The 70,590-nt window shown below is 38.8% G+C and overlaps 7 protein-coding genes across 7 annotated transcripts; 5 read left to right on the top strand and 2 right to left on the bottom strand.

Annotated features, from left to right (window-relative positions):
- Positions 1-7,952: 7,952 nt before the first annotated feature.
- LOC137955970 (F-box/LRR-repeat protein 4-like) lies at positions 7,953-22,045 on the top strand. The gene is made up of 8 exons (XM_068803219.1): positions 7,953-8,410; positions 9,164-9,409; positions 17,566-17,972; positions 18,464-18,649; positions 18,975-19,167; positions 19,566-19,642; positions 20,723-20,873; positions 21,439-22,045. The coding sequence occupies exons 1-8, from the start codon at positions 8,099-8,101 to the stop codon at positions 21,733-21,735; spliced, it is 1,869 nt and encodes a 622-aa protein (XP_068659320.1). The 5' UTR covers positions 7,953-8,098; the 3' UTR covers positions 21,736-22,045.
- A 1,440-nt stretch (positions 22,046-23,485) lies between these two features.
- LOC137955989 (AP-5 complex subunit mu) lies at positions 23,486-30,719 on the top strand. The gene is made up of 8 exons (XM_068803257.1): positions 23,486-23,635; positions 23,853-23,999; positions 26,584-26,892; positions 27,349-27,641; positions 27,763-28,661; positions 29,141-29,197; positions 30,392-30,439; positions 30,550-30,719. Exons 1-8 carry the CDS (start codon positions 23,571-23,573, stop codon positions 30,625-30,627), a joined length of 1,896 nt encoding a protein of 631 aa, XP_068659358.1. The 5' UTR covers positions 23,486-23,570; the 3' UTR covers positions 30,628-30,719.
- A 2,467-nt stretch (positions 30,720-33,186) lies between these two features.
- Positions 33,187-36,902, top strand: LOC137957155 (uncharacterized). Its single transcript, XM_068804888.1, has 2 exons — positions 33,187-33,231; positions 36,303-36,902. Exons 1-2 carry the CDS (start codon positions 33,187-33,189, stop codon positions 36,900-36,902), a joined length of 645 nt encoding a protein of 214 aa, XP_068660989.1.
- Positions 36,903-38,867: 1,965 nt separating this feature from the next.
- LOC137956727 (probable indole-3-acetic acid-amido synthetase GH3.6) lies at positions 38,868-41,463 on the bottom strand. The gene is made up of 3 exons (XM_068804321.1): positions 41,092-41,463; positions 40,635-40,742; positions 38,868-40,481 (listed from the first exon to the last, which is right to left on the bottom strand). The coding sequence occupies exons 1-3, from the start codon at positions 41,370-41,372 to the stop codon at positions 39,176-39,178; spliced, it is 1,695 nt and encodes a 564-aa protein (XP_068660422.1). The 5' UTR covers positions 41,373-41,463; the 3' UTR covers positions 38,868-39,175.
- Positions 41,464-42,033: 570 nt separating this feature from the next.
- LOC137957280 (protein DMP2) lies at positions 42,034-42,777 on the top strand. The gene has a single exon (XM_068805037.1). It carries the CDS (start codon positions 42,051-42,053, stop codon positions 42,645-42,647), a length of 597 nt encoding a protein of 198 aa, XP_068661138.1. The 5' UTR covers positions 42,034-42,050; the 3' UTR covers positions 42,648-42,777.
- An 11,642-nt stretch (positions 42,778-54,419) lies between these two features.
- LOC137957150 (protein FANTASTIC FOUR 1-like) lies at positions 54,420-55,169 on the top strand. The gene has a single exon (XM_068804882.1). It carries the CDS (start codon positions 54,420-54,422, stop codon positions 55,167-55,169), a length of 750 nt encoding a protein of 249 aa, XP_068660983.1.
- Positions 55,170-60,117: 4,948 nt separating this feature from the next.
- Positions 60,118-62,444, bottom strand: LOC137957041 (uncharacterized). Its single transcript, XM_068804743.1, has 4 exons — positions 61,491-62,444; positions 60,845-61,052; positions 60,589-60,718; positions 60,118-60,445 (listed from the first exon to the last, which is right to left on the bottom strand). Exons 1-4 carry the CDS (start codon positions 62,369-62,371, stop codon positions 60,189-60,191), a joined length of 1,476 nt encoding a protein of 491 aa, XP_068660844.1. The 5' UTR covers positions 62,372-62,444; the 3' UTR covers positions 60,118-60,188.
- Between the last annotated feature and the right edge of the window lie 8,146 nt (positions 62,445-70,590).

Genomic DNA, 70,590 nt, shown 5'->3' with positions numbered 1-70,590 from the left:
GTAAGTGTGTGCGATTTCTCTTGTAAACTATTTCATCTTTATAGTGGATTACTGCAACAGTAGAAGACATGACGTAGTCTCACCTTGAGGCGAACCTATATAAATATTGTTATTTTTCGTGCTTGATTTTCCTTTCTTCCACGTTTATTATTATTTCTCTCGTTAATTTAGAATTAGGGCGTCTAATTCCTAACATCACATGTTATTCAAATAAGCTCTACTAAACCAATGAATGCAATTGTATTAATTGGTTTAGGTCTTCTCAAATGTTCCTTTAGGAAAAGAGGAAGCTGAAGTTTCTGAGTGAAATTCCCTCATTCCCTCCTAATGATGACTAGAAAATTGAAGATAGTTGAGTTATGAGTTGGCTTGTTAATAGCATGAAGGAAAGTCTAAGTGATCAGGTTATGAGTTATAATATGTCAAAAGACATTTAGGATACTCTAAAGACTATTTTCACAAGAAATTAATTTATCATGAATATATGAGCTCTATGCAAACTTTTTTGGTATATTCAGGGGTGAGAGTAGTCACTCAAAACTTTACAAAGATGAAGGGAATTTTTGCAAGAGATTATCAGCTTTCATTCATTTGCTATTGATGCGACTAAACTCTGGAGAGAGAAAAGTCAAATTCAATTTAATCAACTTTTGGATGGATTGGGACTAGAATATAACGCTATAAAGGCACAGATATTGGCTGATGATAGTGATCATAAATTGGAGAAAGTTTACAACAAAGTTCTTGGGGGCTAAAGAAGCAATAAAAAATGATAAAAGTATTATTGGTTTTGATGCTACTCTAAACATTTCTTCTTCTAGTTCTAGGTATGAATCATCTAGAGGAAGATGAAGAGGACATAGAGGTAGATGACGTGGCAGTGGCAGTGGATGACGCACTAGAGGTTGTGCAAATAGAAAGTGTGTGCATTACAGAATATCTAATCACTTCTCAATCAAATGTTGGAAATGTTTTGGAAAGCATGGTGAAGCTAATTCTAGTATCTCAATGGACAATGGAGAAGTGGTTAATATTGAGGTAGGGTCATCTGAGATTACCCAGGAGACACTACTGAAGATACTCCAACAATTGGGTCAACTAGCATTAATTACTACTCCAACTTCTCAAGCATCCATGACTCCAACTGCCAATACCATTATGGCAAACTCAGGTATGTATGCACTTCATGTTTCATCTCCTTCTTCTTGGGTGATAGATTCTAGCACATCCAGCCATATGTCAATTATGTCTTTCCGTTTTCTCAAATGTGTCAACATCCTCATCTCATAAGTTAGTTACCATAGTCGATGGTTCCACTTCATCAATTTGTGGTGAAGGAAATGTTAACCCTTCATTTGGTATTTCCTTAACTTTTGTGTGGTATGTTTAGAAATTTCCTATCAATTTATTGTTTTTCAATAAAATTATTCAGTCGCTTAATTTCTCAATCACATTTTTCCATCTCATTGTGCATTTAAGGAATTGTAGGCAAAGAGGCAGATAGATTGGGGGCATGAGAGTGATGGATTGTACTATCTTGACAGTGTTCCAAAAGAGAAGATTGTTGGCGTACAGGCTGCATCGTTTCCTTACTTATGGCATTTGATCTTGGAACATCCATCAATAGTCAAACTCCGTCATTTTATTCCAATTCTTCCTTCTGATACTTCATTTGATTATCAGTCATGCCAGCTAAGGAAGCACCACCGTAGTTCATTTCATCTAAGTAGTCAATACATTCAGATGTATGGGGACCATGTAAGGGTTCCTAGTTCTTTTGGTTTTAAGTATTTCTTGACTTTTATAGATGATTATAGTCGTTTGACTTGGGTATATTTCCTTCAAGAGAAAATCAAAGTATTTGATGTATTGCTCAAGTTTTATGCTAAAATAGAAATGCAATCCAGTGCTTCCATTCTTGTTTTTGGTTCATATAGTGGCTTTGAATTTTTTATTAGTAGATTCTTCTCTTTTTGCACTATGCACGATATTTTTCATCAAACCTCTTATGTATATACTCTCTAACAAAATGGACTTGCAGAGCTCAAGAATCGTGATCTCTTGAAATTGCTCAGACACTTTGATTTCAAATGAATGATCCAAAGTCATTCTGGAGATGTAGTAGTTACATCTTGTTACTTGATTAATTAAATGCCATCTTTTGTGTTGGGTGGTCGCATGCCTATGCATATGTTGAAACATAAAAGTAAGTTATTTGATGTAACCCTCAAGTTTTTGGCTCAGTCTATTTTGTTGATTTGTGTTAGTCCACATATTGATAAATTGTCTCTTGGGGAAATTCATCATTTCTTTTTTATGAAGAAGAAAGTCATAAGACTTTTCATTACCATATTTTGATGATAACAAAATAGACATTTGATGTCTTTACTCTTTAAGTGTGAACTAATAAGCTCAAATTAAATATTGGTCATAAGGAGTCGATTCCACAAGGAAATGAGTCGAGCACATGAACAAGAAAAAGGCCACAATATTTCAAAATTCAAAGTTTTAACTCGTCCACAAGTTGGAGTCGAGGACATGGTTAATGAAGTCAAGCACATAGTCAATGGAGTCGAGAAAATGACCTTGAAACTAAACACAACTAGAAATGATTGAAAAATAAATTTGAAATGTCGTTAGAATAAACGGATAAGAAGAATTAGAGTCAAACCCATAGTCATATGGAGTCAACCATATGATCCTTAAGCTTAATATAATTAGAGATGGCTGATTTTTTTTTTTTTTTTTTGAGAAGTTGTTAGCAACAACAGTTTAGAAGAGTTGGAACGAGCCCATACATAAATAGACTCAAGCACATGCACATGGAGTCAAGCACCTGGACAAAAAAGCAAAGACAAAGCTTTGAGATTTCGAATTTTTAAATAGTGTTTTAGCAAAAAAATTCCAAGAGGAGTCAACCCCATCGTGAAGGAGTAGAGCACATACGATAAGTTGCAAGTAACAAGGAGTTGAACCCAAGTTATAGAAGATTTTAATAATTTTAAGGAATCAACCCCTATAGGAAGATCAAATACATAGGAGTTGAGTACATAAAAGACTTGTAGGAAACAAAAGAAGGATTCAACCCTTATAAGAGCCATTAGAACATATTGAATTCGACCAGATGCAACAAGGATCACTCTAGAAAAAGAATTCCAAGCGATTCAAGATGCAATATCTTCAACCATAGACCTTCAAATTTTGTAAATGACCTATAAATATCCAAATATTCTCCAACTTGCAATACAACCAAAGCCACAAAATATCTAAGAATTCTTGTTATACTCTGTGATCCTTGCTGAAGAAGCATTAGTCGCATATCTTGTAATTAAGTATAATAGTGGCGCAATTTGTAATTAAGTAGATTTATAAGATCCTTTTTTCTTTCACTTGTAATAGGTTTTATAACCCTCGTCTATAAGTAAGAATTAAGTGGGAGAGGCTTATATCCAATGAGTTCCTCCTGTTTTGAAAAATCCTAACCTCTACAACTCGAGCTCTCTCCTTCTCAAACCTAGTCTTCTTCTCTTCTTCTTCTTCCCTCTTACTCTAGCATATTTTAGACTTGAAACCCTAGAATCTAACATGGTATCGGAGTCGGGGTTCTAGAGTTTTAATTAGTTGCCCAAAATTAAAGTGAAGTCGAAGTTTTGTAGGCATGAAAGGGGTCGTCCTCATCAATTCATGAATGGTGATTATACTGGAAAAAAATTCCAGAAAGTCTCTTGTTTAAATCAGGTTTCCAAATCATCTTCTTTGTCTTTTTATTTCTCAATAATCCATATTTATGCTTCCTTTGATGTCCTTCAAAATGAAATTCCAAGTTTCTAAAAAAAAATATTATTTTTGAGGCCTACATGTGAGCTAAAATGTAGTGTTTTTAATTGTTGATCATATGGCTTCAAATTTGTGTTAAATTGATGTCATAAATTCGTAATCATGTTTTTTTTAAAATTACAAGTGAATTCTAATTAGAATCGCTAGAGTTTGATGTTGTTTATCAATTTTGATTCATCAAACCCTACGTTAAGGTATCAAGTTCATGGCTGAATGAAAAGTTAATTTCTTTGAAGTGTTTCATTCCCCTAAGGTTGCTGAATTTTTCATGGGTATATTATTCTTGAATTGTAGCCTAACCTTGTACAACCATGATAAAGTTGAATCAAAGTTCATGTCTTTCTAATTTTTCAAGCACGTTGGGTATGCATATATGTTGAAAATTGTGATGTTAAGTTGTTGTTTTTCAGCCATTGTATCACTTCATTGAAAGTCATTAATTTCCTTTTTTAAGTTCAAATTGTATTAGTGCATATTCTCTTGGAGTACTAGGATTTTTTTATTTTAATGGCTGAAAGTTCACAAAACTCCCCTTCCTATGCTAATTTCAGCAAACATGATCTCTTGAGAATCACCACTATTCCACTCAAGGGTCTAAGTAATTTTTCATCATGGTCCAAATCAATAAAAATGGAGAATGGGGCCTAGGTTGATTACTTTTTGACTAGTGCTCGTAGGGATTTTGAATCAAAATGGAGAATGGACTTTGTTAGTGCAATTTTTATTTATGTCGCCTTTCGGGGTACATGTAGAAAATAATGTTTAACCTTTTGGTCGGATGATCTTTGTCAATAAAGATATTGGGTTTCCGTTTTTGTAGATTTGTGGTTCCTATATCTGTAGGTTTCAAAATTATATTTTTCTTCTTTAATAATTTTTGGTGTCCAATTGATCTCTCCTATCATTTCTCTCCTTATTTCTTCTTCATTTAAAAATCATACTTTGGAACTTGATGTATTCTATTGCAGACTCATTTTTTGGCTATAAACAATCACTTTGCATGTTAACTCTTGAAGCCTAGCATAAGTACTAGGTTTTTTATTTTAAATGTTTATCTGATAATTATGTACTCTAGAAACCTAGGTAAGTGCATCTTGGAGTTTTTTATTAAAAAAGAAACTTACTAAGCTATTTTTCCAGTTTTGAAAATATTAGGCAAACACTTTGGGGTAGATAGTGAAAAGAAATATGGGTAGAAACATTAAATCAATATCATCTTCATTTTGTAGTTAAGAGAAAAAGAAATTTATGCCTTGTGCAAGAGGCTTTGTCAACCCTAAATAAATGGCATTTAACTGAAACATTTGTGCTTTTGTCGATATTCATAGTTTTTGCCAAGATAACAGAGCCTTCAAAGGTTATTCATATCCGTAATGTTGGGCATGTAATAGTTGCGATATTTCATACATTTTTACAATCCATTTGGTTGTTAAGCATGGAAACATAACACACTTATGATATCTATTATGGCTTTTTCAGAATGATTTGCTCTAGCTGGTGCACCCTTTTGGCGTAGTCAATAAGCTTGAGATGTTGCATGCAAAAAATAAAGTTTCCTTTTTGTACTCTTTTGGACGTTTAAAAAAGATTTAACTGATTTATTTATGTACCTAATTTTTGTAGTAACTGATAAATATTTTGTGAGTATATTTATGGTTTGTTGACATCTGTCTCAAATTTGCAAACACTTCTTCAAATGCATGATGTTTCTTCTGCTATTAATGCAATTCAGTATTACACAAATGTTCGGTCAAGTGTAAGGTGCGGTTATGTTCATTTTGGAAAATGTCTCTACCACGTCTGACATATCATCCTTGTTGTCCAATACAAGTTACTATTAATACTATCAGTATTGAGTGTTTGCTAATGCATTAAAGTGAATGAGTGGCAGGAAGTTAACCTTACCTTCAGACAAAGAATTTGTTTGATGGGGTAATGTTTTGTGAAAGAAGTAAGACAATTTGTGGTTAATGTGCCTCCAATACCAGGGGACTCTACTTACCTCTTGAGCATCTTTAACTAGACTAATTATGTTCTAGAGGCAGTTCTAGTAGGATGATATTGGTCGGGTTGGTGGATAACTTGGTCTTTTCTATATGCTCATTAATCCAAAATATTTATCAAATGACAGACCTTCTATCACATTTGTTGTGCATTGAGTGTTGTTCAAATCGAAATTCATAGAGAAAGATATTGCAAACGAGCTACTTGTGGTTTTGATCTCATTTGTTGTACATTGAATGTTGTTCAAATCAAATAACATTTGTTGCAGATAGTTGTATGAGTTGTTCACATAAGTTCTGATTATGTGGATGTTCTTAGTTTCTTATATCTCTTCTCACATCCCGACATTGGTTGAATTCTTTCTAAGGTAGGAATGTGTATATACAGTTCTCTTCCCTTCAGGAATTGACAACAATGGATCAGAATACTCAAGGGTGTAAAGGCGGCAAACAAGTTGGTTCTCATATAATATGTGTGACTAAATGGTTGTGGTACAAAGAATGTGTTGCTTGCATGTTTTTGTAGACTCGGAGCTTGTATTGTAGAAATTCTTTTTTGTTTGATTTTTTGCTTGTATCATATGCAAATTTGTAATTTTTTAATTTAATTATCAGTGCCTAGGAAGTGAGTACTACTTTTTCCTTTTGGTTTGAGAAAAAGATGGGGGCTTACAACTTGTGAAAACATACCCACTATTCTCAAATCATTAGTTGGTTTTTTAATCTGACTTGAGATTAGTTTTATTCACTATTAGTACCATAAAAGCGATTTTTTCTCATCGTAGCAAACTATTTGTGACTTTGCTTCCTATCTGGGGTTAAATGTTCCCCAGATTTTACTTTACATGCTTTACCAAATTGGAAGTTGGACTTATAATATTGCTCCATACGGAAATTAGTCTCTATCCTCTTTTAGGGAAAGTATCCATATGTTAATATTATTTTAGGTATTTTATTGGTAATAGAGAGCATTATTTTTTTCTCCCATTCTGTTGCTTTTTCTATCGGTTGGTTTTATATGATATTGGTAATAGATGCTCCTCTTTTTATTTTTGATGTCCAAGTAAAAATTGTGATTGTTTACTGTATATTGTATAATTATAAATGTAGAGAGAATTATATTGATTTATTTGAAGATGAAGATGATGATTCAAGTGATGTTTTTGGTGGAGAAGATTATCAGGGTAACAATGTAAATAAAAATGAAGATAGTGATTAGCAAGTCAGAAGTGGCAAAATTATTGATTGTTATCTTTTTAATGAAAATGAACATTTTAGGTTGTATTTAACATGGAAAATTGTAGATTTTTTATATTAAATATTTGAATGAATTATACTTGTGTTATTTTATTTTTATTATTATGCTATTTACATAGCACATTGGACAATAATTCTATTATATTTGATTACTAGTTTAAGAGCGAGCATTTAGACACTACAAAAATAACAATTTGATTAACTATTTTAATATTATAAAGATAAGTGTTTTTTTAACTTTTTTGTTCTTGTATTATTATTTAATTAATTAACCTTAACTTAATTTTTTAATTATTTATAAATTTATGACAAGTTAAAATCTATCTTAGTTTATTAATAAAAAACTTAAGTACAACTATCTTATAAGAGTTAATATACTAATTTTATATAATAAAATATATTTTTTTTATAAATTAATGATAGTTAATATTATATTTAATTACTAATTTAGGAGTGAGAATTTAGATATTACAAAATAACGATTTGATTAACTATTTTGATATTAAAAATTAAGTATCTATTTAATTATTTTATTGTTATATATTTAATTAAATACATAATCTTAATTATTTATTAGTTTATCACAAGTTAAAATCTATGTTTTAGTTTATTAACAAAAAAGAATTAAAAAAATATAAAAATTAAATATATCATAATATTTTATTAATAAAAAATAGTCTATACTTTACACCGTACTTTGTGCAAACTAACGTTACAAAAACTAACACATCAAATAATTCACTTTCGCTTTCGATCAAATTCTGGCGTTTATCTCTCGACTCCACGCCACCCCCGCTGTCATTACAAAAGAGGTCGACTCGTTGACGTCGTGCAAAAATACAAATTTCCCATCTTCTTCCACCGCGGAGGAGCCGACGCTCCAACAGTACAAATAGATAGATCGAAGTCGAACCCGCCCCCCTCGCCCCGTCGCGATTCACGCATCGTTTCCCTTCTCTCTTTCCCCAAAATTCTCCTGGTATAATTGCACTGGACAGGCTATGAGAGGCTGTGATCTGATCAATACAGTCCTCCCCGACGAGCTCCTCTCCGATATCTTCCTGCGGCTGGACGCCTCCAAGTCCTCCTGTGATGCAATCTCTCTTGTTTGTAAGCGCTGGCTCAAGCTCGAGCGAGCCTCCCGCCGCACGGTCCGCATCGGTGCCTCCGGTTGTCCTGACAAGTACATGGCCTTGATGCTCCGGCTTTTTGAAGAGGTTCGGAACGTTTACATCGACGAGAGGCTCACCGTTTCGTCACTTTTCCCCCCGGGACTCTCCCCTCGACAGCGTCTTCAACGCTCCAATGTCCGTGTAAGTTTATTTCTTTCTTTTTCTTCCTCCAACGCGCATTGCCAAATCTCAATTCCTTTTTTGGGAGAGAAAGAAGAGGAGAGAGGGAATAACGTTCTGCGATCTCATACTGTTGTAGTCGATTGCTTTCTTACACATAATTAAGGTTCGTTTTACAGTAAATGGTTGGGAAGAAAAAATAGAAAACGATGAATGTGATCGCCACTATTATTACAACCCTGGATGCTGCTGCGAGTTCCCACTATCTGGAAGTTTTTCCTTCTGCAGGGCACTCGCGGAGCTTCGTCTCAATCCGTCGATGCTAAATTACGGCCACGGCATGCAATTGGAAAAGTGAGACACTAAAATTCTAATTCAAGAACTCAAGATATAAGAGAAAAAAAAAATCACGCGGTAATGGATTGTACATTGTGGACATTAGCTTAGTGAGAGAAACTGTTTGTTCGTTAATATGATCTCTGGAACATTGTTGCCTACATCAAATCATCTGGAAAATCTTCAATTGGTTATGATGCTGAAGAAAGGCTTCTTAATCGGGAAAAAAAGGCAACTCTCAAGATGAACAGTTCTGGTGCAGTTTCAGCAATGGTTTAAGAATTGTATTTATTCTTGAATTTTCCTCTTAAATTCAAATTCTGAAATAGATTGACATAACCTATCAAACTGTTTGTCTGAGAAAAAAGTCTAAATACTTTTGTTTCTTTTGCATTATATCTTGCATATCTAGAAGGAACTCATCAATTTTCTCTGCAGAGGAAAAAATCTCGGGCCAGTGAAGTTAAGTGCTCTTCTTCAAAGCTTCCTCTATCAGTTGGAAAAACCGGATCTAGTGGAAGCAGCTTAGAATCAACTAGTTTATCTGATGATGGTCTGACTGTTCTTGCTAAGGGCTGTACTAGACTGGAAAAGCTAAGCTTGATCTGGTGCTCTAATGTAACCAGTGCTGGATTGATATCCATTGCTGTAAACTGTGTAGCATTGAAATCCTTAGACTTGCAGGTACATTCATCCTGAAACATTTCATGAGCCCCTGTGTGGTGGACAAGATTACTTTTAAATGCTAATTTGCTGTTAATATCCTACTTTTTTTTACATGACCTTGGGCAGATTTCAATTTAGAGGTTATGTAATGATGTTTTTTGCTGTTAGCAATGTCCAACTTCTTTGACCCAGACTGGTATATGTTAGCTGATGATGAGTGCCTACATCTATTTACTTTTTATGGGTATTCTGTATTTAGAAATTTTTTATCTTTCTTTTTACTTTCATAGTTTATGAGTAAAATTAAAATCAGCAATTCATCCTATAAAAATAATCTACACAAGTTGCAAATGTTCCACTCCGTTGTTCCTGTGTGTTGGCTTAAAAAAGAGCTATATTTTGGAATATGTAGATGCTAACTTAATTGAAATTTTGTCTCAATCATCAGGTCAAAGAACAGTCTTTTTCATTGTATAAAGAAAAAAGGTCAAAAAACACCATGAAAAAGGAGAAGGAAAGAAAGACTTAAGCCAAGTTTTTTCTGCTAAACAGTTTCATATTAGTTTTGTGGTGTAAATGTTGATCAATTAGCGGAAAGAGAGCACAACAAACAAACATTAAGTACACACTAGTGAACACCTGCAGAAGCAAAACTAAACTCACTCTTTAACTTCCTCTAAATCCACACTTTTGGTAGAGACTGTTTTTCTTCATTTGCTTCCTCTCTGACTGAACTCCTCCAATGTGCAATGTCATGCAACGATCTTTAGATTTCTTCATGATGCATGTGCGAAAGTGTTTTGTTCTTCCTTTCTTCAAATTTAGTATGTTTTGTTGAAAGATATGAAATGGCCCCTAATTATCTATCTTTGCTTTTGAGTTTATAGCAAATATTTCAAAGGAATATTCCCGTTCCAATTATTAGTGTAATCATCACCTCCTGTTTTTCTCTTCCTTACAACAAGATGGTATTTGAACAAGCCTTGGTTCTTGAATTTGGTGCTTCGCTGTCAAGTATCAATAGTATAAAGCTTGTTTCAGTGAAACACTCTTTGTGATGGCGGTCAACATCACTGAGTGCATCAACATGAAGCAAGAGATGCACCATTTTGCAAGCTTATAAAATTTTCTGACAAGTGTCTAACATATAGGTTATATTTTTTGTTCTGAAGGAGTTGGGGCAAACTAGAGGTATGGGATAAATCTCAATGCTTGACTGAACGAAATATGTTAGAAATCAACTTTCTTTTCGTTTGATATGAATCACTTGATGTAGCTGGTTGTTCCTATATGCCAGGATGGGTCTAAAAGGTGTGTGGATGTGGCAGTATCTGATCTCATTGAACCTAATTTACTGTGGGCGGATCCAGAAGGTTTAGATTAGTTACGTCCTACTAGGTAAAGGAGAACAGAAAAATTTGCATACCATGATCTTTGTGGCTCAACAGCAGTCCTTGAGTTTCCCATGTTTTCATCTAAAATTGGGCGGAGACACAAAAGATATGCTCGGCTGCTGTAGAGCATCATGGTTCTTTCTAAGAGATATGGTCTCCTGACTCTGCTAAGAATTTGTTAGCATGTCAAAACTGTTTCTATGCTTAGTTTCTATATAATATGTTGATATCTGATTTCATATCCAGACTTGTCAAGCTTTATGTAGATTTGAGTTGGATGAGAAACTTATACCCAGGCCAGATTTAAATGCTAACTGGATGGTCAAATGTGATCCCTTTAGAGGCTTTTGAGAGTTCTACCATACTAGTATTTTTCAATGTGTTAAAATTCCATTTTTTTCAATGGGCTCTTAATAAATGCACTTTTTTTTTTAAAGAGTTAAAATTCATTGTCTTGTTTGACTGACTACCTGTTTGATGACATCCATCTCCGCCTTTGATCCTTTTTAAGTTGAACCTAACACTGGTGCCTCTCTTGTTGGACGTCTCTAATGGATTCAAATTTTATATATAATGCCCTTGTCTTGCCTTTGTCCTTTTCTTGTAACCTTTTCTTTCAAAACATTTTAATTCTATAAAAATAGTGAGATGAGATGAGATGAGAGATGAGAGATGAGCGACGAGAGACGAGAGACGAGAGTTGACACCCCCGCCGATCGGAATCACCTCCCAATTGCGGTGGCAACCGCGAGCATCAATTGGGGCTTCCTCCCACCCATGCTCGTGGACGAAGCCTGGCCGAGCAATCGAGATCGCCTTCTCATCAGCGAGTTGTGGAAGACAGAGACGACCACCATGGAAGAACCACCAGTGCCCCAACATCACTTCACCGCCACAACAACGACGAAGAGACTAGGACCTCTCAGCTTGGTATTTTGGGTGACATTCCGAGGACCGACGACTATGACGAAGACGACATGGACTGGATCACTGTAAGCAGATGACCAACCTGAAGCATGCCTCACCATGGTATTGAACCCCCCCACCCCCCCCCCCCCCCCCCCCCCCCCCATTCAAACCAATCCAATACCCACAGCCTAGAACCACCCCTTCATGCCGCCCCGAACTTCCCCTCACCGCCCACCTCATCCACTCCGCCCACCCCCCATCCTACACACCCCGACTTCTCCTGCTCCCCAAGACCAACCAACTATAATGATCCCTCCTCATTTGCTTCGCACTAGCATTGAAAAATTGGCTTTTGCTGCTTTCGTTATCTCAATGGTATTGCCTGCTGACGGATAAGACTGGTTCGCCCACTAGTTGCACCTGGATTACTGCCCGCATTGCTCGTATTTGCGCCTTGGCGAATGGCTTGTTGCATTTCGATCACTCGGGGATCGGCGGATGACTACTCTGCTTCCACTATTGCTTTTGTCTCTTGCATTCGGGATTGGAATCCCTCCTTGCATGGTCGAAGCCTCGGCCAGTGGCTCCAAAATTCTGGCCTATCGCCAGAGTTATGGGATGACAACATCTTCTTTTTTATTGCCAACCACTTCGGCTCTCTGGTTCGGCTTGACGATAACACTACTAGTAGGAGGAAGCTTGATTTTGCCCAAAATGCATTCACTTTGGGTGGTCCTTTCTGAGGCTTGTGGATAATCAATATGTCTTCTAGATCAATATCGCCTTCAACGATCTCAAGTGCGACTCTTGGACGCCCGCCGACCGTCTGATTAGGGAGGATGCTTGTCGCGCTCAATCAACTTGGGGCGACTCAGCCAATCCAGCAAGACACCTAGCCAACCCACTGATTCCCCCACCCCCCATTGCTACCACTGAATACCTTGACACCTCTCGGCCACTCCGCCTGCAACTGCCACAACCTCCCTTTATTTCAAATTCAAACTTTGACCTCCCACCTCTGGTAGGCCTCCCGACTCAGACCCTGCCACCCTGTGTCCTGTGCCCCTTGCCAGGTCTTGCTGGCAGTGAAACTCCCTCAGAACAATGCCCTGCCTCTCCCCCCACCACCTGGCTCCTCACCTGGAAAACTCGCCAACTCAACGGAATTTAACACCCCCCCCAGTCTCTTTTTTAACTCTAACCCATTATACTCCCCAACTGCCACAACTCTCCAGCCCTTAAATATCCCGTGCAAGGACTCACACCTGTCTCAGTTGGAAGCTGGAGACTTCTCCTTCCGCAATTGGTTTCCATCACCCCATGGACTTGGACTCCCCCCCCCCCCCCCCCCCCCCCATTTAGTCTGTACGCCCTCTGCCTCCCCTCCTTACTGTAGTAACACTCACCCCATTGTTGACAACACCCCCCACCTCACCCAAATAGATCCCTCACCCAAATCCCTCTATTACTCAATCTCCGTCCCACCCTGCCTCCCCTCCGCCTGACCACTTTGATGATGAGTCCTTGTCATCGGTTACAAGTCATCCTAGGCACCTTTTGACCAATGAACCTCAGCAAGACCCCCCACAACCCCTGCTCTCGACCCCCACTGGCCACTTACTAGCACCGCCGATAAACCCACCCAAAATTTTATCTCGGGGAGGATCCAGTAGCTTGCCTCCCCTCCTGGTTGACCCAATCTCTGGTGGTCTTTCTTTCCCCCTGCCGGACGACTGTGTGCACCAATTCATCATGACCTTACAGTTTGAGCGCAATAAGTATGACGATGATATGTGGGGTTGCATGATGGACCTTGCCAAGAAGATTGGAGTGACCTACGAAGGATATTTGTCAGGTGACTTACCCACCTCCGGAGTCAACAATAGGGAGCGACAATGATTGTCATGTCTTGGAATATTCGTGGAATTGGATTTGCCCGGGTGCGCGCTACTGTTCGCAAATTCCTTGCTAAATGTCACCCCTCAATTGTAATTCGGCAAGAGACTAAATGTCAAAGCCTAACGGATTCAGTTGTTCATGATTTGTAGGGCTGTTGAAATCTGGATTGGTTGGCTGTAAATGCTGTGGGTTTTTCAGGGGTATCCTTCTCCTTTGGAATGCCTCCGCTATTGAGGTGTCGGACCATGCTATTGGTTCCTTCTCCATTGGAATAAAGTTGCGTGACAAATGTACTAGTTTTATCTGGGGTCTACAGACCCACTCGCTACCGTGAGCGTAGCTCCTTTTGGTGTGAACTTTCTGATCTCCTACCCTGTTGGCCCATCCCTTGGCTTCTCGCTGGCGACTTCAATGCGATCAGATTCTGCAGCGACAAATCCCCTCCTACAACCAGAATTTCGTCCACTATACGCTGGCTGAGGCTGCATGAGAATGTTTGTGGGTCGGTTTTGAACCGGTCGGGCTCTGATCACTGGTCCATTCAGATTGACACTAAATTTGGAAAGTGGGGCCCCATTCCTTTTCGGTTTGACAATGCTTGGCTGCTTGACAAGTAATTTGCCAACCAAATCGAGTCTTGATGGACTGTTATCGGGGGCACCAATTTTGATGGTTGGAATTTCCCGTGCAAACTGAAACGTCTCAAAGATAAACTTAAATCCTGGTCTTGAAATGTCGCCTTTCTGCCACTGCTGAAAAATCCTCTCTAGTCTCAGATTGTTGGCCTTGACTTGATTGAGGAGCAAAGGTGTCTTTCCTATACTGAATTCTCTCATCGTATTTCACTTCAGAATAAATTTCAATCCATTCTTCACATCGAGCGTGTGTAGTGGAAGCAGCAGGCCCACTTTAAGTGGTTCGCTGAAGGGGGTGCTAATACAAAATTCTTCCATACTATTGCCTCAGCCTGTTGGAGGACTAATTGGGTCACTTCTTTGTCCATCGATAATGAAGTCACCTCGGATAGGGCCTCTATTACTAACGCTCTTCTCACTTTTTTCACAGATCTCAGGGAAGAATACCATCACTACCCTCGACTTCCTCACCTCCATTTCTCCCTGATCTTTCTTGCCTTGGCTGCTGTCATTGAACTCTCTTTCTTGGATCTCAAGATTGAGGATGTTGTTCTTGGTCTCCCCCGAGATAGGGCCCTGGGTCCTGATGGCTATAATGGAGAATTTTGCAGACACTGCTAACCTGCCCTGAAAACGGATATCCTTTCCATGGTCACAACTTTTACAATTGTGTCATCACTTTTAAGAGCGTCGAAGCTTCCCTTATTGTGTTGGTCACGAAGAAAGCCAATGTTGAGCATTCGAGTGACTTTAGGCTGATTAACCTTGTCTCTAGCCAGTACAAGATCATTGTTTGCATTCTGGCTCATCGTCTTAAGGTTATCCTCCCCACCATCATCTACAGGGGCCAGAGTGCCTTTATCTACGGCCGGGACATTTTGGACTCCACCATGGCGGTCCATGAAATTATTGATCATCTCTCCAAACCGGGTTGCCCCTGCTTCGTCCTCAAGCTTGACCTCAAAAAGGCCTTTGACTGTGCAAACTGGGCGCTTCTCGATGATGTTATGAAGCGCATGGGTTTCGGCCACTGGTGGAGGTTTTGGAATCCACAACTGCATATCGTCGGCTTGATCAGATTCATGGAATCAAGGATTTACTCGGTCTCTTTGAGGTTACTTCGGGTAAGAAGATCAACTGGAAGAAAAGGACTCTCTTGGGGCTCCACATTGATCCATCTCTTCTCCAGCACAAGTCAGACACTTTGGGTTGATCATGACTCTCCGTTCTTCCTACCTCGACCTCCCCCTCATCGATTGCAGGCCTTGGATGGGGCTTTGGGCCCCTTTCATTGAGAAACTCGAGTGTTGGATATCCACTTGGAAGGGTAGGCTCCTCTCTAAATCTGGCAGATTGACCCTTCTTAACTCTTGCTTAGCTGGCATACCGAATTATTTCCTCATTTTTGCCTTGCCTCGCCTTGCCTCTTTTTGCCGGCGCATTGACTTGATTAAAAGGAGATTCCTGTGGTGTGACACCTGTAATGAGTTCCATTATCACTTAGTCAGTTGGGAGGATGTTTGTAAGCCGAAATTTCTTGGTGGACTGGGGATCAAACACACCAAAGAAATGGGATCAGCTCTTCTTCTGAAGTGGTTTTGGAAGCTCAAATCTGTTTGTGTTGCTTCCTAGAAACCGATGGTGACTTCTAAGCTCCGTTTGATTGGCGCTAGATGGATTACCGATAATAGTCAGCGCCATCTCTCCCCCATTTGGAAGGTGATGTTCCATTTGTTTCCAGTCTTCCACTTTGCTATCTTATACTTTGTGGGTAATGATTCCAGCCTGAACTTTTGGACTGATTGGTGGACGGGTGATGACCCCCTCATCTCCTCCTTCCTCCCTCTTTTACAGTTCACTACCTGCTACGACCTCTCTGTCACCGACGGTTGGGGTAATGGCTCTTGGGATCTCCATTTGAGGCGTGACCTCACTGATGAGGAAGCTATTTCTGTTTGTGGTTTGATTGATGGCCTTTGCTCAATCAAGATTCGGACTCAATGTGGTTGACCAAATGATTTGGCCCCTTGATGATAAGGTCTACATACTCCTCACAGGATGGACCCCGACGCCCTCCCGGTTGCTACCGCTTGGCGTCTCTTCCCTCCCCAGGGTGAAGTTCTTCCTATGGAACACTTCTCCCCCATGATCTTGGAGCTATTTACCGCTACCCCTCAGGGATCGCTTCCCTAGATTGGGTAATATTCTTCTTTCAGCCTGTGTTGCCCACATTCCTTGATGCCTTTGAAAGGAGAGGTATTATTGAAGATTTAATTGTCTCCAATACGATTGCTGAAGTCTCTTGCATTGCTACCAGCCTCATCTCAGCCTGGATGCACATCGGGAAGGAGTTTGATTGTTTGTCGTGTACCGCTGCACACAAATTGGCGTGCGATCGCTCAAATGTCCGCTCCCCCCCGCCCCCGCCCCCCTGTTGGCTGTGTGGACTCCCTCTCTGGCTGGTCACTTCAAACTCAACTTTGATGGTAGCGCATTTGGTAATCCTAGGAGTGCGGGTTTTGATGGTGTGATATTCGGTGCTAAGGGCACCCCTCTTATCTCCTACTCCGGACTTCTTGGCATCATAGATTCGACTACAATTGAGCTTTCCGTCTTCCACATCTTCCACGAGCGTTTTAGCGGCTTGTTCATTGTAGAAGGTGACTCCAAGGTGGTTATTGGGTGGTGCTCATCCTCCACTTTCTCATCCTGGTGTCATTGGCATTTGTTTCTTGACATGATGGATCTTGTATCTTCTATTCTTTCTACCTAAACTTATGTATTTAGATCAGCCAATTTGGCTACTGATTCTTGTGCTAAATTAGGTCATTCTCTCCAATCTCTTGTTGTAAGGGGAGGCCTTCCTTGAAGTTTTTTCTTTTCTTGCAACAAATTCATAACTATTTAAAAAAAAACATTTTAATTCTATTCATGTTTATTTGCTCTCTATTTAAAAGGAGCTTATATAAAATTGATATTAGCTTCTAAATTTGCCGAACCAGACATGAAAAACTGTAGGCATATGGTCAGAGTTTCAAATAAAACTGGCTGTGTCCTTTAAAAAAACAGAAAAAAAGTCATGGAGTATTTTTTTCAGTGTATTCCATCCAAATATTGATAGTAGTGATAGGCTTAAAGATTCCTGACGTTTAAAAAATAATGAATTGCTGATATGTTATTGAAAGGTGATTCATTTGTTTGTTTTCTTTTATCCTTTGGATGGATCCTTCTATTTGTTTTTTAGGAACTTGAGCTGGCTCAAATGCTTAGTAGCTTCTTCACTCAGTTTGGCTTGTTTATTGGTTGTAACATTTTGTTCACATTTTACTTGTTGCAGGGTTGCTATGTTGGAGATCAAGGTCTTGCAGCTATAGGGGAATGCTGTAAGCAGCTTGAAGATTTGAACTTGCGTTTTTGTGAAGGCTTGTCTGACACTGGATTAACTAAACTGGCAACTGGATGTGGAAAATCATTAAAGGCCCTCAGTGTTGCTGCTTGTGCAAAGATTACTGACATCTCTCTGGAAGCAGTGGGATTCCATTGCAAATCGTTACGGTTATTGTCTCTTGATTCAGAATTTGTTAAGAATGAAGGGGTTCTTGCTGTGGCGAAAGGATGCCCATCCTTGCAATCTTTGAAACTACAGTGTATTAATGTCACGGATGAAGCACTGCAGGCTGTGGGCACGTACTGTTTGGCTCTGGAATTATTGGCTCTATATAATTTCCAGAGATTCACTGACAGGTCAAGTGGCATATGTGCTTTCTGTTGTATGATTGCTGTTAGAAAAACTTTGAAGTGAATTGCTATAGTTGTCACTGGTATTTGCACTATCAAGCAACACCAGTTGTTGTGTTCTCTATTCACGAAAAGTGATTTCTAAAACTAAAGTTGAAAACAAAAATAAAAATTCGTGGAGCTAAAAAACTGAGAAGAGAATGGAGGTTTTGGGATGAAAGTTGTTTGTGGTTTGCTTTTCTGTCAGTAAAAAAATTGTCTATCAAGTCAAGATTGTCAATGTAGAAGTTCCAAGTTGTAAGCCTGCTACACATTTGCATATTCTGTCATCTGTGTCATAAATATTTTGCAGAGTTGGTAATAATGTAGGTACAATGTGGTGGTCCAATGTAGTAGCATGTTTTATTATCAGACATTTGTTCTCAAATTTTCAATTTTTTTTTCTTTCCTTAAGTTTTCCATCTCACAGAGTTGTCACTGGTGCAAACGTATTGCAGGAGCCTTTGTGCAATTGGGAGCGGGTGCAAGCAGCTTAAGAATCTCACTTTGAGTGATTGCTATTTCTTGAGTGACAAGAGTCTTGAGGCAATTTCCACTGGCTGCACAGGATTAACTCATCTTGAAGTCAATGGTTGCCACAACATTGGAACAATTGGACTAGAGTCTGTTGGAAAGTCATGCCCGTAAGTTTCCTTTTCCATTTTTGAATGGTCTTTTTGTATTGATTAGGTATTTGTCACTATCTGGGTGCATTGGCTTTTTTCTGCTATCGCCACTCTGCTGTTTCTTTGTTGCCCGTAAGTTTCCTTTTCCACTTTTGAATGGTCCTTTTGTATTGATTAGGTATTTGTCACTATCTGAGTGCATTGGCTTTTTTCTTTTATCTCCACTCTGCTGTATCTTTGTTGGCATATTTATCATTTATCTGTTCCTTAGACATTTCTAAACTCTACCTTTAACTTGATCTCTCTCTCTCTCAAAATGTTTTATTCGTGTGCTTTTGCTCAGGGGCCTTTTGGAGTTATCTTTGTTGTACTGCCAGAGGATAAGTAATAATGCACTTTTAGAAGTTGGTAGAGGCTGTAAATTGCTCCAAGCTCTTCACCTAGTGGATTGTTCAAGCATCGGCGATTATGCTATTTGTCACATAGCTGAAGGTTGCAAGAACTTGAAGAAGCTTCATATTCGTCGTTGTTATGATGTAAGCTCTTCTGAATACATTCTCTCTCTCTCTCTCTCTCTCTCTTTCTCTCTCTTTCTCTCTCTCTCACTCACTCTTTTAAGTGAGTGTTTTAACAATGGAGATATCAAATTTTCCTGAAGTATTTGAGTCCAAGAAAAGACAATATTACTGTGATCATCATATTATGTAGATTATCTATGTCTTCACCACTAATATAACTAAGATATGGACTTGAAAGCAATGATTCCTGTGTTCTTTTTTGTTTATTGTATATTATTCTTCTTTTTTCTTTCTTGAGTTATTAGATATGTATCTTGGCTAGTATAGATTCTCCGAACCAGTAAATTTTCTGTCCTCTAATAGATAAATGTCTAACAATTCACATCAACCTTTTCCACTGCTTTTGTCATGGGCAGATTGGAGACAAGGGTATTATTGCTGTGGGGGAGAATTGCAGGCTTCTTACGGATTTAAGCCTCAGATTTTGCGATAGGTGAGAGGTTTTTTCAGCTTTTTTTTTTCCTTAGCAGAGAATGCAAATAATTTTCCTATGATTTATGCCCTTGTGTTGTTTTTTATCGTGACACTAATATCTGGAATGCTTACTTTGCTGAAAACTACTGATTCTCTTTGATGAGCTTATTCTGTAAAGTGTTTTGACACATGATGTCGTGCATAGGGAATTCGGCGGATTTGGATAAGAAGATTAAATTAAAATCATACTTCTTAGATAATTCGTTCTTTCTTCTACATTTTGACCTTTTAACTGTTTGAGTTGGTCAACTATAGATGATGACAACCTTCTGATAAGATTATGTTTAATTGGAGGTCACTAATAAAAAAAAAGATTTGTTTTCCGGTACTTTTACTTAAGATTTCACTGTTCTCTACAGTCTTTTGTCTTTGACTAAAGGACCTATAATCTTGTAAATAGCTCCTTGAATCTTCTGGAATGGAGGTCAGTAGGCATCTAATACCGAGGGAAACTTTTTCTTGTTCCAAGCAAATTATATGCACCAAAATTGACTTTACAATCCTCAGTGATTTTAGTTAGAAAATGAGTAGAAAGCATCTGATGGTGGGTTCTGTTAGTAGTAAGATTCCAAGAGAAGGTTTGTCTTTTACCAGAATGGAAATATGTGAAGGGTAAACCTAACAGGTTTCAAGTACACAGACTGATCTAGTGGAGCATTATAGATCAAGGTGACTTTAATGTTAAAAAAATGTGTAGATAGAAAATGTTTCAAAATGTTTTGAAGTCAATTTATTGAACAAAATTATTTTTATAAAGTGTTCGTCAGTCTCATCAGATGCTCTGTTTATTTGTTCTCTAATTTCTGAAATCTCTTGGGCATTTGAAAATATTTCTTCTGGTGTTTCTTTCTGCCTTATAAATATTTACATAACTCTAATGGGACTAATTTACATATCATATGTGCCATGCCTTATTTGCGTTCCAATGGGTTTTTGTATTTCACAATTTCTTCTTTGTCACTGTTTTTATGAGTTAGTCTCTTTAGAGGGACTTTATTGTGCTGCTTCTCAGTGATTTCTTTCACCTTGCGAATGTTAGGGTTGGCGATGATGGCCTAATTGCAATTGGCCAGGGGTGTTCCTTACAACATCTGAATGTCAGTGGCTGTCATAGAATTGGTGATGCTGGATTGATTGCCATTGCTAGGGGCTGTCCTCAACTGGTCCACCTGGATGTCAGTGTTCTGCAGGTTTCTCTCTCGTTCTGCTTTTCCATTGCCTTATATGCCTGCATACATGTGTTTCACTGAGTTCAAGACTTGAGTGAGGTTTCATATGGTGGTAAATGTGTCTTTCGTTGTGATTTGCTGTTTTCACTTGTCATCTGTTCACTCTCACCCACTCAGGTTCAACTTAATTTTGTGAAAAACATGATTCAGCTACCAGTTATACTTTTTTGCACATAAGACAGGCTGATTAAAGTCATTACTCATTATCAAGAGGAGTCTTTCTTAGCAGTACTTCAGTCCAAAAGAAGCTTTGGTTTTTAAAAAAGTAGTTTGACAAGTAGCAGGGTGCTTTTCTTCTTAGCTTTTAATTAATACATAAAAGTTTCTTTTACTTATCTTAGAATGTTTTTCCCATCTGATATCCGAGCTCGTTCACTTCATAGTATGTAGGAATGTCAAACAAAGACCCTTTTAGGACATTTTTGTTTCCTTGGAAGATGTCTACCTTAAGCAATGATGGCATATCCATCATAATTCTACTTCGTTAGACTGATTTCTAATTAATGCTGAATTTCATCTGTTGCAGTATCTAGGGGATATGGCCCTGGCTGAATTGGGCGAAGGATGTCCCTCACTGAAGGACATTGTGCTGTCACATTGTCGACAGATAACAGACAGTGGCTTAGAACATCTAGTCAAGGGGTGCACCCGGCTTGAGGCTTGTCACATGGTTTATTGCCCCAAAGTGACTGCAGCCGGAGTTGCGACGGTGATCTCTGGTTGTCCCAGAATAAAGAGGGTCCTTGTAGAGAAGTGGAAAGTCAGCCACAGAACACGGAGAAGAGCGGCATCTGTTCTTTCCTTCTTGTGTATAGATCTTTAGCTTGAGATCGTGCTTGGTCAAGTCTGGTCCCTGGCATTATGGGACCTTGTTGTTGTAGTGAGGGGACTGCAGATGACTTCAGTTGCTTCCTGCAGTGGTCTCATTCTTAGACTCCAGTTTCACTTCCACCAAAAGAAAGGTGTGAGAGTTTCAATTCTTTCTAAGTTTGTGCAGTCGAATCAATTGTACATGTGAGAATTAGATTATACTTGTAACATCGGTATTTTTAGCTGTTTTTTTTTTTTTTTTGAATTCTTTAGTCGCAAGATCATGTCTATATAGAAGAAATGACAAATTTCCAAGCAGAAAATTCAGATGTGTAGCTTGTCACTTTTTTGGAAAAAGCAGCGCCAAATAGAGATGATGCTATTGGTATAACAATGATGAAGGAATAAAATTCTTGTAAATAAAATAATGCAAAAGAAAAATTCTTTATCTTTATAAGGATTTACATGCATACCGGTTATTGAATGGAATAGATAAGGTTATTTTTGTGACATTGTGGGTATCAAGCCTTTTACCGCGAGCAGGGGAAGGAATTTATGCTAAAATGTACCTCTTACTTCCCTCCCCTTCTTTTATTATTCTTCTTTCCCAAGCCATCCAACTCTGCAAGTAAGCATCATGTACGAAATAAGTACCTGATGGCTACTTCCACCCCTTCTCACAGTGCTACTCCCTCCCTCTCTCCTTCTCTCCCTGTCAAAATCAAGCAATCCAGAAAAAAAAAAAAAAAAAGCTTGGTAATGGAGAGAAGGGATGGCGAGAACGAGCAGATTGGGATTTGCCGCAGGCTGTTTAACCTTTTTATGTCAGGAATGGCTTTCCAACGATGGAAACGCTTCATTGATCACAAGCGTCCAGTTCAAGGAGCCATGGGCGGCACTATGGAGGGATTGGTTCAGGTTGAGAATGGCAAGAATGGGTCAAGCAAGGAAGGTCCGGTACTGAGTGTTCTCCCGGAGGAAATTAATCTAGGGATGCAATCAGAAGGACCCCCACTGGTAGCCGAAAAGGAACATCATGACCACAAGAACAACGAGAAGGGGAAGACGGAGGAGAAGGAGAAGGTCCTAGCCGTAGTGCAAGATGTGGCAGTGGAAAACGATAACAACAACCAGGCGGGAGTCGCTGTGTCACTGGCTCCAACAAAAGACGCCGCCGCTGCGCCTCCAGTGAATGCGGAGAAGGAGCTGGGCGTAAGGGTAGAATCTTCCGGTGCTGCAACTCGTAGGAGGACTCGAAGTCGAACGAAGAAGTCCGTCAGTTTCAAAGATGACAAAGATGACATTAATGAAAAACAGAAGAAGAAGGATAAGGACGAGGGAGGTTCCCGAGAGCAGGCGATGGATCTGAACTCGAAATTTCAGAAGTTCATCGACGATAAAAAACAAGCTATGAGGCAGGGTTCCGGCGTGGGGCGTAAGCCATCCCCCTGAATCTTCATTGAAGACGGAGTCCAACTTCATGCATGTGAACTGTGCAATTCATTTGTTTGAACGGATAATAATGTAAATAATTAAATAATTGTAAACAAATTATTTTTATTGTATACATAAATATGATAATACTATGTTTTATCTTGACCGTAGATTCAATAAATAAAAAAATAAATTATTTTTGTATAATCAAATAATTAATAATCGCATTTTGGTTTTATTTAAAATAAAATAATAAAATAATAAAATGGCTGTTAAAAGTGAGGGTCAGAGACTCGGAAGTTTTATCATATCTTCAGTTAGTTGCCAGTTGCCGCCATAAGATGACCCGCTGAAGTTGTCCTTCCAACTTCGCAATTCTTCTGCGGCTTGGATGAACAGACGAGGCTGGAGGCAATGCCTGGTTGCAGCATCAGAGCTATCTGGATCCTCAACAATCAACATTCCGTCGTCTTCTCCAGGTTTAATTTAAGCTCAATCTAGGGTTTCGTTTCCTGATCATTTTACTTTATGTCTTTTGACTATTCGGATTTCCAGATTTCCTCACTTGTCTGCGTCGTTGCTCCTTGGATCTAGGTTTTCAGTTTTTTGACTTCGAGATAATTTTTTTTTGAAAGGAGTGATGAGTTTGATTGATGTTTGTTTAACATTTAATACTTATCTTTGTAAATTTGGCAGGAGGTTTTCGGTTGTCGAGAAGAGGTGGCGTTTAGCTTGGGAAAGAGAAAAGGACAGCCGGAACGAGGAGAATCTTAAGTGCTCTGTATTGCCTCTTCTTCCTACCGATGCCGAATTGGTTTCTGCGTTTGTGGAGAGGAAAGAGAAGTAAGGCTTGATGCGGTTTTGAACCGTTGTCGTATAATGAATATTATCTGCTCCTCTGATAGTCCGAGAATTTGGAATTGTTGATTATTTAGTTTGTCTTGCTGGATTGAAGTCTGAAATAATATAGGAATTAGGTTCTGAGCTGCTACAGTCAATAGTTCAAATCTACTCAATTGACGTGATTTTGCTTGCGGTGATTCTCATTCTTGGTGAAACGAACTTAACTAGCTTGTCTGTAAGGAAGATAAAATGTAGATGGAGTACTTTGGGGGACGCTTCGTGGAGGAAAAGGTTCTGGGTTTTATCCAAGTGCTTATGTTTCTGCTTGAATATTTTTAGCTTACTGAAATTCCCTGCAAACTAATGAGTATTGATAGACGTATTTTGCTTCTATCTGAAACTTAAAAGTTTCAGGCTAAAACTATGGGACTCAGTTTGTGTCACTTTGAGATTTTTTTTTCATTCTTTTAACGCCATAAGTATGTTATATACGGCACCTTCGTAGGCATCTTGGTTAATTATGAAAATATGTTGCCAAACATAAAGTATGAAGGCATTTATGTTTCCATCAAGTTTCATCATCTTCAGTGGTGGGGAATGTCTGGAATAAGCTAATTTTGTTTTGGCCTAAAAAGGTCAATCAAGCTCCTTACTCCAACCATGCTAATATGCCCCTTCTAGTTCTTTGTATTTTATTTATCGGTGGCTTCTGCTTATATTTACCGGGAATTTTTCTTTATGAAATGTTTGTATAACTACTGTATTGACCAGAGGTAGAATTCCAAATGAAGTGGGCAGGCCTGCATTTTTTTGCAACCTTTGGCCCAAAAATTCCCCAATCATACCTTCCTGTTGTGAATGGATCCAGAATTTTTTTGTGAGGGGGGCACATAAAAATAAAGCCTCCTCTCTTGATTCTTGTCATGTTGGGAAAGTTTGTCTCTTTGTCAAACATTCTTTCTATTTATGAAACCTATTTTTTTAAAGTCTGGAAAGGAAAATTTTCAGAAATATGGAAACAGGAAAAGAAGGATAGTTTTTCTCCAAACTGCCTTGGCCACCTTTTAAGAAGTCCAAATAATCAGGGGGGGGTGGCCAGCAGCATGTCCAACCAACAAGGAGAATTTCAATATTTTTCCTAAAAATTACTTGAGCCCCTAAAATGAATCCCAAAAATTCAAGGGAGGGCCTGTGACTTCCATCCAAGTCCACCTCTGGTTCCTGTGAAGAGAAGAAAGTATCTCAGTCAGCACTGTTGCACTCTGTGAAATGGATGTTTTCTAAATACAGGCATTCAGTTAATCTGATATTGCATTATAAGCTGAACTAATTGTACCTACCATATAAGCTTCTGGCAATTGGCTAATGGACCACTACATTGAGAAGTGTGATTAGAAGGACCTGGCTTCTGGTTGTCAACCACAGGGACCATCCCATCCTCAAATCACCCATTGGACCCCCATCATCGGGATGGCTCAAACTATTTTTTTATGGGAGCTCCGTGGGGAACCCTGGGATTACTGGGGTTGGGGTAATTCTAAGAAATGGTGAAGGTCAGACTTTTTTGGCTTACCCTGGTCCTGCTGACACAACTGACTCTGTAGGCTGCTGGCCCATTCCCTTTCTAGTTCTCTGATTGTTGACGGTGACTTAACCCATGTTATTGGCTGGGTTTGCAAGCAAACCAAGCCTCCATGGAGGCTCAGGTGCATATTTCATGAGATAATATTCTCTTGTAGCTCTCAGAATGTCTCCTGGCAGGACAACCCTCGTGCTGATAATAGTATTTCTGATGACCTAGCAAAGTAAGGCATTTATTGGCCTGCTCTTGTATAACGAGATTCTCTTCCTCTTGCTGATATTCTCTGATGCTTGGTGTATTATTCATTATTTTTTAGTGACATTTCCACAAGTTCCAAAAATAAAAAGTCAAAGGGCCCTTGGGAGATGTAGCAGTCAAAAATCACCTCCAAAGCATTATAAACAGCAAAACTTATCTATCACTGTTTTTTATGAACTATTTATTCCCATATGAAAATTTTGGTAAGATTTTTGGCTTGAAACTATGTTTGATTGGCTCAAATTCACCCTCAATGGCGTCTTACTAAATTCAACCTTCCACCTGGTGAGATAGTGTGCAAGTTGAAAGTGGTTGGTGGTGAAGAATTGTTCAATATAAAAATAAAAAAGCTCATTTGTGGATTGGATACTGGTGGATATTATGCAATAAATGGAGAAGGATGGGAGATCAAACAAGCCTTAGTTTATTCAACTACATAATATGAATTGATTTATATGTCTTGTTGTATACTCTCTGCAAATAATTAAATGGATAATGACAAGTCACTTTTTAAAATGTCTCTGTGTAAAAATAATAACTGCAATATGAAGTCATTATTTGAATATCAGAATGTAAGTTGGTAGCAATTCAAATAGAGCTTTTAGTATTTTTTTATTGGATTATTTAACTCCATTTGCTTATTGTTGCATTCCCTGTGAGTTCTAACTTTTTTTTTTCAAGTGCATTAATGGACATTATAGACATATGAGATGATAACAGATTGTACTTTTTGTCAATCCTCAGAGATGGTTCATCCCGTGGTTTTGGCATTCGGGTTCCTCAATCTGTTCAAGGCTCAGATTCCTGGATTGACGATCCAATTACACGCCATGTAATCAGTGTTTGCATCAATAAGGATGAGGAAGGGGCAAACTTGCTGTGGCCACTCATTTTACATAAAAAAATTCACCATTATATTCTTGTATTACCACTTGTTGAGCCTCATCACCTGAAAGCGTATATAAAAATGTGTGAAAGATCTGACTGTGGAAATTCAATTGGGGTAGAAGAGTCCCTCTCATCACTGCTCATTGATCTTCCATGCATCACAGGGTATGGTAAGTTTCTTGAAAAGGTTGTTATCTTGATCTTGCATGATTTCAACAGAATCCTGGTAGAGGCATTTGAGATACTTCTGCGTTCTACCCAGACATCAACAGTTTGTCTATACATTTTGATTCATATCCACAGTTCTCTTATTTGATACGCTATCTTAGTCTTTTGTCCAAGTGTGCATTGTACTCTATGAATAGAGGTTTGCATCTGTAGAACGTGAAGCCAAGTGAATTACACTTATAGAGAGTATTGGAGCGAAATTCTCTTTTTGACTGCAAAGTGGATGCATCCTCTAGAATTTCATATGTGGTGGGCCTGGCATATCCTCTTGGTTTGAAAGAGAACTCTACAGTTTGTTGTTCAACTCATGAAAGTCTTGCTTTGTATGATTCTATGCTGAATAAAATATAGTGCTTTGTACTGAACATAGTGTCACACTTTTTTATTCTATAGGGCTTTAATGGTTGCACATGCTCTGGGTGACATGATTTCGGGGGAATTAGTAGAACCAGAGGTGGTTTTAGGTTCATCTCCTTCGGTAGGAGGGTTGCTGGATTCCTTAACTGGCAGCATTGGGATATCAAGCATTTCTGCAAGGGCAAAGCCCGTTGCTGCTCCAGTTGCAGCTTCCACCATTTCTGGAAGTGCTGTTGCAGGATCCAACCTGTTAGATTCAACAAAGAGCATTTCAAGGCCCATAGACAAGGATGCGCTTAGAACCTTTATCAACAGCTCAATGCCCTTTGGTTGGTAATTTCTGCTATGGTATTTCTCATCTCAAATATTCCGTAGCTAAGATTCTGCAGTATGGTGCAACATTTTCTAAACTTCTTGTTAATACTTCCCTGTCTATTTGATTTTGCACAGGGACACCTTTGGATCTTAATTACTCCAATGTTTCTGCTATGAAAGTAAATGGGTTCTCCTTATCAGACTTGCCTCCTGCTGACCTCAAACAACCTGCTTGGAAACCATATCTTTACAGAGGAAAACAGAGGATACTTTTCACAATTCACGAAATAGTGTATGCTTCTATGTATGATAGGGATGAGATTCCAGATACAATATCAATTTCAGGTCAAGTTAATTGTCGAGCAGAGGTAGAAGGATTGCCTGATGTGTCCGTCCCTTTGACAGGGTTGAATGCAGCTAATATTGAGGTTTTATCATTCCATCCTTGTACCCAACTTCCTGAGCAAGGTGTGGATAAGCAAGCGTTGATGTTTTCACCACCTCTTGGAAATTTTGTGTTGATGCGCTACCAGGCCTTCTGTGGCCTTGGACCTCCTATAAAAGGTTTTTATCAACTTTCCATGGTTTCTGAAGATGAGGGTGCATTTCTGTTCAAGCTACGTTTAATGGAAGGCTACAAAGCTCCAATAACCATGGAATTTTGTACTGTGACCATGCCATTTCCCAGGAGGAGAGTAGTACTTTTTGATGGAAATCCTTCAATTGGGACAATTTCAACTACAGAGCACTCTGTTGAGTGGAAAATCATTCCCAGTGGCCGAGGCATCACGGGGAAAAGTATTGAAGCAACATTTCCTGGAACAATTAGGTTTGCTTCTAGGCCAATTCAGAGATTACTGTCTGCTTCTAGGGCAATCCAAGGGGATGTTCTTGAGGAAGATAGTGATGTTGAACCTGAAAATTCCAGCAATATGATCAACATAGAGGATTTTTTAACGGAAAAAATGAACAAGGACCTAGCTTCCGTAGATTTAGAAGAGCCATTTTGCTGGCAAGCATACAACTATGCCAAAGTATGTATCCTGTCCTTGTTTGCCCTGGACATCTTTCTCGATTTCTTTTTAGTTTTTTTATTTAACATATTGATGGGGATTTTGTTGTTCCAATGCTTGATTCTATCTACCTCTTTTTTTTGGATGCATTTCCTTCTCAAGAAGTTTGTTGAACTTTTTCTTTTGTGTCTCAGTTGGAATTGATCATATGAAATTACGGGTGACTATACGAAATTGTAATTTCTCTTATGGGAAGTTCACATACTTTATGCTTTATTTATTCAGTTATATCATGTAGTTTTGAGATGATTTAGTGAAGTTGCAGAAAGCATTAGTCTAGATGGAGGATAGACATGATATGTGGATTATCAGTTGTTCTTTTCTCTGTGAACTTGCTGCTTATCTTTTCTAAACAGATGCCTTGTTTGATGTTGGTTTTCCTTTTTTTTTTTTTTTGTGTGTGTATGTATTTCAAGTGAGTTCTTGTCCATGCATTGCAGGTGTCGTTTAAGATTGCAGGAGGAACACTTTCAGGAATGGCTATTGATCCAAAATCTGTAATAAATTCTGAACCAATTCTGCAAGCATGCCATTTAGCTATTGAATTGATTATTTCAACTGGGTCATGCAATTGAATCTGATAGGATAGGTTCTAGTACTGTTTTTTTGACACAATCATACCTAAACCGCCCCTAGTCATTGGGGTGGTTTACATGGTACCACATAGGTAATAACAGAATTGTGTTTGTATAATGTAGTACAATTGAATAGTATAGCAGTTGCAGAACAAAAAGCACTATCTTTTTCATCAGAACAGAGAGTGCATGTTTGTTTTTAAAAAAAAATTCTGAAAATTGCTCAATAAAGCCTGTTCCAGTTCTCTCTGTGCAGAGAAGGCTCTGATGTGTTGCACGCACCTTCGTTGTTGTACACTTTCTTTTAAGATCTGTCATCAAATATCTACTTGCCAGATGGTGCCATACGTGGACCCTGGGAATAACTTGCTGTTTCAAATGAAATTAATCAACAATTTTCATTGAGCATCCTTTTCTTAAATATTGATTTTTCTCTGGAAAATACAACTCGTTTTGCTGCCACAGCATGATCATATAAACATTTTATTTTGGAGATCTGTTAGTCTGTATGCTATATGGGAAGCCTCACTTGTTCAGATTGTTTATTGAAAAAATTGCACTGATCGCCTCTCTGAAAATTTTCATTGGAATTTGGTGATTGTTTGAAAGTGTAAAAGAGTAAAAGGAGACAATTACAGTAAAGACTGATAACATGTATAGGGCAATGGAACAGCTGTAAATCACCCCATTTTTTAATTACTATTGTCATGCATGCTGAGACCTAATTAATCTTATCTTTGTACATAAATTGAGGAAATTGATGACCATAATCTTTAATTCCCCTTTTTTTTGTTATTGATGACACATGGAATAATGTTAGGGGAAATGACATAAAATTATATTTTTCCCTCTGCCCTTTTCCGTTGGCCTGTTGTTGGGCGGTGCTTGGATTTATCACTCGTAGAGGAATAAAGAGTTATTATCTAGAATTTATTCTTTCTTTTTATTTTTATTTTTTCCATTTTCCTATCAGTTGCTTCCTTTGGCTTGAACCATAACATTATAATTTTCTCCTGATTCATCCACACCCTGGTGATGGTTTGGTGCCTTTGATTTTGCTGATTGGTGGTGCTCTCTATCATCAAATATAATTTGGTTTACGCACATGTGATGCAGGTTGGCATTTACCCAACTGTGAAGGCTCCTGTTGAATTATCAATGCAGGTAGGCTTTCAATCTAGTGAACCTGAGGCATTACTATTAACGTTGCCTAAGTTGCATTTACCTTCAGAAGTACTCGCCTAATTTATTAGTGTCTGCCATAATTGGAACAGGCTGTGTCTGGAGATTATCTTTTATGGAATACATTAGGGAAATGCCCCTGTGCAGTGTCACCGAAATTTTCCAGTTGAGGAAGCGACTTTTAATAAAGATAAATGCGAAAACTTTGACTGAAGATTTATACTTTATTCCATTTATTGATTTCAATTATACTTTAGTGGTCTGTCGTGGTGTTTTCATTGTTATTTTTTACAGGCGATGAGATGAGGACTGTAGCTTTTTTTTTTTCCTTTTTTTTATCTCAAGCTGTGGGCTGTGCTGATCTATTCGGACCTTGTAATGAAGTGGTTAAGAACGGCACCTAGTAGAAAAGAAGAATCTCTTATTTTTGCAATATAAAGGCATCACTGGTGACCCTTTGTTGCTCTGAACTTTGGTCAAAGTTTAACAAAATTGGGCCAGCACTTGGGGATCGTGGTGATGGTCTGGTGGGTCACATTTCTTGTGTAATATTCAAATGATAGCCCCACTTACAACCTAGAGAGTATGATTGCTGAAGAACCCAGCTTTGTGGGACTTGCGTGCCAGCAAAAGTTCTAATTATGGTGGATGCGGGTCAGGTCTGGGGTTTCCTTAAATCTGTAAACTTGATCTTGAACATGATCTCACAAAATTTACCTTGTCCCTCTGTTCGTAATAAAAACTTGCAAAGATGATAACGATTTTTCTATTATAATACATATAATTTAATAGAAATGATAATTTTTAATTAAATTTATATTTATTTTTAAATCTATGAAGCAATTTATTTTTAAATTTTAGTTGAGTGAGATAGCCTAAGGGAATTATGACGTGGATCAGTGTTAGACAACCTGCGACAGACCCAACAAAAATTTCGAACTCAAGAGTGTTCAGTGTTGCCGTTCCAGCCAGGAAGTTCGTGTCAGGATGTTAATCAGGTGCATGGTGATTTGTAGCGGAATTGTGGATCATAGGATAGGCAGTGCTTCCCTCGTCTCCAACAGTCAAGAGCGCTTCATTGGAAGCAGGTAGCTGCGGTGAAGAAAAAAAAGAGCTATAGAAGTCGCTCGCAATCTTTGGAATACCTCTGACATTCCTTGCTGCCATGGACGGAAACTCGAAGAACATCGATGAAGATCTTCACAGTCGGCAGCTCGCCGATCAGTTTTGCATCTAATATTCTCATCTCTGGCATGCAAGGCCTTGGTGCTGAGATCGCAAAAGAATCTTGTTTGTACCTGGGGTTAAGTCAGTCACCTTGCCATTTTATCAGACTTCGGTGTTGAAGAGGCTCGACCAGATGGCGGGATCAGAAGTTCAGATCTACTCTGTTCGGCACCGCCTTCTCAAAGAGGGCTTCAAAGATAGATAGGTCAGTGAAGGAAGCAAATTTATTTGGTTCAGACCAACAGAATTTACTGCCTCCTGACTCCTGAGTTGTTATGTAAGTTTAATCTTAATAAGATTATTATGTTTTGGTTTTAAGGGGAGATTGTTGGCCCGTGCTCTTCTAATTGGTGTTAGCTTACTCACCTCCCATAAATTTTCTTCAGTTCATACCTGGTGCAATTTGTTAAGTTCTTTTTGTGCTGTTTCCCTCTACTTTTTTTTTTCTCAAAGGGTCACCCTCATTGATTTGATAATCAAGTCTTTCTTATTTTCTTTAGAAACTCAATTTTGGAAGTAGAGAATTGCACAGTTGCCTCCTTTTTGTTAAAATATGATTGTTATTATCATTGTTTTTCTCTAGTATTTCTTTAATTTATAATTTTTTTATCACTTCGAATTAATACCTAGAACCACTATCTTTAAAATATAGGAGTATACCTAATATCAAATTCGAATTAATACCTAGAACCACTATCTTTAAAATATAGGAGTATACCTAATATCAAATGTGAATGAAGTTATTTTATTTTTCATCCAAGAAGTGATTTTTTGTGTTACCTTAAAAAGTTATTCTCTTTTTATGCCTAAATTAGGTCTTTTTTTCACCTTTTGAAATTGAGCAGAGTTTTTTTTCTATTTTTTAGATTATAACGGTTTTGATTGGTGTATGGAGTTTTATTTTACAATTATGAATAATTTTCTTCTCCCATATTTGTTTCGTCCAAGTGAAGTTTCTATGTCTTTTTAATCAAAAAACAAAGAAAGAGGTATTTTATTTCATATGACCAAAATAATCAAGTAATTTGAAAAATAAAAAAATAAAGATTTTGTATCTATAAAGATTTCTTTTAAGCCAAAGAAGATTGAAGACCAAGAATCTCTTTGCTGGTAAGCTGAAGTTATAATCTCCAAATTTTTCTTAATTATCAAAGTGCTCTCTAGCTGTAACCTAATTGTATTATCTCTCTTTCTTTGCTGGGTTTAGCATGTTGGCTTATATGGATTTGAAAGACATCAAATTTTCTTGTTTCATAACTTGTATAGATTAGAAGCTAGTGTTATATTCTCCCACTCCAATCAATTTTATTGATAAAAATGCTGTGCTATTCAGTTGCTATTGCCTGAGTTGGTTTTTAAGTATCAGTCTGATACAGTTTTCTGTGTAAAGCAAAATATTCAAGACATCAGCAAGTATGTAAACAACTAACAAGTAGTATCAAATCATTTCTGGTCCAAGCTTGATTTTCAAACCACTTTTCGGACTTGGTGGTGACTCAAGCATGGACAAGGAGGAAGGTGCTGGTGCTGACCAAGTCCAGAGGAAGGTAGGTGCCGGTGCTGACCAAGTCCTTCTCCCAACCTCCAATCCTTGACCTCAACCAACCCACTTACCACCCATGGAGGGAGAGATTGAGAGAACTCTAGCAATCAAGAGATAACAAGAATAGAAATATGTGACAACTGAGACATTTGAATTCTTCTTCATAGGACCTAATGTGCCAAAACCTTTTGAAAAATAACCTTTGAAAAAATGACCTTTGAACAAATGAATTAATGCTTTCACTTCTTTGTGTAGTAGCCTTACCTACAATAAATGTTTGCTTCATGTAGGAAGGAATCACATTTTCTCGAATTTCATATAACAAGTGGAGCCACATTTCATCATATTTTTGAATGAGCTTCTTCCATTTTTCTTCAAATTCCAAGGTTGTCTCACTAGCAACTTCAAACTCATTCTTGAAGCCTTCGTCAATAGATAATTTATAACTCAACTTCTTTGGCACTTTGCTAACTATATGGCATAAGCATAAATGATGGTTTGTGGGCGAAAATACCTATATATAAGCCTCCCATCTTGGACACCCTTAAACCTGCAATTCCTTTATTACAATCTATTTCTCATTTGAACTGTGAAAATTGTCAATTGAGTAACTACCAACGGAGTATTTATTCCCCTTGAAGCAAAACTAAAGGTGTTGCTTATTTTTCTTTACTTCATACTGATGTGTCGGGACCCTTGAACGTATCTAATATTTCTTATTCGAAGTATTTTATTACATTTGTTGATGACTTCTCTCAAGTTACATGATTATTTTTACTTAAAGATAGATCAAAAGTATTACCGACTTTCAAATCCTTTGGTACTATGATCTCTACTCAGTTTAATACTACATTAAAGGTTTTCCGGTAAGATAATGCAAAAGAATATATGTCGAGATAATTCCAATCTTTTTGTCATGATAGTGAAATCATACATCAAATCTCTTGTGTATATTCACCACAACAAAATGGTGTGGTCAAGAGAAAAAATAAATACCTTCTTGAAGTTTCTCGAGCCCTCCTTCAACATATGCATGTGCCCAACTTCTACCGTCACCATACTATCCTTACAACATGCTTTCTCATCAACAAATTGCTTTATCCATATCACATCTCCATAGACAACCAAATTAAAACGAATGTAAAGACCCGACAAGCAGAAAACACTTACAAAACAAAAATGCCACCAAACTTCCGAATGTCCTCTTCGGCTAGAGTACAATACCTTTGGTGAGATGTGAGAGGTTTTTGAATTTCGGTTTACAAAGAAATTTTGGATAGGAATGATATATTTACATTTGAGAAATTGAGAGAAATTTAGGGTTGAATGTTCAAAATGGGGGTGACCATAATGAGATGAGAGAAATTAGGGTTAGAGAGAAGGGCAGTGAGGTTGAGATGATAGAAATTTAGGTTCCAAGAGAGGGGCGGTGAGAGAAACCGGGAGGGAGGACGGTTGTGGAAATAGAGAAAAGAGAAACGGCAGGAAAAGAAGTTGGTTGAAGCAAATATGAAGAAAGACGGTTGCAGAGAGGAAGAGAAGCGGTTGACACAGAGGAGAACTGAAGGGAGGGTTAGTAGAAAGATGAGAAGCGAGCGACGATTGGTAGATGGACGACTAGTAGATTAATGAACGGCGAGCGTACTTGGAGGAGAGCGGAGAGCAAAGAGCGAGCACAAGTAAATGGAGAGCAAATAGCGAGAAGATAAACTGTTGAGCGTCGAGTGAAGAGACGAGTGAAAGTGAATTCACTGGTCTCATGGAGTTAACTCACTTTCGCTCGTTTTTTCACTTGAACAAGTGAGTAATTCACTTTTAGTCCCCACTTACATAACGGCTTTTGGAGTCACTTTTACTCCCCACAGAATCTAATTCCAGGTTTTTCTACTAGAAGTTCTGAAACTATGACTCTCGTTAGTTTAAAATTAGGGCGTCTAATTCTTAATATGTTCAAGAATTTAGTTACATTTCCAAAAAAAAAAAAAACTTGTTTATTTGAGCATCACAACCATTTTTAGGTTTGAGAACCACCCACTCTCACACTCAATGATCTATGCATGCATATTAAGCATATATTGATTGCCATATTCGTTACATTAAAAGCTTTCTGTAACAGAGGAGAAAGAAGAGTGGAAAGAGCACTCATATACTGGGCCATGTGGTATACTGGTAATAACAAGCAATAACAGTTCTGTGATTTCCTTCACTCCATTTCTTTGGATGCTCTCCACTTCTCTCCATTGCAGAAAAGAGCGCCTGCGAGTAAAGAAGAAAGAGAGAGTGTTGGATTACAGGAGAAAGACCCATTTTTACATAAAAAAGCTGCTCGGATTTCTTCTTTTTCTTTTCATAAAGCAGGGAATAAGTGGAAGCGTGGAACCCCCCCTTCTTCTCTTTCTCTAAAAGCGATCCGGCCACCCTTTTAGCTATCATGGTGGCATCTTATAATACTGCCTCTCCTACTTTACTCCATAACAATTAAAAAATTATAAAAAGGTCCCATTCCTTGAATTAATCTCATTTTCCGTTTGCCTTTCCATGTGGGCCCGTTTTAGATTAATTAATAAGTGATCTGTTTCTGTTGCCCATCTACGCATAAATCTCAACCACCCGTCTATCTTGTCATTACCAAGACAATAAAGGTTAAAAAGAAACGCTTGGCGTGAGAAGCTCTCTCAGAAGCTTTTCATCAATAAACGTAGCTTCTTATGTGATTCTCATGGAAAAGAAGGCTCAGGTTATCCAGATCGGGAGATTTAACGGACGTTGCCACTAACGGAAAGCAGAAAGAGGAAAGAGGTGGATGAGTTGACGCGGAAGGACCCGGTCCAGGGTCAAAGAAACGGGACGGCTCCTCCGTTTGGACTAGATGGGGTCCACCACCGCGGTGGGTGTGGAACCCAACCGCTCCCCTGCCCTCTGCTACATATACGCCCCTGAGAAGCCACCAGAGAGACTATAGCAGCGTTAAAGAATTTCCTTCAAGAGGAGGAAGACGAAGGGAGCAAACAACGACGAAAAAGCTTTGAAATCCCCTTCTGTCTCTCTCCTTTTTTTTTTTTTTCTTTTTTGCAGGTAGAATTTCCGTCTTTTGGCGACGGATTTTTTTTTACCGGAACGAATTGGGGGAATATCCTCATCATCGTCATCGTCGCTGCCATGGGAACCCAAGTCTTGCGTCCTCAGGACTGCCTTATCGACCGTATGAGAATCCCCGATTCGCACGTCGTTTTCCCCCGCCGGAGCGCCGGCAAGCCAAGAGCTAACAGGAAGCCGGTGACTAGGCCCGAGCCCAGGAAACAACAGGTTCCCGAGCCACAGAAAAGGTCGACAGAGGAAGCGACGAAAACAGCGAAGATGCTCGTCATGGGGCAGGTGACGATTTTGAAGCGTGGCGAGTCGCTGTCAGAGAAGAAAATTTGTGCATTTACTGCGATGAAAACGGCCCCGGCGACGGCCGCCGGAGATCTCATCCTCTGTGGGACGGAGAGACTGGGTCCGGATCCGGGGATGGTGCCCATTTTCCAGTCTGACGTTTACGCCGGTTCAGCGTTTTTTAAGTCGCCTGCACCGAGCGACCTGCCGCTGCCCAGTTTCTCCAAGAAGAAGAGTGTTCCGGGAGTCGTCGACGATTCGGCAACCAAGGATCTGAGGCGCTTGCTTCGGCTCGATTAACCACCCCAAAAAAGGGTAGTAGTAGTTGTAGATCCCCTTCTAATTCCGACGTTTCCTATTCTCTTCTCCGCCTTTATTGAGATTCCAATACTTTGTGCCTTCCCCCTCGTCTCTCAAAAATCATTTCGTCCTGCGATTTTTTTAAACGGGAAGGATGATCACTGAGACCCGAGGGGAAAGCAGGAGTCAATTAAGATGGAGACGATTTGTGGGAAGAAGAAGAACGGCGGGGGGCTTCTGTACAATCGAAGAAGGCAAAAAAAAAAAAAAAAAAAAGATATTGATGTACCTAGAAGGCAGCTGTGTCTTTACTTGTTTTCTTGGAGGAAGATTATATACTTTTAAGGTAATAGGGATTGTGTATAGTGTTTGTATGTAAATTAGGGGTAAGAGTTTGGGGGTGTTTACTGCTCCAGTCGTCCCCTACCTAGCGTTTGTGTAATACTGAATCAATGGTGAGCAAATAAATAAAGAGTTGCAGATCAAATTTAAGGTGTTGCTCTGATTCTCCCGTCAGAAGGCGTCTTTCTTTTAAGCTCTTTCCTCACCCGGCTGTATCTCTCCAGAGGCTTTTCATTTCATTTAATATATATTCTTTTTCTTTGTGTGTAATCTTTAATGGAGGTCTCTCGACCAGAGGTTTTTCATTTCATTTATATATATTTTCTTTGCCTGTAATCTATAATGGAGGCGTGATGGTGGGTGCGGATGAGTTCATGAATTATTGAAGTCGGCCCCTACCTCTGGGTGGGTGATGACTGATGTCCTGGTTGGTAAAGACCAGGTTGCTTTACGAGCCTGATATATTTGGATTTCTGGTTGGAGATGTAGATTGGAGGTCGTGGGATCAGGGACGAGCAATCCAGTGAAATCGAACAAAATACATAACAAGATTATAAATAATAATTAAAATAATATATGAAATAACTTATTCGTTAATATACTATTTATCTACCCGGGAGTTTGGGCCGGTAAGAGAAGTCTGAAACCTCCGACTCCCTATTTCTTTCGACGAAGCTGCCGGCGAGAATAAACAGAAGAGGATCCCCTCTTTCGACGAAGCTGCCGGAGAGAATAAACAGAAGAGGATGCCCTCAAGTGCGGTGAATCCATATCAGATAGGAATATGACTTCAACTAAAGTAAATCTGGTGCTGCTTTTTCTTATGTACCAATAATCTTTAGGGGTAGCACCAAGTCAAAACTCAAACTCGAAAGAAGACTCATTAAGTATACAAAATCAAACTTGAGATTTTTCAAGCTCGGCTTGGTAACTCGTGAGTTGACTCGTTAACTATTTTTTTTACAAACATACCATTTACTCTAATTGCTTTCATCGATTCCCTCTTTTGTTGGTAGATAGTTACTCTTATTTACCTCAAACCTCAAAGATGATGGAACGTTCAACCCTTTTAGGTCAACAATCCCTTTTAGGTCAATATCTAATGTTGTTGTTTGCCAATTAAATAAATACTATTGATAGAAGTGTTTACTCTTTCTTTTAAGTCTATTAAACTGGTTATTATATATTAATATGTTTTATTACAAAGTCTTGTATTCCTCTGTGATACCTTGCAATTCAATAGTACAGACGTCATCATAATATTTTATTTATTTATTTTAAATTTTTTTACTTTTTAAAGTATTAAATGTAGGTTAGAGCTCGAACTAGACTCGAGCTCGGGTTGAAACTCCATTAAATTTTTTAGACTCGACCTCAATTCCAATTTTAAGGTTGAGACTGAACTTGAGCTGAGTTCAAAAGTATAAAGGTCAAGCCAAATTTGAACATATGCAGGTTCGAGTTTGGCTCAACTCAATGCCACTAGATTAACTCAAGTTTATAAACTCTTGCTCTTACATAAACAATGGATGTGGTTATTAGGAGGTGATTGTCTTATTTTCATTATATCCTGGAGTCTACTCAAAATTTCATTGGAGTCCATAATGACTGAAATTAGGGTAATTCATTTAAACTTTTATATGTTTAGACCACAAATGGGATGTTGGACATAAGATTATGCACTAACTTGATGACATATCACTGTACAATATAAGATAGGTTCAATGGATTTGGAGGGAAACCTTTCACTCAAGAGTCTAATTTGGTTATCAATGAAGCCATGGTATCAAAGTCTTGACTGATGCCTGGTTATTTGGGTTGCTCTACCACCAAACACAGATAAAACTGGCATCGACATCAGAAACTCTGCTGAGATGTGAAGCTACTCTTCATTGAACCTTTATTCTTCGACAAAATGCATACCTCAGTAACTAATCCGAACTTACAGTTAGAATGACAGAATCTTTCAGTATACTTGTAAGTTTATCACTTCTCAAAACCTTGGGTAACTTGTACTGACTTGCAGGAGCTCCATCATCTAAGGCCACCTTCTCTAGCACATCGAAGCTACCTGTCCTCACAACAGAAATCTTCAATGGACCAAGCTTCCCATCTGTCCTCTTCGCCTTATAAAGATCTCCCAGAAAACTTTCTACAGATGCACAGAGGCCTTGGAGCACAACAGATTCACATACCCAATTTAATTCAACAAAAATTACCAAATGCTTTGTAGTAGATTCAATCTCCCAGCAACTTGTAAATTCTATTATGTCCACTCCAGTTCTATCTTTAAGCTTGGCCTGCAAATTTTCCACTGCAAGCATCACTTCTCTTTCAGTTGCATATTCATGGGCCCCCTTTGGAATCCTTGTCACGAATTCTATCTCTGGAGCCGCATTGTAGAAGCCAACCACTTTCACAACATCGCCTAACCGATATCGAAACAGCCCTCTGTAAGTAGTCACAACCACCTCATAAATTTTCCCTACCTCTACACTGGAGATATCTGCTGTTTCTTTACCAACTTCTTGAGTGGCTAAATCAAATGGAAGAAATTCAAAATAGGCTGAATTTGGAATCATCACAAATCTTGTAGTCTTTGGTGGCTTCAGTCGGTCCAGATTAATTGCAATTGCACACTCTGATGCAAAGTAATCACCTCCTAACAGAGGTACATCTCCTGCATAGTACCTAAGCTTGGGGTAGTACTGTTGCATACTCCCAGTGAGAACACATGAGACATAACGCAAGTTTGGCCACAGTTTGCTGAAAATTCCACCCCAGTTACTTCCTTCACAAATTGCTTGGATTCTCAGTGCAATTTCATACTGAGGTCCATCAAGAAATTCTTGCATGGAATCTCTGAGAGCTGGATCTGTGATCTCAGGGCTAACAGATCCACATTCAATATCTTTACACAGTTGCTCCCACTTGGATTCCAGAAGGCTAAACGCCCTTATCAAACCTAAGGCATATGGTGCCCGAATCGCATCTATGGAACTGTAGTTTCTTAGGCCGCAGAGAAGATGACAGTACATTTGTTGATGAACCTCTGTGCTTTTGAGAATTTGTGGGGGAGACACACACAAGGAGAAGATACGTGTTGCATTTGGGCCATTGTTTTGCATCGGATAAGCCGTAGCAGCCATTACTTTAAGGCCACCTTTAGTCCTTGTGACTTGTCCAGCATAAATAAACCATAGGATCTTAGTGATTGCTGGTCTGGGAGGAAATAACCTGAATGTAGAAAATGCAAAACATGCTGCTTTAATCATCTATCAGATGAACAGAGATATGGACAGTATCAGATAATAAGACCAGTTTATTACCTTCTCAGAATTAGATGAACAGAGATATGGACAGTATCAGATAATAAGACCAGTTTATTACCTTCTCAGAATTACAGCACTAGCCTGGTGGACCAAAATTGATGCAGATTTTGATTCCTTCGAGTCAAAGTAAGGTATCATCTTCGGCCTCACAGTGCTCGTTCCTGAACTAAAGGAAGTGAAGAAGGTTTGTGTTTCAGTTCATGTGCTCAGATCGCTGTTTATCTTTACAAAACTGAAATTGGCATGTAAAATAGGTTATTTTTTTACTATGAAACAGATGCACGCTTGCCGAAGAAGCAAGCTGAGAACAGAAGCAGTCGACCTTTAAAATAGAACCCAGCACGCAAAAGTAATCGGGAAATTTGTCAGATTTCTGGATCATCGAGGCTCTGCATCAATTAATCCCCTACTGTTTGACTTGTTTATCTTTCTCAAGCATTGAACCATTTAAGAAATTTACCATTTTTTTCCACAAAGTAAGAATGATAAAAAAAAAAAAAAAAAGCACATCATACCTGGAGAAGAAACAGAGGAGGGGATCAACGGAAAGGAAGGAAGAAGTATCACCGTCGGCCAACCGTTGGATGTAATCCGCGTAGTCATCGTACGAAGAAATGGGGACAAGCCGCCTGAAGGATTCAGGGTCCATGGGCGGATCGGCGTCGTTCAGCAAATAGGGCTGCAAATAAGAAACGCCAGAGTTGCGGGCAAGGATCGCCGCGAGGGTCTGACGCTGTACGCGACGTGCATCTCTGGTGGATTCCTCAAGCTGCCTCAGGATTTCTTCGTCCGCCATCTTCGATGACCTGCTCACTGCCAGACACGGCTGATAGTCGGGTGTCTGCGTTCGATTCCTCTCGTGAGGACCGTGACAGTCTTGACTGGAGTTTGAGAAAAAACGGACAGCCACCTAATGACTCAATTAAAGAATTGTATCAATTAAAACGATAAAAGGGTTTAGGAGTAAACTGAGCCTGAAGTTTACTTGAATTAAAATATGTCAAAAAATAATCAAAATATTCTTATCAAAGGGTTTACATAGATTCAAGAAAGGAGTTGATTACATCATTGCTTGTGGCGGCCAAGTTAGTGTTTATGACTTTGTTCATAAGTGAAGTCACACACAAGTTCTAGTTTCAGAGGCAGGGTGAGATTGCCTTTCAGCAATGCCCAACCCAAACCCTTCTGGATTGATACTTATCTTCCATTAGAACACTGGAAATGAGGTCGTCATAACTTCCCTTTGGGTATTGACTACAAGAAACGAAACCATTAAGCATTTCATAAGCAAAGACGTACATAAAGAAGAGTGAAAGCAAACCAATCGTCTTCCCACAGCTTTGTAACGTGCACGAAACACTTTCAGAAGCTGTCCATCGTTCCCACTCCATGATGCTTTCCGTCCTATAAATAGGAGGACACTAAAGCACCAACCTAGATCGATTATCTGCAGAAGATTAAGCAGCTGACGGAAATGGCTCCAGAACGCCATCAGTTTTCCTCGTCTGCGTCTGCAAAGGCCACCCAAAAGAGCATGGGGGACAGAACATTGACGGGAGTAGGGAATCTCATCAAGCTTCTCCCTACTGGGACAGTCTTCATATACCAATTCCTTTCTCCCCTTTTAACCAATTACGGCCATTGCAGCACCATTAACAAGTACTTAACTGGAGCTTTACTACTCATCTCTGGCTTCTCCTGTTGCTTCTCGTCTTTCACAGACAGTTACACGGGATCCGACGGGAGGATTTACTATGGAATCGCCACCGTCAAAGGGTTGTGGGCGTTCTCTGACGCCAACGCGAAGTCATTGGATCTGTCAAAGTACAAGCTTCAGCTGGGGGATTTCGTTCACGCTTTCTTCTCCTTGTTCGTCTTCGCAGTGTTGGGAGTGTTGGATCCGAACACAGTAGGATGTTATTATCCATCTCTGGAGACATCCCAGAAGACACTCCTCATGTCTTTGCCTGCTGCTGTGGGTGCGGTTTCTAGCTCTGTGTTCATGGTTTTCCCCAACAAGCGCCATGGAATTGGCTATCCCAGTGCAGCTGATACAACACAAGATTCCTAGAGTGACGAAGGTTGAATTTCTTTGATGGGGTGTGATTGCTACGTGTAAGAGTGTGTTTGATGCAACAGATATAATGGGTGTGATGAGATAAGCTCATTTTTATGTTGTTGGAGTGAACTCGTTTCAAGTACTTGACATTATATTTTTCTTAATGCAATTAATCTTCTCTACGTCTTAGAGCATATGGCTATTGAAAAAAATTTCGTGACCATTATTTTTAATTAATGTAATAAGGCACTCTCTACGAGTTTTAAATTTCCATGATAGAACCTTTGGGCTTGAAATTTTTGTGAATAGATTATGTTGGCACATTTTCGTTGGTATAGGTTATGTTGGTGAAATTTAATTAAATTTCATGGGTAGAGTGAACAACTTTGTTGATGAAATTAAATTTTCATGGAAAAATATTTGAAACTTCATTGGTGAAAATGTGTTTTTGAATATCTAAATTATGCCCCAAGTTCGACTTTGATTAATGTTGAAATGAGCTGTAAATTTTGTAATTTGTTACCGTAATTATAGGAAATGATTTGTTTCCTTATTTTATTCCTAATTCTAAGATCTAAATTGGATCTTAATTAGGCTATAAATGTATTATAAAAAGCCTCCATTAGGAGAAAAAAATCAATCGTCAGAAAAATATTCTTTGAAACACTTATGTGTGTCTCTGTTTTACATGGTATCAGAGCAGGAGAAAATTTTATCTCGTCGCATTGAATGAAGAAGCCACCGTCGAAGAGCTTCTTATAGCCGAAGAACTCAGTCCCGTAGCCGAAGTGCACGAATAGCTTCTAGCCCAAGAACAGAGCAAAAGCTTTGTCCCGTAGCCGAAGCGCACGAAGAGCTGGTTTAAAATCGGCTTCCGAACGTCGCCGACAACCGCACTGTCATTGTTGAAGACGCTCTGTCGCCACCATCAGAGAGCTTTCGAACGTCGTCGAACACGTTCTGTCAACGTTGTGATAAGAAGAGCTGTTCGAACGTCGCCGTGAACGATCGAGCCACCGTTCGGCCCTCCAGCAGACAACACCACCGACCGAAAGAAGCCGACAACTACCATAACTCTTTTTTATGCAACGACGGTCCCATAGCCGAAATAGCGTTGCCGACGACCACACCACCGGCCCCGTTATCGCTGTCGACCACCGCCGTCGTCGAAGGAATCTGAAGCTTCCTTGTTGTCGCCGAAAGAGAAAGCTGAATTTTTTTTGTTTTAAACTTAGGAACTACTGTTCCTTTATTTATCTGCGGGTCAACCCAGCAGATCCAAATAGGATCGGAACCGGACCACAATGGGACTGGACCCGAACCAAACCGGAATAGAACTGGATCGGAACAGAATCTGACTAGACCGAATCGAACCCTAACCGATCCAAAATCAAACTAGAACTGAATCAGGCCAGAAACAAACCGAACCAGACCAAATAGGACTACCGAATAGAACTTGACTACCGAACCGATCCAAAATCAAACCAGAACTGAATCGGGCCAGGATCAAATCGAACCAACCCAAACCGAAATAGACCAAATAGGACTGTCGAACCGAACCGGACTACTTCCCAAACCGGACCCAAAATCCGAATTAACCAAGAAACAGACAATGGGGAGCTATCGTCCAATCTCTGGAAGAGCTAACAACCGGGTATGCACTCACTGCGGGGGAAAAGGTCATTCACAACAGCGTTGTTATGAGATTATTGGTTATCCAGAGGGGTGGGACTTCTTAAAAAAAACATCGAAAAAAGATTGTTAGGGAAAAATATTGCCTACGACAAATGTTGCCCATCCTGGTATTATCGGTAAAGCATCAATATTCTCTGCATATTCTAATAATAGAACTTGGATTATTGATACAGGTGCATTTGATCACAAGACGAGGGATTCCAGTCATTTAAAATTTGTCCTACCTTCTCCTCAATCCGTTATTTCCACCGCCAATGGTAGTACCTCTCCTATTACTGGGGAAAAATCAGTTATCATGTCGAATAATCTTACATTAGATATTGTCCTTATTGTTCCATCACTTGAATACAATCTGTTGTTTGTTAGCCAAATTACTTCAACTCTTGCTTGTACTGTAACTTTTTGGCCCTCATTTTGTGTCTTTAAGGACATTCTAACTCGGAAGATTCTTGGTTATGGTGTTAGACGGGGCAAACTCTACTATTTGGAGTTGACAAAGAATGGGGAATCAAAAATCAATCAAACAAATTGTTATAATGTGGGGCCCACCACGGTGATAGAGCTGGTGGCACCCACCATGAGGACATAGGTCATCAAGAAGAATCCTAGAGGACTTGGGACACCAAGAAGAGTCCTCTCCCAAAACAAGCTCGAGTAAAGGAATCAAGAAGCACAAGCTGAGTTGATTTAGAAGACTTGAAGATCAAGTGGGTCCCACAAGATCTCACGAGCTGGCACAATTATCAAGGTGAGCTGGAGAATCATGAGGTGCCCACTAGGATAAGGCCACGAGCTGGCTTATCCCTTATAGTCACGTGGATAATAAATAACTCCTAGTTTTACTCCAATTAGTCTTCTAGGAGTTCTAGTTTGAATAGACGTAGTTATGTTGAGAGTTACTTATATCGAAGAGTTAGAGTTAGAATGTAATTAGGATTGAATGACAACTTGTATGAGGACTCTACCTCCTTCTCTCCTATAAATAGAGAGGTTTTAATTCGGAATTAAGGAAGTCACACATTCAATCCCGAGTTGGTTCTCTCTCTCCCTCTCCTTACTTGACACAGCTCACCCTTTTCTTTTTTATTTTTTCTCTTCTCTACCGAGAGCTTTCCTTCCCTTTTCTCATTTTTTTTTCTTTCTCTTGTTCGTGATCATGGAAAAGGGATCTTAAATTCAACATGGTATCAGAGCAACATATTTAGGATCCCTCGACAAAAGAATGCTCTAGAGAAGTGATGATCAACCTCACTCAAAGAAGGCTCTTGTATGAAGGAAGAACACTAGCCAAAAGATAAGTGTTCAAAAAAATAAAAATTATGCTACTAGTTCTCGTTTTTAGATGATGATTCAAGGATTAATAAGTGAATTCTTTCATCTTATTATGTTATGAATATGCATGCCCCGCTATCTAGAAGGAGTTATCAAAACAGTTTTTATCGGTTTGGAATATCTGTTTACCGAGACCAGTCCATACTCAAATCATTGATTTTTTTTTTTCGTGGAATAAGATTTCCTTGATAATAGAAGAATGCTATTGAGCCTCTTATGAGTGATTTTCTGGAAAAAAAATTATTTAGCATTGATGCTATATTTACATATACCAAGTTGATTGAAGAAGTACTACTTGGTGATATTATTTGAAGTTTTTTTGAAGAAGAAGAGCCTATCATGGTTGATGAGAATATGAATATCAAAGGTGATATACTGAAAATCACCATCATACCATTACGTGGGGTATCCAATTTTATGAGTTGGTCCACCTCGGTTAGGAGGTTTCTCATAACCAAAGACCTACTTGGTCACCTCACTACCCGAGGACCACCTATTGATGAAGATGATATTTTTTATATAAAATGGCTGAAGAATGATACTTTGGTAATTAGTTGGCTGATAAATAGCATGGAAGCACATATCTCTAGTAATGTTATTCATCTTGACACTGCTAAACATATTTGGGAGACATGTACTAAACTATATTCAAGCCCTGATACACTGCATAGGCCTTATAGTGTTGGCAGAACAGATGATATTGAATGCACTCATTGTAAATTTTGGGGCCACACTATAGACCAGTGCTATTATAGGGCATGCACTTACTGTGGTAAATATGGCCACTATAAAGAAATATGCTATAAGGCTAATGACAAGTCATAATCAACAAGGGGTAATCAAGCCCTCATTAGTGAGACCATCCCCCAACACCAGCTGCATAGAAAATTATTACTGATGAAGAGTATGAATTATTTCAAAAAATAAAGACTATGCTAGGGTCTTCTCCTAGCCCCTTTGCCACTACTGCTGCCACTACTGTTTCAAGTATGCTATCTACCTTCTCCTCATCCTGGATAATTGATTCAGGAGCCTCCGATCATCTTACAGGTAATAAAACTTTATTACATTCTTTATCTCCGAGCCTTTCACACAAGTTTGTTACCATAGCTGACGGTTCTCAAACCAAAGTCCAAGGAAAAGGTTCCACTTCTGTCACCCCATCACTTTCACTCAATGATATTCTTTTTGTTCCTTCCTTTCCCTTAAACTTTCTCTTTGTGAGTCAGCTTACAAAATATTTTAATTGCTTGGTTACCTTCATACCTACTTAATGTGTTTTTCAGGATCTTATAACGAAGCAGGTGATTGGTGGAGGATCTACTACTTGGATGTGCCAAAGGTCAATATGGTGTGAGAATGAGACACGATTATGGCACAATCGGTTAGGACATCCTTTCGTACAATCTCTTCATCATATTTTTCCATCTCTTACGATAAGGTCACAATTCAGTTGTGAGATATGTCAGTTAAGTAAATATCAAAGGAGTACATACTCTCCTCGTCTAGAAGTCAAAAGTAACATTTCTTTTTCATTGATTCGTACTGATGTTTGGGGCCCTTTGAGTGTCTCTAATATTTCTCAAGCCAAATATTTTATCACTTTTATTGATGATTTCACTCACACAACTTGGTTGTTTATTTTCAAAGAGCGTTCTGAGATACCATCTATTTTTAAATCTTTTTATGCGATGGTACTCACACAAATTGGTCAGAAGATAAAAATTCTCCGGTCTAATAATGCCAAAGAGTATATTTCAAAAAACATTGACTCCTTTTGTCAAGAGAATGACATTATCCATCAGACATCATGTGCCTACATTCCTCAACAAAATGGTGTATCTGAATGAAAAAATCGTCTTATTCTTGAGGTAGCTCGAGGTCTATTATATGCCATGAAAGTTCCATATTTTTATTAGCCCCATGCTGTCCTTATAGCATGTTTTCTTATAAATCGTCTACAGTCTATTATTCTTGGGAATAAATCCCTCTACTCTAAACTTTTACCACATGATGATCCATTTGCATTTCCATTGAAAGTCTTCGGTTGTCAATGTTGTGTTCATAATACTTTACCTAGACACAACAAACTTGACCCTAAATCTATAAAGTGTATCTTTTTGGGATACTCTCGAACAGAAAAGGGTTATGTTTGTTATAGTCACTCTTTGCAACGTTTATTTGTGTCCAGGGATATAACATTCTATGAATACTCCTCATATTATTCTGATAGTGCTCTACCTGGTATGTCATCAGTACCAAGTTCTCCTCTACCGGATGTGCCTCGTGATATAGAGATTGTTTAGCCCCCAGAGACAGTGGCCGATACCACACCTGCCGAGTTGTTGGATCCACCAGAGGTAAGTCCTTCAACACCAGTCATTTTTGGTCCTGAATTTGATACTCATCCTATTGCTATACGAAAAGAACCTTGTTCATGCACTCAACCTTCTACTTCTCATCCTATCTCCAATTTTGTGTCTCATCATCGCCTCTCACCTCTATGTTGTTGGTTTCTTTCTTCTATTTCCTCCATATATGTTCCACAGTCATATCAGGAGGCTCTACAACATCCAGGGTGGAAGGCAGCAATGGATGAAGAAATGAAGGCACTCAATGAGAATCATACATGGTCACTGGTTCCTCTACCTACAGACAAAAAACCCGTTGGTTGCAAGTGGGTTTATACAATTAAACATAATCCAAATGGGACTATTGCACAACTAGTTGCTAAATAATACACTCAATGTTATGGCATTGATTATGATGAGACATTCTCTCCAATGGCAAAAATGACCTCAGTACGTATATTATTATCCTTGGCAGCTAATTCATCATGGCCAATATATCAAATGGATGTCAAAAAAACCTTTCTCAATGGTGATATAAAAGAAGAAACTTATATGCAACAACCACCTAGATATGTCGTTGAGGGGGAGTCCGTATGTCGCCTTAAAAAATTTCTATATGGGCTAAAGCAATCCCCACAGGCATGGTTTGAAAATTTTAGTCAAGCCTTCATACGACCAGGTTTTTACAGATGCTCTGCAGACCACTCAGTATTTATTGAGAACACAACAAGAGGTAAGGTGATTTTAGCTGTTTATGTTGATGATATCATTTTAACTGGAAGTGACTCTGAGGGCATTCAAAAAATAAAATAAAAAATATGTGCTAAATTCAAGACAAAGGATCTTGAATTACTAAAATACTTTTTGGGTATTGAGATCTTACAATCCAGACATGGGATTATTTTATCCCAAAGAAAATATGTCCTTGATCTACTAGAAAAAACAGGTATGTTGGGATGCAAATCGGTAGACACTCCTATGGATACAAATACAAAGTTATGTCGAGGCACAGGAGAAGACGTGGATATTAGCAAATATTAAATGTTAGTAGGGCGTCTTATTTACCTATGTGTAACGAGGCCAGATATTTTATATGCAGTAAGTGTGGTAAGCTAGTACATGCACAAGCCACAACATAGTCATTGGCAAACACTTGAGAGGATACTACGTTATCTGAAAGGGGCTCCTCTATAAAAAAACATGGACACTTCAACATTGAGGGATTCGTGGATCCAGACTGGGTTGGATCCCCATATGATAGAAAATCTACTTCTGGGTTTTGCACTATGGTTGGAGGAAATCTGGTTACATGGAAAAACAAAAAATAGAACGTGGTAGCACGGTCCAGTGCAGAAGCAGAATACAGAGCCATGGCATACACTGTAAGTGAACTATTATGGATAAGGTCCCTTCACACTGAATTGGGATTTTATAAAGAAGCTCCAATGGATCTATATTATGACAACCAAGCAACAATACATATTGCATCGAATCCAGTCTTCCATGAGAGGACAGAGCACATTGAAGTTGATTGCCACTTTATACGAGAAAAATTCCAAGCTGGTCTCTTATCCTTGAAGCACATCTCCACACAAAATCAAGTTGTAGACATCCTCACTAAACCAGTCACTCACAAGATCATGTCTACCATATGCAGCAAGCTGGGTGTTTATGGCGTATTTTCACCCTCAGCTTGAGGGGGAGTGTTACAATGTGGGGCCCACCATGGTGATCGAGCTGGTGGAACCCACCATGAGGACGTAGGTCATCAAAAACAATCCTAGAGGACTTGGGACACCAAGAAGAGTCATTTCCCAAAGAAAGCTTGAGTAAAGGAATCAAGAAGCACAAGTTGAGTTGGTTTAGAAGACTTGAAGATCAAGTGGGGCCCATAAGATCTCACGAGCTGGCACAATTATCAAGGTGCATTGGAGAATCATGAGGGGCCCACTAGGATAAGCCAGATAAGGCTACGAGCTGGCTTATCCCTTATATGCACGTGGATAATAAAGAACTCCTAGTTCTACTCCAATTAATCTTCTAGGAGTTCTAGTTTGAATAGACTTACTTATATTGAAGAGTTAGAGTTAGAATGTAATTAGGATTGAATGACAACTTGTATGAGGACTCTACCTCCTCCTCTCCTATAAATAGAGAGATTCTAATTCGGAATTAAGGAAGTCACACATTCAATCCCGAGTTGGTTCTCTCTCTCCCTCTCCTTTCTTGACGCAACTCACCATTTTCTTTTTTATTTTTTCTCTTCTCTACCGAGAGCTTTCCTCCCCTTTTCTCGTTTGTCTCTCTTCTTTCTCTTGTTTGTGATCATGGAAAAGGGATCCTAAATTCAACACAAATCAAGCTAGTAGTGAAGACAGTGCTCAAGCAACTATATGGTTATGGCACCGAAGACTCGGCCATCTTTCCTTTGGTTATCTTAAGAAATTGCGACCACAACTTTTTTCAGGATTGAATAATCTAAATTTTCATTGTGACACTTGTGAACTGCATAAGAGCCATTGTATCTCTTATTTATCGAGTTTGAATAAGAGTTCTAAACTTTTTGAGGTTATTCATTCTGATGTTTGGGGTCCTACAAAGGTTCCCTCTATTTCTCAAGCTCGGTATTTTGTGACATTTATTGATGAATACAATAAATAGAATGACTTGGGTATCCCTGCTTATAAAAAAGAGTGATGTGTGTCTAGCTTTTCAAAAATTTACCAAAAAGGTACACACTCAGTACCAGAAGTAGATTCATGTTTTACAATCTAACAATGGTACTGAGTTTGTCGATACTTCTCTTGGTAATTTTCTGAACAATCATGGAATTCGTCATCAGAACTCATGCACCTATAGTCCCCAACAAAATTGATTGGCAGAGAGGAAGAATAGACAACTTTTGGAAGTAGTGCATGCCTCTCTCTTTGGCATGAATATGCCTCGATTTTATTAGGGCGAAGCTGTCAAATTTGTTGTCTACCTTATCAATAGAACACATTCTCGAGTTATAGACTTTCAAACACCTCAACAAAAATTGTACTCCCTCATTTCCATTCCCCATCTTCCGAATCTTGAACCCCGGGTTTTTGGGTGTGTTGTATATGTTCATATCCCAAAAGTCTTGCAAAATAAACTTGATCCATGTGCCGAACGATGTTCTTTTGTTGGCTATTCTGATTTTCAAAACGGATAGCGGTGTTATGATCCACACACCAGAAAACTCCATGTAACTTTAGATACATATTTCCATGAACTACAACCTTATTACTCAGGGGGAGTCTCTCGGAATTCTCTTCAGAGGGAGAGCTCAAGTGAAGAGAATGTTCAACAACAGAATAGCGGAGGGGCTGAGTTTATTGAGTTAGAAGCAGTGAATGAATTATTTAATCAACAAGAATAGTGGAGGTGCTGAGTTAGAAGCGGTAAATGAATTTTTTAACCAACCAGGTCGTCATTATATGCAACAAGACTCTCCTGAAGAATCCTCAGAGTTGCCTCTGTCTGCACCATCAACTAAAGAATCAACCCAGAATGTTTCTCCTCAGGTAAATACGAATCATGTGTTTGAAGAATCTATTGAAACGTGTTCCTATAGAAAATGTAACTCCTAAATATCCACAAAGATTGAATAGGGGTGTTCCAAAGAAATTGTATGAACCTGATCTTAAAGCCAAGACAAAATACTCAATCAATAATTATGTGTCCTCCCATAGGTTGACTAAATCGTATGCATTTACTGTTGATCAATTATCTAGTGTTTTTATTCCTGGTAATGTGCAGGATGCATTAGCTTATCCAAAATGGAAAAAGGCGATGAACGAAGAGATGGAGGCTCTACAAAAGAATGCCACGTGGGAACTTGTTTCACAGCCTAAAGGAGTGATGACAATTGGATGTCGATGGGTGTCACGGTGAAACTCAAACCGTATGGAAGTATTGAAAGATATAAAGCTCGGCTAATTGCAAAGGGATATACGTAAAGGTATGGGATAGACTATCAAGATACTTTTGCACCAGTAGCTAAGATCAATACAATTCGTATTCTTATATCAATAGCAACAAATCGGGACTGGACTCTGCAACAATTTGATGCTAAAAATGTCTTTCTCAATGGAGATTTAGAAGAAGAAGTCTACATGGAGCTACCACCCGAAATCAAAATTGGTTCTTTATGTCAAGGTGATGTCTATAAATTGAAGAAGTCATTGTACAAGCTGAAACAATCACCTAGATCATGGTTTGGGAGATTCTCGGCTACAATGAAGGAGTTTGGCTATAAGCAAAGTAATTCAGATCATACTTTGTTTATAAAACATAAAGGAGGAAAAGTAACGGCTTTAATTGTATATGTTGATGATATGGTCTTGACAGGAGATGACTCATGTGAAGCGCAAGCTTTACAGGAGTATTTAGCCACTAAATTCGAAATAAAGGATCTCGAGCAACTTAAATATTTTTTGGTAATTGAGGTGGCAAGATCGAAACATGGAGTCTTCCTTTCACAACAAAAATATGTGTTGGATCTTTTAGCCGAAACTGGAATGCTTGATTGTAAACCAGTAGAGACGCCCATAGAAAAGAATCATAAGCTCAGAATTCTCCCAGATCAAATCCCAACAGATAAAGGGCGTTATCAGCGATTAGTTGGAAGATTAATCTACCTATCATACACAAGATCTGATGTAGCATATGCATTGAGCGTTGTGAGTCAGTTGATGCATGAAGCAAGTGAAGAACATATGGAAACGGTCTATTGGATTTTGAGATACTTAAAGAGTGCTCTAGGAAAAAGGTTTGTTATTCACAAAAAAGGGTGTCTGAACATTGAAGGATACACAGATTCTGATTCGGCAAGAGATCAGACAACCAGAAGATCCACGTCTGGTTACTTTACTTTTGTGGAGGGTAATTTTGTCACGTGGAGAAGTAACAGATAGAAGGTAGTATCAAGATCAAGTGCTGAAGCTAAATTTTGCGGCATGGCTCATGGTGTATGCGAATTGTTATAGAGACAAAATATACTGATAGACTTAAGTATTGAATATGCTAAATCTATGAATCTCCATCATGATAGTAAGGCAGCCATCGAGATTGCAAAAAAATCCTGTTCAACATGATCGCACTAAACATGTTGCAGTTGATCGTCATTTCATTAAGGAAAACCTCGATGCGGAGATTATACAATTTCCTTTTATTCCATCCGAGAGTCAACTGGCTGATATGCTCACAAAAGGAGTATCAGGGAAAGTATTTCATGGTATAATTGACATAATGAGTATGATCGACATTTATGCACCAACTTGAGGGAGAGTGTTGAAATGAGCTATAAATTTTATAATTTGTTATCGTAATTATAGGAAACGATTTATTTTTTATTCTATGATCTAAATTAGATCTTAATTAGGTTCTAAATGTATTATTAAAAGCCTCCATTAGGAGAAGAAAGATCAATCATCGAAAAAATATTATTTGAAACACTTTTGTGTGTCTCGATTTTAAAATTAATATAAATGTAGCTACAAAAATGCTCTTTCTTTTTCCAATTTAATTTGTTAGAAAATAGTTTCCTCTTTCCGATTAGTTTGTGCTTTGCAAATTGCAACGATCCTATTGCATTCCCCCTCATGCACGTGAATGAACGTGCGTGGCGAAACGATGTATGTGATGGTTGTCGATCGAGTGGAGAAGTGGAAAAGATCAGGATGGACTCGGATTTGTAAATCTATTGATTGGAAACTTCTATTGAGGGATTATACTTATCTGTGATTGTTTGTTTGCCGTTCATCATAAAAAATAAAAAAATTGAAAGGTGTTCCTGTGACAGGCGTACTTGTTGGAAAACAAATCCGTTAGATAACGCATTCAAATTGTCCTTCACCCGTTTCATTCCGCCCCGAATCTTATTTTGTCCAGTTGCCAGATTCAGAGAGCCTCTCGATCGATGGATGCTCGAGATGATACACTCTCGGAGTCCTGCCGCCTCCACTAAGCCTGTCCAAGGAGGGCCCCTTCCAAAGGAGTCAGAGACAGGGTGAAAGAGTCAAAAGCAGGGAGCGCGACGCCCGTGTCTGGCGCCACCACCCTCCACAGGTCACACAGCCTGTCCCTTCTTTCGACCCTAACTAGAAAGAATTTCTTTTTTTAAAAGAAAAAAGGTGTGAGAGGAGTGGACCCGGTCGTACCTCATCCTGCGGCTTCCTTTCGCGTTACGTACGCTATTCACTCGCCATTCCCGCTTTATTTTCTTTTTTATCTCATCATTTATTTGTCAATTATCAACAACCGGTTCAGAGCCCCGACTCCGGCCCACCGTCTCCCCTTTTTCTTTTCTCCCTCTCCCTCTCCCTCTCCTCCTATTTATTCCTTTAAGAGTCAACCCTTCTGGCCAAACGAGAGCCAAACTATGAGCTTCTGCAAATCTTTTCAGACCCTTTTCGGCCTCTCCGACGTCGACGACCGCCGGCATTTCTCTCTTCCCTCCCCCGGTGGTCTCTGCCTCATCGCCCGTAAGTTTCAAAAACCAGCCAACGTCGTCGAGTCCTCTGCCGTCGGAAAAAACTCTGGAGACAAGGAGGACGACGCTCTCACTTTTGATGATGAAGGTGGCCGCGACGGCGACGGTGATGGATTCTTGACTTGTACGGAGACGCTAGGGTCTGAGAGCTCCGACGAGAGAGTAGCTACGCGTGAAGGGATCGACGAGAGGGGAGTCGTGGCAGTTAGAGAAGATCAGATGGATCGAGAGAGATGGATACGGAAATCGAGATTGCAGTCGAGGAAGATGGAGACGAAGTTTCCCCCGCCGTTGCCTGGATTGGATCCGAAAGGGCGGTCGAGGTCTTTCCTGAAGGCGGACAGAAAGGACGGAAGGGTCCTGCTGACGGAGGTGCGGATCGAACGTCCGGAGGTTTTCTGCGCTAAACGAGAGGGCGGACGCCTCAGATTACAGGTCGTGAAATCCACGCAACGAATAGAAGAAGAAAACGAAGACGAACACAAGGAGGAAGAGAATAAAGAAGAAAAGAGAGAAGCAGAGCGAAGAGAAGAAGAAGAAGAGCACTGCGGGAAGTGGGAGTTTCACTTCCAGAGATGTCATCATCTCGGCAACCATTTCTCTTCTATCTGGATTTCACGTTGCGTGACTACCTCGTGAGTGAGAACGGACGGCGTCACGCTTCACAACCGGCGGCGCCGGCAAAGGCAGGGGCAGTTCTGGAAATTCATGATTGTCCGACGAAAAACAGACAAAGATCTGATTTGGGCGATGAGAAGTAGGGCGTGTTTTACGCTTTTACGCCCCAATATTAGAAGGTTGAATTCGGCGGAAAGAGGGAGGGGCCCGCAACTGACGTCATTATAGAGAGTCTATAATTACAAAGGCTGCCATCGGCGGGCAAGGGCAACCGAAAAAGAAGGAAAGCGACTTGTGCAAAACAAAAGATAAAAGCGGGGAGTCCATCGTCATTTTTGTTTAAAATAAATATCTATATTAGATGATTAGGTGATGAGGTCTGTTGCGTTCCGGAAGGAAAAGCTGTGGACGCGTGTGGACTCCTTTTCTGCTCAAGCCGGTCACAATATGGGCCTCTTACATTTGTAAAGATTCTTTGTAACTGTCACAAAAAAAAAAAAAAGATTGTGAATCTAATCCAAACTTAGGTGTATTTGATTTTTAATTTAATGATCAAATTTGAATTTAAATGACTTACAATTTGGTTTCTTTTTATTCTTCAATTATTCATTATCTCATGCATTCATGTTCATAATAGTTTTTAAAAATTTTCTTCAATTTTTATTATTAAAATAAAAATAATGGAATTGGTGTAAATAAAACAAAAGTAATATAATGCCATAGCTTGATGTTCTTCTCTATGTCCTCTCGGTCTACAATGATATAGTCTACCCTATTGTCAAAGGTAGTAGATATATCCATGGGGGCTTGAGAGTCAACTATCCTCTTCCCAGTGAATCTGGGGTCACGATCACTGATGATCGTTGTGGGCATGCCCCAGTACTTCACCACATGTGTCATTAATGCCCTAGCTGGTTCGTATGTCGTACAATCACTTGGCACCTACCATATTTAGTAAATCTATCTACCACCACCATGATAAACACTAACCCATCTTTCTTATGTAATCCAGAGATGAAGTCCATTGAAACAGACTCCCACGACCGATTTGGACTAGGTAAGGGTTGTAGCAAACCCCTAGGCTTGTGTTGTTCGATCTTCTCTTGTTGACAGATAAGACACGTGCACACAAACTCCTCCACATCATTCTCCATATCCGACCAATAATATTGGTCAGACAACAAGGCCAATTTCCTTCTTTGACCTGGATGTCCGGCCTACAAGGTATCATAACATTCCCTCAAGAGGTCATGTCGTAGGTTATCGTACTTAGGCACATAAAGTCGATTACCTTTGGTCTTGAGCAATCTGTCGTCAAGCCAAAATCTTCTCGTCTCGCCCAAGGCTGCAGCTTGCACAATGTTGTAAGCTTGGGCGTCTTGGCGAAGTCCAGTGCGAATCCTGTCTAACAACGAAACACTAACCTGTGTAATTGTTACTAAGGCTCGTAATCGCAAAGTCGCATTTTCTGTTTCTGCGCCAAGATGGTCTTCCATGCGCGTGCGGGCCTTGTACAAAGTGCATGTCTTCTGTGCTTACGTACGCGCCGCACACCTCTTCATGTTCTGCTGCTACCGCACCACGCGTGGTGCGCGTGAAGCAAGTGCCGGTTGTTGCTATATGCGGGGTTGTCGCCACTCAAATGCAAGATGCCATGCGCGTTTCCTCCTTAGCCGCGTGCGAGCATGTTGCTCTAGTTTGTTGCGCCATGCACGTTTGCACTCTTGCAAGCGGTTGTTGCGCCATTTGCATTTGAGCCTGGTTGTTGGTTACCGCGCAAGTTGGAAGGGTTACTGCGTGCGCCAGGACCGCACTTGCTGGTGCTAGCTGCTCCATGTGCCCCAAGCTCCGGTTGGTCTCTTCCTCGTAAGAGTTAGGTGCATCCACCTTTCTGCTTAGCGCGTCTGTAGAACCATTAGCCTTCCCCGCCTTATACATTATCTGAAAGTCAAACTTAGAAACAATACAAGGATTTTGCTCATCCATAATCCCCACTACCCCAACATGTGGCATTACAAAAGTCTTACAAATCGTGAAAAACTCAATTCCAAAAATCACATTAAAATCATCCATGTCAACAATAGTAAAATTCAGAAACCTAACCCACTTGCCTATCTCCACTGGGACGTTCTTGGCAATGCCTTGGACTTCACGAGAAGCAAAATTTACAACTTTCATTTTGCTCTCATCTTTCTCTCTTCGTATCTTTAGGTGTCTAACCTCTTCATCCGAAAGGAAGTTGTGGGTGGCGCTAGTGTTCACCATTGCTCTAACAGTACGTCCAACAAGTATTAGAGAGATAAAAAGAAGTTCTCTTAAGGGTCATACTGAAAGTGGAGCACCCTTCTTCTCCTTTGGGTGGACAACAACATTGAAAAGTGTTAGGGAACCCATCCTACACTCAATTCCTCCATTGTTCACCTCAGTTTGAGCAGCATTGAGGAGCTTCTTTTTAGGACAATCTCTCGCATAGTGCTCTCCCTCATATATGAAACAATGAACCTTCTTTTTCTGTTTGTCCCCTCTTTTCTTCTCTTCCGGCCTAGCCTTGGCGCCCTTTGCCCATGACTTCTTCTCCCCTTTCTCCTTCTTCTTAAAATTCGTTTTACCATTGTTATTTCCTTAGATACTTTGTTAGTCGAATCATTCTTTTTCTCATATTTGGTTAACTTTTCAGCAGTAGATAAAGTTGAAGCTAATGTCTTTACTTCCCATCTTCTCAATTCTTGCTCAACCCATGGACGTAAGCCAGCAATAAAGGAAAAGAGACGATCTTCATCTGCATATTGGAGATACAAAGCATAAGGGAAGTGAAGGATTGTACATAGTCTCTAATGGTGCCTTCCTTCCTTGCTTAGTACTCAATATCTTCAGGAAAGAACTGCCTCCGCAGCTCCCTCTTGAAATCATCCCAAGTGTGGATGGGGTCCTCTCCCTCTTGCTCATCTCCCATGCATCTTCTCCACCAGAGAATAACATCATCAGATAAGAACATGACAATAGTACTAACCTTAGCTTGTTCGTCCAACAGCTTGCTTGCATGAAAATATTGCTCCACTTGCCATAGAAAATTAGTTATGACCTTTGGATCTCTTTTGCCGATAAAAGACTTAGGTTCAGGTACCTTTATCTTGGCGTTCCCTTGGGTGTTGCCTACATTTGCAAGAGCACGTTTATGGACAGAGATCATCCATTCCTAGGGATGTTCATTTTCAAACACTTATGTTTTGAATGGATTTTTAAAATTCAGTCTAATTATTTAATTTTTTTTTAAAGACTTGCGACTCCTTAAGATAGTCTGGGAGGAGTTTTCTCAATTAAAAAGCTCAAAATCTTTGTAACGTTTAAGGATATAAAAAGAATGAAAAATTAACAGATACAACATTGTCATAAAACATTGGGATACAATCTAAGCTACCAAATGGTAGCTGATGGAGTACATTTGACACCACAAGAAAACTCACTTTTAGAACATAGTAATTCATAAATATTCTTAAAAGAGGGAAACAATGACTCTATGGAGTGTAATGAAAGAGGTCCCAATATTTTATGTCACCCGAGACCCTTTACATGTGAACTTGCCGCAACAGTGAATGTTGGGTTGTCTAAGAAGTAAAGACCTCCTTGCCCATGGTCTCCACCAATCATCTGTTTAGTCTATAAATGTTGGAAAATATAACGAGTTGGATAAAAATCTTATGAAACAATGAAACTTCTTGATAGTCTGAGTAATAGATAGTAAACTCAATGGAAATTGAGGAACAAAAAAAACATCATTTAAGTGAAATTAAGGTGTATGGGAAGTAGATCTCATGCTTTGTACCTTAGTTTGAGATCTATCTGCTACAAAGACAAACCTATCGTTGGGATAAGGAGATTGTAAATACAAGATATCAATATTACTAGTCAAATATTAGGAGGCCCTAGAGTCAATGATCCAAAGAGATGAGGATGGAGAAGAATAAAAAATCATACATGTGACAGTATCCTCGTAATTTTCAACATGTCTCAACAGACCATAGTTTGATTTTCCGTTCTATGGGAACCATGACTAGTTCCGCCACCTCTTCCTGAAGGCCGTAATGTGGTGACGCTCGGATATGGCCGGTAGAGAAGAGATTAGCCGCTTCAGACCTCCTTTTCTGTTTGCGGCACACCTCACGATGGAACATTATCTCTTCCTTGTCGTCGGAGTTGATTATTACTCGTATTTCCATACGACACGCAGGACAGCTGGTTTTTTAGAAGATTGCAGAGAATTCTCCACCATCCCAAAACAATGGCACCGCGACACCCCATTTGGAATATATTTACGTTGAGATATGTATTAAACCCATCGGACCATCCTTGGATGATAGTAGCCTATGTGGATGGGGAGGAACGATGTAAGATGATTTGCTAATTATTTTTATAATATTAATAATGCTATTATAAAAAGTCTAAAATTTTATTAAAAGTATAAAATTACAATATATGTATTAAATTATTATACTTTAATTTACAAACAATGATTTGTCGACTCACAATTATTTTAAAAAAAAGAGAGAAGAATTAACATTCATGCCAATTGTCCGTCCAATTTAGAGAAAAAAATGGGAGAAAAAAGACAAGCTAACATTGAGGGCTTACGTGGCATTAGAAAATGTGTCATCCTATAGGGAGGATGTGGTTTATCGAAGACGTGGTGGGTGACATAGCGTAAGATTCTTTAGGTGCTGATGTGGTTTGATGACATGGCACCACATAAGCACATAAGCGGTCAAAGTTTACATGTCACCTTTGACTATGCACTTGTACAGTTGACTTATTAAAATTGGTTATTTATACAATTAAGTTCAAAAGTTGGTTATTTGTATTATAATTTTTTTTTAAAATTCCCTAAATTTAATAATTGCTGAAGCACTTTTAACATTTCCAAGTATATTCCTTTCAAATTCCAATGAAAGAAAAACAATAACAATTACAAACAATCACCCTGAAAAGGGGAAAAAAATTACATCCAGAGGTGCGGTATGTTAACAGAGTAAGGAATGCAAATCGTTACAAGTTAGTCGTCCAAATCCCCCTTGATGTAGGGTTTCTTATTCTCACGAGCCTTCTCTTCTGTTTTTGTTTCCGCCGTCGCGCTTCTTCTTCCTCCTCTTTACTCACTTGGACGCTCACCCTCACTATGTGATGATCGGAGGTCCCCTTCGATGAAAGCACCGTGTAAGATCCTGGTACAAATTTGTAGGGAGAATCCGATGATGCGAGTATGTAATCGACCCGGGTACCATACTTGCACGTCCCCTGTACATCTGCCACCCATGACCGCAGAGCAAGAACCCGTTAGCATTCTGTCTTCTCTGTTTCAATTGTTTTTTTTTTTTTTTTTCTCATGACACTTCCTATTAACTGGTTCGGGTTTAAAGAAATTAGATCTGTTTATTGAATCCCCTACCTTGCCCTTTCACAATCATGACCACCGATTCGCATTCGCCTGCGAAGTCTTTTGCATCCACGTATCTCCTCTCCTTCAAGAACTTCATCACCTCCACCTTCGGAGTGGGTTTTCCAATTTCTTCGTAGTACTGAAAGAATCAAGACCAGCTTGTTTCGTTTCAGATATTTTGATCTCTTTCTTACCTAATGGGCAGTTCTTTGTTTCGTGATTAATTGTTAAAAAAGTTGAATAGACACGAGATGAGAAGCTTTACTTTGACAATGTCTGACCATCTCTCTGCAGAATAATCTGTTCCGTCGAGGGAATTGAGGCCGCCGGCAATAATGTGAGGCCCGTCATCGGACTGAATTATGGTATTAATCTGTTTCATTCGCCAGCTCTCATCTAGATGATCAAGATGGGTGCAGTGGAAATTCATCTCCCCAGAATGAGGCACATCAACAGTGACTTTCAACACGTTCCTGTGCCAAGGATTTCATAGCTCCATTGTCAACCCATAACTACATCCAGTGCTCTTAAAAAAAAAGTCTGCAAATGTATGTGATTTCGATTGTTTTGGACTCAGAAGGATAATTGCGGAAATTTGTACGGCACCGGGTTCAGGTTTTCGTTGAAACGAATAAAAGGGAAAAACAGAGTACCAGCAGGAACTGAAGCTAAATTGAGAACGGAAATTCGTAATGGTGCTGACATACGTTCCAAGAAACGAAGAACTATAGCAGCTGTTCAAATTGGTCAGGACATAGGGGAAGTCAATCTAAGCAAGAACGCAGACTGAAAACAGAAAGAAAAGCAAAATGAGGGAGGAATTGGGTAAGTGGGACATTTTTTGGTTCTGGGTCAGTAGAATTTTTTAAGGTAGTTCAAGAGGAACAATAAGAACAGTAAGGATTTCTTACCTGAAATCAGTATCATCAAAGATCTTCTGTGCTTTCCACCTCTTGATAGGCCATCGCGAAAGAACTGCGTTTCCGTACTCTGGCGCCCAGCTCTCTGCAAAAACGTATTTCATCCCCAAAGCATCAGCCAAATCAGACAGAGGCTTCATGCCTTTCTCTTCGTCAGCTTTCACGTCTTGCAATCCTAAAATATCTGCATCCACCTCTCTCAGAACTTCGAGAATCGTTCTGTTACTTCTCAAACTCTCGCCTTCTCTATAATTCAGGGCACGGGCTGGAGAGCTCACACTCCACATTGGCGCTTTTCCCTTTTGATTCCGTTCTTTAGATATTTCATTATCGGGGAGATTGATGGAGACGCGTAACTTCGATTTTGCAAAATTCTGCTGCTTGGTCAAGAACTCAGAACTGTGAGAATTCATAGCAGGAACTTGCTTGAGTATACTCTTAGGTCGATCATTCATCGACTTGCCCCTGATATCCAGCTCCTGTATTTCTCGCCTGCTCTCCTGAAAGATTTCTTCTTCATAACCCGAAAAGCTAGGCCTATCGACTTTGGGCACCGCAGGCGCCATGGAAAACATGGCGGCGTTAAAAGTAGCAATTCGAATCGGTTTCGACCCATCAGAGGGGGGGTCCATTCGGTTTTTGTCTTCTGCCTTCTGCTGCGGCTTCGGTTTTGGCCTACCAAATGTTCGTATTATGATCCTGGTCTTGACGGGGCGGCGGAGCGGCCACCGGAATCTCGAGTACAACCTCCGGAACTTGCGGTTAAGGACCCTGAACATGGCAGAGAAACGGCTACAGAAAAAATTGGATGAAATTCTGCTTTTTCTGAAGGAAGAGCACATGAAGAAATTTTGAGATGATTTTGGGGTCATCAGTGGGATTTTCTCGACATGGAAGATGAATTTGGATTAGTTTAGTTTATGTTTTAGTTGGAGACGAAGAAGAAACCAGTGATCAGACCAATGGTTGCAGTGACACTTGGCACAAGTGACCAACTGCTTTCCATTTTAAATAGTAATAGCACCCCAATCCATGCAAGTAGGATCTGGTTTGCTGCACGTCAACACTTGACACGTGGGCTAATGTTGAGAGTTTCCTTGAGTGGGCCCTCCTCCTCCTATGACCAGTTGGCCTCTGCCTCTCTTAACTACTTTAGGTTAATGATTTGACGTTGATTTGAATATTTTATAACGGTACTCTCTCTCTCTCTCTCTCTCATATTCTCAAACTTGCCCTTCTCTGCTCATCTCATCATACATTTCCTCTCTGATCGGAAATTAGAATTAGCATTTGCCCATAATTCAGAAACAAATTATTTACGATTTCAGGTTGGCTGATCCCCCTCGACCCAACTCAAATCTAGGATTTTAATGATGGATGTCTCATTTGAATGCCGTAGTGATGAAGCTGCACCAGCATGAACTTCAAGACATTAATGGCGGGTGCAGTTCCAGTACACATGTAATGTTTTACAATAGCAGAGACCATAAAGGGCAGTTTGGGTACGAAAGCAATAATTGTGCGATCATGGCCTGGTTAGTCTTTTTGGTTTTAATAGAAAGGGGAAGGGGAGAGAAGAGAGTAGGCGGCATCGAAAGGTTGACGAATGTGTTTCTTTAAAGGAATTAAGGACGTGTCTTATTTTCTGCTTTGCTTTGTTTATTGGAAAGAGAGTATGGACTTGGGAGGAGCTGGATTTTGCTGTGAAGAGGAAGGTGAGACGCAAAAGTGGCTGGACTCGCTGGGGACCCCTTGTGACTTCATCAAACACTTATATAAAAAACTTTTTTCTTTTCTGGGTTGAATCACTTGGAAGCATGTGGTTGTTGCTCTCTGCTCTCTCTCTCTCTCTCTCTTCATGCTCGTCAAGGCGAAGGAAATTTATGTCAAGTATGCAAAGGGGGGGAAGAAAGCCGAGAAAAAGGACCTGAAAATGGATAGGAGTGGTTGGGGAAAAGGGAGAAGAGTAGCAGCACTGAACTGCAACTTGATCCCTTTTTTTATGGGAACTTTATTCTTTTATTATTGGTGGCTGCAACTTTTCCTCTCATGAAATTCCTATCTTCTTTTAGTCATTGTGCTATACAGGGCATCTTCTTCTCGGTGCCAGCCATGCCAGATCCCAAAACTCAGTAGAAAAAGAAGCAGTTTGATATGGGTTCGGATAAAATAATGCTGTAGAATCGATTCGGCGTCCTCGTCTTTTCAGTGTCTTAGGTATGTTGAATCTATACAAGCTTTAAAAGGATCTTTCTTCACTGTATTTATCTTGGAAGATTAATTATAAAAGCAAAAGTTCTGATTATACAAAAAAGAACTGTAGATCTGTTTCTCGGATAAAAATATCAGATTTTCATTCATGGGAGTAGTACCTTTTGTTTCTTTCTCCGCTCCTTTGCCTCCCACGCAGTGCAGATATGTTCCTGCCTATCCAGGAGCTGGAAATTTATCTGCATTTAAACTGAAATAATCAGCAAGGGCAAATATGATCATTAACCAAACCCAGTCGACATTGACCCCTTGAGAGTTCCCACTACCGGAAAGCACGAAGCTACCTGGAGGGAACGATCGGGTGCTAGCTCTTTATTTCTTCACTTCACTTCACTTTTTTCTCATCTTTTCCCTTTAGTTCTTTATTCCAACTTCCCATCCACATATTCCTCTTATCGTCTTCATCCTTTTTTATCTTGCTTCTTACCAAACTTGAGTACATCTTGATTGAAGAAAACAGTTTCATCTACTTTTAAAGGAGTTTAATTCCTTCCCTGATACTCATCCAAGATACTCTACATCTGGCTACTACTGCAACTTCCTGTTCAACCAAATGCTTTATTTCTCTGCAAATTAACTAGAAGAATTTCAGGCTTTGATAACGGCTGATGTCAAATGACATACACGGTAGGTTAGTGAAAAGTACAGATTTGGAAATTTTACAGACTCTAATTGCCGTGACTCAGAGGTTTAGTAAACGTAGATTTCACCCTACAAAAAAACATATTATAAACCAAGCAAGCCTTCTGAAATGGTTCCTGGAAAGACACCTGCTTTCTTTTCCAGAAACTGGAGGTCAAATCACAATTATTTGATTAAAGAGTAGAATGGCATCCCTGGTTGTAGTTATGAAAACTATACTTAGTCAAGCCTAGGCCCTCTGCATAGAAGAACTGGAGTACCAGACGCCATTGAAATTTACTGAGGAAACTTGCACAATCAGCGTCAAAAGATTAACTCAATCTAAAAATGCAAAACCATGGCTACCTCAATTCAAAAAGGCTTACTGTCTGGCTAAATGGAAGTTGTATATGAACAAACAAATTGAAACCTCACAAATTATAAAACATAAAAATATGACAAACAAGACATTGTTTTTCGTACACCAGAAACATCTATAAAGAAGATGTACAAGTGATCTGAGTGCAAAGCTTTATTTCACTATTATAATGATACCCCATGACTGGCAATTATGCTGATGAACCAATTGCAGATTCAAAATTTCAACAGGATCCCCAGTACGCCAAATATGGCATTGGATACCCAGTGCTGCCAGCAACCAAAACACATTAGACTTCCAGGTTGGACTAAAAGTCCAGATAAATGGAAATGTAACTGCTGTAACATTTTCAAAAACTGAAGTGAAGAGAGTACAGAAAAGATAACTGCTCCTCTATTTTATGGCAAAAAGAACAACCATTTATATGGTGAACAATAAAGCTCAGCAACGGACAGAGAGAATTTGAAAATAAACAAAATAACTTACTAGAACTTGTAGTAAATGTGATTAGATAAAGTTTCCAAAGAATTCACCTTGCACTCATCCTCAAACATCCACAAAGTTCATTTTCTTCTCATATAAATTTTCTACTACAAATTGAGTAAAATTGTTTTGAATGAAAAAACCACCATGTAATCAATGTTAAGAGATGCCTTATGTACTAGTTTTTTGAAGAACATAATACATTTAAAAAATATAATTTATGTGTTTTTTATAGTCAATACTTCCTCCATAGGCCTTCCCTTCACCAATTCAATAGTAACTGCAAGTCAGAATGAGATATCATTTAATTATCATACAAACAAGAAGAGTCTAAAGCAATCACTCAAGATGGCAACTTAAAAAAGCCCAATCCAACCACCATGTAGCGTTGAGCCAAAACCCCAATCCACCAAGATAGCAAAACCATAAATGATGAAAGAGGTCAAATAGAATAACGATCAAGTGCGAGAATGTAAGAACTATGGACACTACCTATCTCCACATTGATATGATATTTTCCACTTTGGGCCTCTGCCCTCATGGATTTGTTCTTGGGCTTTTATCCCAAAAAACCTCATTCCAATAGAAATAGTATCCACACTTATATATCCATGATCCTCCCCACTTTTAGTCAATGTGGGATTTTTGTCGTATACCCAACAATCCTCCCCTCGAACAAAGAACCATTGAGCCTCTCCTCAAACAATCATCCATTCGTCCACTCTCTACCGACCTGGATTTTCCACTCTAATGCGTTGGAAACACATGCCTTACATGGAGTATCACCTGTCTCGAGAGCATGATCTATCCAGATCAACTCCTCTTCACCTTGTTGGGGCCATGACACGTCCATGAAGAATCCAAAGCACACCACCTGTCCAATAGAGCGCATCCATGGATCCCTTTGCGATCTAATCCGAGGCCCACCACCTTTGTTCGACATTCAGAGGATTCATCCACCATGGCTAACTCTAGGGCATAGCTTTGATACCATTTGTTGATGAAGAGCGGAAAAATAACCCGCAGGAATGGATGACATGGATTGGAAAGAAATAGAAGCGAAAGTTGTGACGACTATTAGGCTTTATCTCCATGAGGAATCATCGACGATAGTTTGGTTGAAACTAGAAAGTCGGTATATGTCCAAGTCGTTGACAAATAAGCTCTATTATAAGTAGAAACTGTATGGTCTTAAGATGACAGAGGGCTCGGATTTGAGGCAGCATATCAACGTTTTTAATCAGCTCATTAGTGATTTGAGGCGGGTTGATGTGAAGTTCGAAGACAAAGACAAGGCGTTAATGTTGCTGAATTCCCTACTGAATTCTCCTATGTACGAAAATTTAGTTACGACTCTGATTTGGGGGAAAGAAACTCTCGAATTAGAGGAAGTTACAAGTGCTCTAGTAGGTTTCCATCAGAGGAAGAAAGTTAGTGATGAGACTTCACAAGGTGAAGGACTTGTGGTGAAGGGTAACCAGAAACGTGGAAGAAACAAGTCTCGAAATGGATCGAGTAACAACAAATCTCGGTCTAAATCCAGGAAGAGGAAAGACATCACGTGTTTTAAGTGCGGGAAAAAGGAGCACATAAAAAGGGATTGTCTATAGAAAAAAAAAGTGAACGCAGAGAACATAGAGGGTCCATCAAAGTTTGTGAATGTAGTGAAAGATTTATCTCTGTCGCTCTAGTGGATGTAGGCATAGCCGAACCAATGTAAAATTGGTCTTGTTCGTTTCTATTTTTCCCGTTATTCATCAGTAATTGGTATCAGAACTTTAAGAGAAGATTTTTCGATTTTTGGTTTTGGAACTCCGGAAAGGCGACGACACAGGGAGAGTTCTACTCCCGGAGTTCGACAACAACACAAGATTGGCAACGTCGCATCAGGAGGAGAGTTCTTCGTCCGAAGTTCCGTGAAGGTATCAGTGCGAGTTTGGCGACGATAACTTACGTCGTCGTTGCCAGAGACGACGCGGGACGATGAAACTGGGGCCACAGTGAGCCGACGTCTCGTTAGACGAAGAAGACTGCGGAAATCTCCGGGCCGTCGTGAGTTCGTCAAGTTTGTTCGTCAACGACTTGGACATATACCGACTTTCCAGTTTCAACCAAACCGCCACCGATGATTCCTCATCCATGACGTGATACATGACATCATCAACCAGACAAAGCTTAATAGCCGCCACAACCTTCACTTTCATTTCTTTCCAATCCATGTCATCTATTCTTGTCGGTTGTTTTCTATACAACGCCTTCAATAAAAGGGTACCCAATCTTGGCAAACCTAACAATAAAGGGGTACCCAATCTAAGTAAACCTAACAATTAACTAAGCTTTCTACCACTATTATAAATTATATAATGTGCATCATGTCTAACTATTTGTTATAAGGATATCCTGCAAATATTATTTATGTAAAAATGTTTAACTCTCTTAGAAAATGCTGAAATGGGTTTCGCTCTCACAAGAATTCCAAATTCTTAGTTGGTCATTTGCCAATTTATAATAGCCCAATAAAATCCTAGTAAAATACCGATTTTCTCACTATGTAATATTGGATTATAATTCCCACAAGAAAAGCCCTAGCTTGGGAAAATCACCCGAGGCAGGGTAGGAGGGAAAAAGGGAGGAAAAGAAAAGGAAAAAGAGGGAGGCAAAGGAGAAAGAAAAGAGGAGAAAGAAAGGAGAAAGGGAAAAATTAAAAATGAAGGGAAGAAAAAAAAAAAGGAAAAAGAAGGAGAAAAAAGGAAAAAGGAAGGGAAAAATTAAAAAAAAGAAGAAGGGAAGGATGGAAAAAGGGGGAAAAGGAAAACAATAGAATGAAAAGAAAAAAAAGAAAGTGAAAATAAAAAATAAAAATAAAACCTATTTTAAAAAGGGAACAATTCCATTACCATGAAAAATAAGAGGACAAGGAAAAAGAGAAAATAAAAATTAATTTTCAAAAAATATTTAAAATTTTAAAAATAGGAGGAAAAGAAAAATTGAGGAAAATAAAAAATATTTTATTTTTTTAAAAATGTTATAAAATAAAATTTTAATTAGTTAATTTATTTAGAATTAATTTATCTTGTAGCTGGTATAATAATTAATTTACATTGTGAGAGAAGTAAATTACTAAAAAAGCTTGAAATCGATCACTTTTGAGTACCCTCGGATAGACCTCAACAAAACACTGAAACTAATAGGATCTAGGGATTGAAGTCAACAGTTCCTCATATTCAATTGTTGACTTTTGAGATATGGCAATATGGAGAAGAAAAAATATTTTGAAGCATGGAAAGAATCGAAAGTGCCCCTTGTTTCAAAGAGGGAGATGGGTTATTCTCAATTCATTTGATGGTTAGAGGTGAATAAAAAATAAATATTTAAAAATAATAAGATTTACAAATTATCAATGATTTAAATTTTTTAAAAATAATGTCTAATTTTATTTGTAGTTTTTACTTGATAATTTAATATTGATAACTAACACAAATAATAAAAATTAATATCCCTTTTCTATCAAATTTAATAAAAAATTAAAATGATTTAAACATAAAATAGAAGAAAATAAACAATATATTAAAAAAACAATGCAATAAAATAGAAATAATTAATTACCTTTGTTATTTTATTAATTTTATTATTATCATTTATTATATAATACTATTTTATTGAATTTTACCTGAAAGAATCTTTCCCCGTGTATTCACATAAATTTGCTAGAAAAGTAGATGTTTCCCAGTGAATTTGAAATTTTGCAGGGAAAGATCTCCCACTCAGTTTTTCACATCAATTAGTTATCTTTTTTAAAATAGTTATACTTTTAATAATTTTAATATGTACCAATTTTAAATATCATAACTATTTGAATTATTTTCTCTCGTTAATAATTTTCAATATTTATTAATTTTAAATATCATAATATATTTATCGATATATAATGAATTATATTCTCTATTTACTTTAAAAATATTATTTAATTGTATTACATATTTTAAATTAATTTAAACTAAAATTAAAGTAATCTAATTTGCTTTTTCTGCCTCCAAAGAAAAAAAGGGAGGAAGGGGAAATGAAGAAAAAGAAAAAGGCAAAAGGAAGAAAGAGGAAAAAAAATTAAGGGAAGAAAAAAAGGAAAAGGAAACAAATAGTAGGATGAGGAGAAGAAAAAAGGAAAAAAAATAAATCATACAAATATTTAAAAAATAAAAAATGATGTAAATTTATAATAAACAAAAAGTACGAGGAGAAAGAAAAATGAATAAAAATAAATTATTTTACCAAAAAAATAAAAAATTTAAAATAACCATTTAATAAAAAAATATTTTTTTAATATATATTTAGTTTATAATATTTTTTATTTACTTTGACCTAAAAGAACCTTTCCATGCAAATTTAAAATTTAAAATTTTCATAAATTTATTTAATTTAATTTAGAAGTTCACTGGAAAAGATAAATACTTTGGGCGGGAAAGACAAAAAAGAAATACGAAAGAGGAGGGGGGCCCTCCCTCTTTGACAAGAGAGACTTTGCCAGAAAGTAGGGGATGATGAAGGGAGGCCTCAACATCAAAAACAAAATAGAGATTTGAAGCAAAGAAGAGAGATCTGTTATTTTGTGATGTGAGTAATGAATAGACTAAGCAAAATTAGGTGAAGATACTTTGGTATGCTACTTTTCGCAAATCAAGCTGAAACTTCTCATCTTTGAAGAAATATACTAATTTAGTGAGAGAACTTGACAATGAAACACGAATTTACCACAAATGTAGTTATTTGAGGAATGATTGATTGTTCAAACTCTCACGCACACCCACAATAGAGAGAGAGAGAGAGAGAGAGATTAACTATGCAAACCTAGAGCAAATTAGTGATAAAACAACAAGCAAACCTTTATAATGGATTATTGGCATTGAGAACTTGACAATGAAAACGAATTTATCACAAATGTAGTTATTTGAAGAATGATTGATTGTTCAAATTCTCACGCACACCCACAAGAGAGAGAGAGAGAGAGAGAGAGAGAGAGAGAGAGAGAGAGAGAGACATTAACTATGCAAACCTTCACAAATGTAGTTATTTGAGGAATGATTGATTGTTCAAACTCTCACGCACACCCACAACAAAGAGAGAGAGGGAGAGAGAGAGAGAGATTAACTATGCAAACCTAGAGCAAATTAGTGATAAAATAACAAACAATTACCTTTATACTGGATTATTGGCATTGATTTCAAATCTCAACATTAAGTACAAATTGGGTATACCAATACTTTTCTAGTGGACAAAGGAAAAGTGAGTTGAAGAGCAAAAAAAGAACAGAGAAGTGTAGAAGAGAGAAAAAGAAACCTT

Source organism: Aristolochia californica, unplaced genomic scaffold (genome assembly GCF_029961685.1).
Source record: "Aristolochia californica isolate CCGP_79_NKW_82.1479 unplaced genomic scaffold, dmAriCali1.0.hap1 SCAF_2, whole genome shotgun sequence".
NCBI lineage: Eukaryota > Viridiplantae > Streptophyta > Magnoliopsida > Piperales > Aristolochiaceae > Aristolochia > Aristolochia californica.
This window is presented reverse-complemented; position numbering and strand designations above follow the sequence as displayed.

Excerpts from the sequence above, each read along its gene's own strand:
- LOC137955970 (XM_068803219.1), top strand. The coding sequence starts at position 8,099 with ATGAGAGGCTGTGATCTGATCAATACAGTCCTCCCCGACGAGCTCCTC. Across the intron at positions 9,410-17,565 it reads TGAAATCCTTAGACTTGCAG|GGTTGCTATGTTGGAGATCA; the intron begins GTACATTCATCC and ends TACTTGTTGCAG. Across the intron at positions 19,643-20,722 it reads AGCCTCAGATTTTGCGATAG|GGTTGGCGATGATGGCCTAA; the intron begins GTGAGAGGTTTT and ends TGCGAATGTTAG.
- LOC137955989 (XM_068803257.1), top strand. The coding sequence starts at position 23,571 with ATGCCTGGTTGCAGCATCAGAGCTATCTGGATCCTCAACAATCAACAT. Across the intron at positions 27,642-27,762 it reads CAACAGCTCAATGCCCTTTG|GGACACCTTTGGATCTTAAT; the intron begins GTTGGTAATTTC and ends GATTTTGCACAG. Across the intron at positions 29,198-30,391 it reads TGGCTATTGATCCAAAATCT|GTTGGCATTTACCCAACTGT; the intron begins GTAATAAATTCT and ends CATGTGATGCAG.
- LOC137957155 (XM_068804888.1), top strand. The coding sequence starts at position 33,187 with ATGGACAAGGAGGAAGGTGCTGGTGCTGACCAAGTCCAGAGGAAG. Across the intron at positions 33,232-36,302 it reads CTGACCAAGTCCAGAGGAAG|GTAGAATTTCCGTCTTTTGG; the intron begins GTAGGTGCCGGT and ends TCTTTTTTGCAG.
- LOC137956727 (XM_068804321.1), bottom strand. The coding sequence starts at position 41,372 with ATGGCGGACGAAGAAATCCTGAGGCAGCTTGAGGAATCCACCAGAGAT. Across the intron at positions 40,743-41,091 it reads CTCCTCTGTTTCTTCTCCAG|TTCAGGAACGAGCACTGTGA; the intron begins GTATGATGTGCT and ends CACTTCCTTTAG. Across the intron at positions 40,482-40,634 it reads AGTGCTGTAATTCTGAGAAG|GTTATTTCCTCCCAGACCAG; the intron begins GTAATAAACTGG and ends TTCTACATTCAG.
- LOC137957280 (XM_068805037.1), top strand. The coding sequence starts at position 42,051 with ATGGCTCCAGAACGCCATCAGTTTTCCTCGTCTGCGTCTGCAAAGGCC.
- LOC137957150 (XM_068804882.1), top strand. The coding sequence starts at position 54,420 with ATGAGCTTCTGCAAATCTTTTCAGACCCTTTTCGGCCTCTCCGACGTC.
- LOC137957041 (XM_068804743.1), bottom strand. The coding sequence starts at position 62,371 with ATGACCCCAAAATCATCTCAAAATTTCTTCATGTGCTCTTCCTTCAGA. Across the intron at positions 61,053-61,490 it reads TTTGATGATACTGATTTCAG|GAACGTGTTGAAAGTCACTG; the intron begins GTAAGAAATCCT and ends TCCTTGGCACAG. Across the intron at positions 60,446-60,588 it reads CATGATTGTGAAAGGGCAAG|ATGTACAGGGGACGTGCAAG; the intron begins GTAGGGGATTCA and ends CATGGGTGGCAG.